Below are 70,953 nucleotides of genomic sequence, written 5' to 3' on the forward strand. Positions count from 1 at the left end.
TCCTATAGCCCTCGTAGTAATCATTTTTAAAGTAATAATACTATACTATATATAATAGATAACGGTAACAAAACAATCAGCACTAATAAAATTATTTAAGATTTTTTTCATGCCCACTAATACTAATAAATCATTAACTTACTTGACTGTCACGAAAAAATGGGAAAATGATTTGTTTTTTTGGTGGTGGTGGTGTGAAGGTTCGATGAACCGAGGAGGCTAAAGGACGAGGAATGAGAGCGACCAAATAGCATTAACATTTTTCTCACGCCAACGTGGAAAAGCTTGTTACACCCATCTGCTTAATTTCTGAGGCCGTCGGATTCACGTATAAAAGTTCGGATAATGTCCTTAATTTGTGGACACATAAGACCATAGACTTTACATATGTAGTTAGGCTTTTGCATGTGTCATGTGTGTGTAGTATTGTGCACACTGCACATTGCACATGCTTATATATTGTTTGATGGTATGTAGGTGGTTATGTTTTGTTAGACTAACTAGTATATAAACAATTGTCGAATTTAAAACATGAAAATAATATTTCCCGCGATATTTCTAATTTATACTAATTAACTCATATAAACATGGTGAACATTTTTATATAAAATTACTATAAATTGGAAATAAAATAGTAGGACAGAAAAAAACACCTATCAGAATCAATAAAAACATGCCATTAGAATTTATTAATTCTTGGTGTCTTTCAGCACATAATTCTTGGTGTCTTTCAGCACATGCTTCTTGTTGTTTCACCGTAGAAACATGTGATATTTTTTTCGAGGTATTAATTAGACATCAATACCACCCCTGTCGACACATATTATATACTCCGTACATAAGTGGACAACAATTCTCAGAGCTCAAAACCATAAATCGTGTGCTAACGTGCGGCTTGTTTTGTGAAGTGTTGAAAAGAAACCAAATGTAAGATTTTATTTGATGATAAATGCATGAGAGTGATCAACCAACATAGTTGTTGTCTGGTATATAATTGAGAATCTTCAAAATTCTGAAGAGTAAAAACTCTAACAAATTCTGCTGCCATTATCCGTGTTCGATTCCACAATATATATAACAAATACAATTAAAATTCAACTTTGATCAAAGTTGTGACTTGTGAGCCGAAGACAACTAAACTTCGATTTGAAGTTCGTTTGTATCAAAGTTTTTTTTTTTGTAACACATTTGTATCAAAGTTTATAACTAATATTACACATAAATAAAGGAAACTGATTACCTTATTTGTTTTGAAAGATAAAATGCATTTTTTACCAAACCTGAGTCATATAAAATAGATTTTACTTTAGACAATTTTTTTTCAACATGTATACAAGTTTTTTTAAAAATATATTTTTTAACAAAGATAAAAGAATTATTAATAATTTAACTGAACATATTTCAGCCTATAGTAAATTAATTTATAACCTGTAATACTTTATACCATAACACTTATAATTTTACATTAATTTTGAAAATAACATTTGTATAAAACAAAAGATAAAATATTAAAAATGGAAAGAATATTTAATTTCAACTTACTTAAATGGCAGTCTCTTCTTATTTTCTCATTAAAAATGCAACTTGTTTGAGTGTTTGATTACGCACGTGCTTAAATGCATCAGACTGTAATTTGTCCAAACTATATATCATGGAAAATGACTAATCCTATAGCCCTCGTAGTAGATAACGGTAACAAAACAAATAGCACTAATAAAATGATTTAAGATTTTTTTTACCATACCCACTGATACTAATAAATCATTAATTTACTTGACTGTCACGAAAAATGGGAAAATGATTTATTTTTGGGGGCGATGGAATGAAGGTTCGATGAACCGAGGAGGCTAAAGGACGAGGAATGAGGTATGAGGTATGAGAGCGACCAAAGCGCATTAAAATTTGTCTCACGCCAATGTGGAAAGGCTTGTAACACCATCTGTTTAATTTCTTAAGCGGTCGCATCACATATAAAATTTTGGATAATGTCCTTAATTTGTGGACAGATAAGACCATAGGCTTTATTTATGTAGTTAGGCTTTTGCATTTCTCATGTGTGTGTAATTTTGCACCACCGCATTTGATCCTATATATTGTTTGATGGTATGTAGGTGGATTATGTTTATAAACAATTGAAAAAATTCTTTTAAACAATCGTCCAAAGGATCCTAATTACAAACATGAAAATAATATTTCCCACCGGAGATTTATAATTTATACTAATTCACTCATATAAACATGTTTAACATTTTCTATAAATTTGTGAGAAATTAGAAATAAAATAGTAGGACAGAAAATAATTCACCGACCAGAATCAACAAAAATATGCCATTAGAATTTAGAAAGAATTGACTTGTGCTGAAATTTCAAAAATAAGTCAAAATAATTTTGAACTCTAAAACAGACAATTTAAAACATGAAATCTTAGTCAAACACGAATGAATCATGAACTTTCATTGACCAAGCATTTTTAACTTTGTAATTAATCATCAGTTAATTAAAAGTTAACAGACTTTAAATGTTAAAACGTCGCCGTTTTGACAACACGAGAAAACTCTAATCTAAACCTAAAAATTCTCAATTCATCTCTTTTAAATCTCTAACTTCTCATTTCATCTATTTCTCTAGTTCATCTCCTTCGTCATCATCTTCATGATAATCTCCCCAAGCCATAAACTTTTTGCAATATTTAGATTTTCTTTAGTAGTTTCTATTTTATTATGTGCTCTCTTAGTGAATCTTGCTTTCAGCCGTGAAGTTACAATAGCTCTTTTGGCATTACGAACCATGCACTGTCTATTTAAATTTTCTAACAACTCAAGCTTGCTAGAGAGAGATGATGAAAGAGTTTGAGTTAGAAAAAAATATGAGATAAGAAATTAAGGTTTTGGGGGAGATCAATTGAGGATTTTCGGGTTTATATTAGAGTTTTCTCATGACACTAAACGTCTATTAGCTTTTAATTAACATATGATTAATTACGAAGTTAAAAAGAATTGGTCAATGCAAATTCACGATTTATTCGTGTTTGACTAAGAGTTCATATTTTAAATGACATGTTTTAGAGTTCAAGATTATTTTGGCATATTTTTTAAAGTTCAGGTCAAAAATAAATTTTCCTTTAGAATATTAATTCTTGGTGTCTTTCAGCATGTGTCATGTGTGTATTTATTATACACATGCTTGTTGTTGTTTAACCATAGAAACATGTGATACATATATTTTCTTCTAGGTATTAATTAGACATCAATACAGCGCATGTCAACACATATTATATTATGCGTACCCTTCTGAGTGGACAACAATACTCAGAACTCAAAACCATAAATCGTGTGCTAACGTGCGGCTTGTTTTGTGAAGTATTGAGAAGAAACCAAATGTTAGATTTCATTTGATGATACATGCATGAGGGTGATCAACCAGCATAAAGTTGTCTAATCTATAATTAAGAATCTTCAAAATCCTGAAAACTAAAAACTCTAAAACACTGCCTTCTGATGTCAATATCAGTGTTCGGTTCCACAATATATATGTAACAAATACACTAAAAATTCAACAAATGCATATAGTTACAAAAACAAATTTCTACAAATGTGTTTATTGTTTAAAAGTGATCAAAGTTGTGAGCCTAGGAGTGAAGACAACTAAACCTATTAGACTAGTAACCATTGCAGACAGTCTTACACCTAAATAAAGGAAACTGATTACATTTGTTTTGAAAGATAAATATGCTTTTTTTTTCCAGACTCGAGTTTACTTTAGACTGTCTCCCTCAGTGAAATCTTGGTAGGAGTTAACCAATGAGTACATTGTATGACCTCAAAAGTGAAAAGAAGATTGAAAATTACACAGAATCATAGTATGGAGACAGTATCAAAGTAGCTACCAGGTGCGAAAAGTACGAGGTTTAGTCTGAGCTCTGTTGAAATCTGATCGTTTAGCTCTTTGAATATCTGACATTGGTTTAGCTTCCTCCACGAATATAACCCTTCCATCCAAAAACTGTACACAAACCAAATCAATAGTTAATACAAGTTGGCAAACTTTTTATTTGAAACGAACCCTTTCTTGGTCTCAACCGACAAGCGTGAGAGTAATGTGTTACCTTTCCGTGCATCCCTTCAATAGCTTTCATTGACTCCTCCTCTGTTTCATCCCGCAGGAAAGCAAACCCTCTTGGTCTGTTTGCTACTTTATCCATCACCAAGTTAACTAAACGGAGACAATCAAGAAAATGAATTACATTTTGAGTTTTCTTACCTGATCATCGTACATGGTAACTAAACAGACACCTAATAAAAAAGATCTGACGAAGAAGTTAAACAAGGGAGGGGGTTATGGGTTACCAAGTGTGAGCTTGCCAAACTGTTCAAATTTAAAGCTTTTCTTAAGTTATCTTCAGTTGTGCGGAAAGAAAGCCCTGTGCATAATAAAACCATCAAACCCCTTGTTATATGAAGTTCAAGTCTTATATGGTAAAGGTAGAGAGACAAACTAGGCATCAAAAGGTGGTAGAAAGCAAGCAAGTAACAAGAAAAAAACAGAAGAGAGCATTAAGACTCTTTTGGCCATTTCTGAACACCACTAATTAACTTGCAACAATCCCCTTAACATAAAGCTTAACAGCAGCAGAAAGATATATCTATCTCCCCAGTTCATCAGAACATATACCAATTAAAAAAAAAACATTCTTCTTAATTTTTAAACTAAGGATGTCTAGGCCAAAGGCCAACTAATCTTATAGGAGACCGGTACCCGGCACCAAGTTTACTAAATGAAACCTAAGACATGGTCTCATGCTCGTTTTGTCAAATAATAACAACTTAGCCCCAAGTTTGTTAGTCTTGTCAAACAATAGCAACTTAATTCCTAGCCGGAATCAAACCCATGAGAGATATTTACTCAATACCCCCAAATTCTCCACTTATCACCAACCAGGCTGCCACCTGCATGGTTAAAAACAATAATTTGATTTGGGTGCTACTCGGGCTTGTAATTGGATCCCTATTCATGTTTTCAGGTTGATTTATATATTTGATTTAAGAAAAAAAACAGATAAATTCCACACCGAGAGAATCAGGCCTTGTGGTCGATTTATTCAGGATCAAGAAGATTGCTGAATCATTTTATATACACAAACTACAGATTAGTTACATGAAAGCCAAAGATTTCAAACAATTAGTGGATTTCAAATGAGTCTATCTAAACTAAATACCCTGCCTACCTAACAAATGAATAAATCAAATCACAAGACTTTAACTTTGACCTGCTCTTCTTCACCCACTCCTATTAAATCTTTAATAACAATCAAAAGTTGCCATCATCCTTGGCATTTCCGGTTAATGAACACTTCCAAAGCTTCTCTCATCCACCCATTCCGACACAACTCAATCGCTTCAGACAAACAAACCCACTTCCGTTGTCTGAACCCCGATTCAGGCCAAATCTCAAACTGCTCGCTAACGAGCATAGGAAACATGTACCCGTCGTGAACCATCATGTTGTCTCTTTTGCTTTTGTACTGCCACATCCCAAGTGATTCCTCGAGCTATCCCGTAACACCAGCTTCCTCTATCGTCTCTCTCAAAGCAGCTTCTTCAATTGATTCGTCAATCTCCCAACCTCCTTTAGGTAATAACATCCCTTTCCCTTTCTTCTGTGCGCTTATCAAAAGAACTTCAATCTCTCTACCACCACCGTGTTTCTTGTATCTGTACGGTATACATCTGCAAGAAACAAAGAATCAGATTCCATTTTGAAAGAAGAAATCAATTTTTTTTTCTTAAATTTTCAATTGGACGTAACGTACCCGACGACTTGACGATACCCTGTGGTGTTGTAGCGTTGCAGATCTCTTCCGGTTCGAGAGACCAAAGAGATTACTTTCTTCGACGGGATGTTGTTGTTGTATGTCGGAGGAAAGTGTGATCCGATGTTTGAGATGCATAGAGAAACATATAACTCTGTCATTGTTTTTGTTTGTCTTCTTCCTTTTCTGCCGAAATTGATTTTGATCAAGTCTGAGTTGAGATTGTGAAGATGATTGGGTTTGGGGAAGTGTATTTATAAGGAAAATATCCCACGCGCTTTGAAGTAATTTAAAGTTAGATTATACACTTTTTTGGTCAACTTACTTCGTCCTGTATTTTAAATTAGTTCGGTTAAGGAACGGAGATTCCGGTTTTGTTTTCGGTTATTGAATTGACTTTATCGGTTAATCAAGCTTCTGTCTTCTGTTATGATCCGTCTTTTATTATTATTTTGAGATTAGTTCACGTGACAACTGTTCCCACATTGTAAACAAATACAGATTAGAACGAGGTTCATAACAAATTCACTTATCAATACTTCATCATCTTCTAAAATCTAGATCATTTTCTACAAATTGAAAATCAAACTCTCTTGTCAACAGACACATCATACATTACCCCCACCAACGCTGAAAAGAAAAAAAGAGTGTTGTGGAGAGGGGGACGCGCTTATGCGCGTGGAGAATCCAAGCAAGTGGTGAAGGTCACACATTATGAACACGCATGTAATTCGGACACGGTAATACAGAGTATTTAGCTGTGTTTAGCATTGGCTTTTTTTTCTTTTTTTTTTTGTTCAAAAAAAAAAAGCATTGGCTTTTTTAATTTTATTTTAAGATTATGAAAAAAAGAATTATCGTAGCACGCACATTTCTAATCATAAATCTGGCTTATGAGACAACAATGACATTAATACAAAACACAATACTACGGAGGACATACTATGTGTTTCAGCCACAAACGTGATTGTAATTTGAAATTGAGACGTATACAAATCTGAAAACATAAACTTCATTTCTGGTTTTAAGAAGAATCAAAATCATCTCAAAGCCAAAGGAAGCTAAATCCCAAGAAACTGATAGCTAGGGCTGCATTTTTCGTCGTGCTGCCAGAAGAGCTCTCTGTTTCATTTAGAATATCACATCAGTTACATAGATAATTATAAGATTGTAAATTCAATATAGCAAATCTAAAATCTAAGCTTGATATCAGAGAAAGTAATTAAGTGCATACCGGTGGTCGTAGCTCCCGGCGACGTATCAGGCGAAGAAACTTCAGTGGGAAAATAAACATATTAATTAGCATGGTGTCGTTTACATAACACATCGCGATTATATCAATGAGACGCGTATTTAATCTAAGCGATACAATAGTCACACTTAATATAACTAGAGCTGGACGAAGAGAACTCACCAGTGCTATTGCTACAAAGTGATTCATCATAACTAGCTCCACATGAACTAATGAGATTTAGAGCGTCATCTTGAGTGATATTAATGAGTGCGAGCATGTCCGGATGGTTGAGGAATCCGCATAGACATGTCACGTCTTTCTCGACGATCTCTTTCACCGGATTGCAACACCATGGCGGCGGAGGAGAGTCCGTGTTAATGTACGGATGACACGGTATTAGTTTTTCTACACATCGCATTGCTTCCTCAGTTTGTTCCATTTGTGCTGTGATTTGAATGGAGTAGATAATTACGAGGACGGTGGCTACGCCGAGTGATCTTGTAATATCCATTTTTTTATATTTGTTATCCAACTTACTTATTTTTCTTATATGATTTTGTATAACGACTATATATTTTTGTTTTATATAGAACGGATACGTGGGAATTAACTTTTTGTTGATTTCTTGGGTGGGTCAACTATATATTTTGTTTCTGAATTTAGGAGAATAATTACCTGATTAATTCTAATAATATTGAATGCGTACAGAGAATTAATTCCTTCAAACTATTAATTAACGTTTTAATCCAGATTCTTGCAATTTGACTGAATATATTAATTACCCGGCCTAATGCATGTAATAATGATATATTTTCCTTATAAATCCATTGAATGAGAATAACAAATATGTAAAGTAATTTATATTGTTGACCAATAAATTGTATATTGTGTTACTAGTCTCACATCTATGATCTCTAGAATATATAAACTTTAAAAGTTAAGGATCGATAAAATAAATCAATAGATTTTTCTTGTTTGGAATTAATTTTTCTAAACCAATTAATACTTTTTTGTAAATTAATAAAATAGTATAGAAGTTTTATGGCTTATGTCAACACTAATTAACTTTGGCTACAAAACCCGGTCAAAGGCTGAATATCTTGATTTAGTTATTCGGTAATAATATGAAAGTCCAACGAACTTTATGGAGTTAATCACCCCTGCTTCCTCTCCATCGTTTTGACTTCTTGAGTTCTCTCTCCTTGTTCTTCCCAACTCAATCGAATCACGGACAAGAAGTGTGTTGAGATAAGGATTAGAGGTTATAGATAAGTCTCCTATTATGTTGGAGATAATGATGTATAGAGTCGAGTATATCTCGAGTCAATGTAATGTGTATATAAGGAGGTCTTCTCCAATGAGAATAACAACATATAGTTTTCCCAAATATCTCTGTACTTTACATGGTATCAGAGCCTACCCTAAATTTCTAAAAAAAAAAAAATTATTTCGTAGCCGTCAAGTAATCGATGGCAACAGGAACCGTGTTGGTTACCAAGTCACGCTCTCCGTATGAGCTATCATCGTCTGATAATCCTGGTGTAGCGATATCTTCTGTTCAACTTACTGGTGAGAATTACGCTGAGTGGGCCTCCGAGTTGGAGAATGCCTTACGCGCAAAGAGAAAGTTCGGTTTCATAGATGGTACTCTACCGAAACTGACGGATGATTCGGGAGATTTGGATGTGTGGAACACAGTCAACTCCATGATTGTGGGGTGGATCAGGACTTCAATCTCACCTAAGGTCCGTTCTACCGTCACGTTTACGTCTGATGCTCAGAAGTTATGGGCAGATATTGCTCAACGTTTCTCAATTGGTAACGCCGTACGTGCTCACCAGTTGAGAGCTGAATTGGCGGCTTGTCGTCAAGATGGAATGAGTGTGATAGATTACTTTGGTAAGCTCTCCATTCGGTGGGAAGAATTGATTATGTACAAGCCTCTTCCTAAATGTTCATGCTCCGCGATGTCAAGCATAACAAAGGATCATGAAGAGGAACATGTTCATCAGTTTCTAATGGGACTCGACGCGGCTCGTTTCGGGAATGTGGTAACAAACATCATCTCGATGGAACCACTTCCTGATCTGAACAGTGTGTACCAGAGAGTAGCTCGAGAAGAAAGAAGACTGTCAGCCTCCAAGTTGGACGCAAAACCAGAAGCTGTCGGTTTCAGCACCAAAACAGAGCAAGACTCAACGGCTGTTTTCAATGCAGCTGCTGTTATTGCGTCTCGTCCTGTGGTTGTCTGCTCTCACTGTGGCCGTACTGGTCATGAAAAGAGAGACTGCTGGCAGATAATTGGATTTCCAGAGTGGTGGCTTGAGAAGAATCAAAATCAAACTGATCGTGGAGGCAGAGGCTCGAGTAGAGGGAGAGGTTCTTCTTCGCGAGGACGAGGTCGAGGAAATTTTCCTCAGCAGCAACAACAACAATATCGTTCGAATGCTGCTCAAGCTCCTTCACCTGGCGTGATTCCGTCTTTCACACCAGAACAATGGGCGTCTCTTACACAGATGTTGGAGCAACAGAAACCGACACCAGTTCCAGATCGTTTGAATGGTAATGTTCCGACAGGAGAGGTTATACTCGATTCAGGAGCATCACATCACATGACAGGAGATGTGTATGTTCTTGAATCAGTAAAATCTATTCCTCCCTGTCCAGTTTCGTTTGCGGATGGGAGTATTGTTTACGCTCTGAAGAGTGGTTCTCTTCGATTGTCAAAAGTCTTGGTTCTTGACAATGTTCTATTTGTACCAAACTTGAATTGCACGCTACTGTCTGTAGCAAAGTTGTTAAAGCAGACTGGTTGTTTTGCTGTTTTTTCTGACACATTGTGCATATTGCAGGACCGTTTTACGAGGACCCTGATTGGAGCCGGTGAAGAACGGAATGGTGTTTATGTTTATCGGGATGTAACTATTGCTAAAAGTCACAGAGTTCGAGCTGCTGAGGATCAGGCATTGTGGCACAGGCGATTGGGACATCCTTCTTTTGCTGTTTTGGATTTTTTACCTTTCATTACTGGTGTTAAGAACATTCATGACAAGTTTGGTGGATGTGAAATTTGTTTTAAGTCAAAACAGACTCGTGAGGTCTTCTATGACAGTTATAATAAAGCTTCTGAAATATTCGGTTTAGTTCATGTTGATCTCTGGGGTCCTTACCGTATACAATCCTCGTGTGGTGCCTCTTATTTTCTCACTATAGTTGACGATTTCTCGCGTGCCGTTTGGATCTATCTTTTGCTTGAAAAGAGAGAGGTCCGCACGATTCTACCTGGATTTTGTGCTATGGCTCATCGCCAGTTTGGCAAGCAAGTCAAGATTGTTAGATCAGACAATGGAACCGAATTTATGTGTTTAACCAAGTACTTCACCGACCATGGCATATTACATCAGACTTCTTGCGTTGCTACTCCTCAGCAGAATGGACGGGTCGAGAGAAAGCACAGACACATTCTAAATGTGGCGCGATCTCTTCTCTTTCAGGCTAATTTACCAACTCAGTTTTGGGGAGAAAGCATTTTGGCTGCTGCACATGTCATCAACCGCACACCATCTAGTGTCTTAAAAGGTATCAGTCCGTATGAATGTCTTTATGGATCGTCACCGTCGTATGCAACCATCAAGACATTTGGTTGCTTGTCTTATGCTCATCGCTACACACGAGACAAAGACAAATTCGGAGAGCGCAGCAGAAAGTGTATTTTTGTGGGATATCCTTATGGAAAAAAGGGTTGGCGCCTCTATGATCTCGAGAAAGAAGAGTTTTTCATCTCTCGAGATGTTGTGTTTGATGAATCATGTTTCCCTTATCAAGCTGCGAAAGTAACACCTCCGGTCGCTTCCCTTCCTCCTCAAGTTACTGACCCAGACGAAGACAGTGTCATTGACAAGGGGAGTACTAATACTGTTATTGGTGATAATGAACCTGCAACACAACGAGGAGCTACGGAACCCACAGTGTGTGAACCGACGGCGACTGCTGCAGAGCAAGCTCCGGAAGTGCTGAATCCTCCTACTGAGATGGGGAGAGGTCATCGTCAGAAAATTTCCTCTGTAAAGCTTCGTGATTTTGTCACATATAACGCAAGTGCGTTAGTCACTCCTGCTGCGACTGATAAACATACACCTTCCGATCTCACTGGCACACCAATCCAATCATCGTCCTCTCCAACGGTTCCAGGTACGCAACTCTACCCCATTGAACATTATGTCTCAGACGAGCTCTTTTCTGCGTATCACCGTGTTTTCCTAGCTGCAGTTACAGCAGGACAGGAGCCTAAGAGTTTCAGAGAGGCCATGGAAGACGAGCGCTGGCGTAACTCTATGGGCCTCGAAGTCACGGCTCTTGAGGACTCAGGCACGTGGGATCTTACTCACCTTCCACCAGGGAAAAGAGCACTAGCCTGCAAGTGGATTTATAAGTACAAATACAATCCAGATGGCACCATTGAGCGACCTAAATCACGTCTGGTTGTATGTGGAAACAGACAGGTTGAAGGGGAGGACTATGACGAAACTTTTGCACCTGTAGCCAACTTACCACAGTTCGTATGTTATTTAAAATTGCAGCTGTTAAAGGCTGGGAGGTGCATCAAATGGACGTATACAACGCCTTCCTCCACGGAGACTTGGAGGAAGAGGTGTATATGAAACTCCCGCCGGGATATAAAACGGATGATCCCAAGCTTGTTTGCAAATTACGAAAATCGCTATATGGTTTAAAGCAAGCTCCGCGGTGTTGGTTTGCAAAGCTCAGTCAGGCTCTGTTGCAATTCGGTTTCGTACAGTCCTACGAAGACTACTCGCTTTTCACGTTCATCAAAGGAGATGATAGTCTTCGAGTCCTCATATATGTTGATGACTTAATCATATGCTGCAGTAAGTTGGAGATGTTGGTAAAGTTCAAAGCTTACTTAAGCAAGTGCTTTCATATGAAAGATTTGGGTAGAGCAAAATACTTTCTTGGTATTGAAGTATCAAGAGGAGAGTCTGGTTTCTTCCTCTCGCAAAGAAAATACGTCTTGGACATCATTGCAGACGCTGGCTTACTCGGTTGTCAGCCACTTTCTATACCAGTAGAGCAGAATCATACGTTACTGTCACATTCTCCTCTGGAACTTTTATACGATGACCCGGTTCGCTTTCGGCGATTAGTTGGTCGCTTGGTCTATTTGACCATCACTCGGCCTGAACTTTGTTACGCGGTCCATGTTTTATCTCAGGTAATGCATCAACCTCAGAAACGTCATTGGGATGCAGCTGTTCGAGTTGTTCGTTACATCAAAGGGACACCAGGACAAGGTATTCTCCTCACAGCAAACAGCTATCTCCGCACACAAATCTACTGTGATTCTGACTGGCAAGGCTGTCCGAAAACAAGACGATCACTATCAGCATACGTAGTACATTTGGGAGGATCACCAATTGCTTGGAAAACAAAGAAACAAGACACTGTGTCTCATTCGTCAGCCAAAGCAGAGTATAGATCCATGTCGGATGCTCTCAAAGAGTTGAAGTGGCTGAAGCGCTTGTTAGCTGATTTTGGAGTCTACGAGAATGGTCCAATGGACATGTTCTGTGATAATAAGGCTGCAATGCATATAGCTGTGAATCCGGTCTTCCACGAACGTACTAAACACATTGAGGCAGACTGTCATAGCGTCAGAGATGCAGTAAAAGGAAAGCTGATTGCAACAAAGTATGTTCACACAACTGACCAGTTGGCGGATGTGTTAACCAAGGGGCTTGGTCGGTATGCTTTTGATTACTTGTTGTCCAAGTTGGGAGTGTGTGATTTGCACTCACCAACTTGAAGGGAGTGTTGAGATAAGGACTAGAGGTTATAGATAAGTCTCCTATTATGTTGGAGATAATGATGTATAGAGTCGAGTATATCTCGAGTCAATGTAATGTGTATATAAGGAGGTCTTCTCCAATGAGAATAACAACATATAGTTTTCCACAATGGCTTCGACAATAACAGCACAAAAGAATACTCTGACTACGAGAACTTCAGACAAAAGGAACCTAAACCCGACCAGGAGCTTGATCCTGGTTCTTGGCGACCAGTCTTGGAGCTGAACGACTCAGTCGTCGACCCTGCGTTGACTCTGTACTACTCTGCTCTCAAGAAGATGGTCTCGGCAGCGAGCAAAGGAAACGTTAGTTTGATGGAGGAAGCTGTTACCGAGGTGAACGCTTCTGCATCGGCAGGAGACCCCCCAGGACAGTCGGTGATGGGGTTCGTGTATGGGATGGGGATGACACGGGAGGCTAATGGAACAAAGTCGTTTCAGCAACATCAGTTAGCAGCTGAGGGAGGGAATATGCAGTCCAAGATGGCCCTTGCATTCAGATATATACAACTAGATGTAAACAACGTGAAACAAGTGTAACATTCTTGTTATAAATGTTCTTTCTGGCTGAGTTTGTGATTTGATCCTTTTGACAGATGCATGATAAAGCTGCCCAGTTATATGCTGAAGTAGCGGAGGCAGCACTCAGTAACTTCCTGATCTCTAAGGATTTCTCCACGGTTGCACCACTTAGAATTCATAGAGGAGCAGTGGAAGACGAATATGTGCCAAGGAGATTCTGTGGTGAAGACGCACAAATTGGGATGCCTTCAGCAATGTACAAAGTTGGATTGTTTTATTACTTTTCTCTGAGAGGATTAAGACATGATCACGCCAAGGCAGTGTACTGGTTTTCAAAGGCCGCAGAGAAAGGAGAGCTGAGGTCAATGAAGATTCTTGGTGAGATATATGCCCAAGGAACTGGTGTTGAGAGAAACTATACCAAGGCGTTTGAATGTCTCACACTTGCTGCAGAAGGAGGTCTGGATTCAGCATTTACTGGCCTAGGGTACTTGTATCTCAAAGGCTATGGGGTAGATAAGAACTACACTAAGGTCAGTTTGTTCCTTGTTGCTTCATACTCCCCTGCTTACTCTGTCTCTTAATAGAAGTTTAGTTTCTATCATGGCCGAACTTGTACCCAAAAAAAAAAGAGTTGGGATTCTTGACTGTGTGAACAAATAGTCTTGATTAGTTTTAAAGATACCATAGTTTGATGTCAGTAATATTTAAGCAAACATTGAACAAAGGAAGTTGATGTTTCTTTAATTTTACTCCTTAGGACATCTTTACATAAGTTAATTATATATCAGTGCCCCCAAACAGATTACATAGATATATGTATATCTTACATTGCAGGCGAGAGAATGTTTTGAGAAGGTTTCTGATAGTGAAGACCCAAGCGGAATGTACTACCTCGGAATGTTGTATCTTAAAGGCATTGGAGTCAAAAGAGATGTGAAGAAGGCAACCAAATACTTCCTTGTCGCTTCAAATGCTGGCCTACCAAAGGCTATGTATCAAATCGCCAAGATGTTACATGCTGGCGCCGAGCTCAGGAAGAATCGCAACATGCTGAAACTGGTAACTAATTTTCTTACCATGAATGCCAAGTGCAATGAACTTCATTTCCGTAGGGTTCAAGTGAAAAGTCAAAATCATCAAACAATTTATGATAGTCTAATATATAAGGGATGTCTTTTTTAAACGCGTAGAAGTGGAGCGTTCGAACATAGTATCATTAAAATAAATGTATAAATTAAAGACTAAAACATTAAATTATATTTCTCAATTAGGCATAATTTTTTTTAATATAGCTTTAATATTTTTTGGAATAGACCCTAAAATTAATGTGAGACGGCAATATGTCAGTAATCTATACTATACTAAAAGGGGGATATCCTCCCCTCTAAACCTATCCACGTCAGTTAATATATTCAGCCAATCAGAGAGTATTATTATGCTACGTCATACGAAGTTTTAAGTCAACTAATATAAAATCGGGCCAGGCGTTTGGGCCATTAATAATATCCAGTGCCAATATGAAGCCCACCTCAGCAATACCAAATCTCCAATGAAAGTTATTAATTTATTATCGTGGCTGACTCTTCTTCTTCTTAGCTGTGTGAACGCTCACGGTCTAACTCCTCCTCTCAATTGATGATTTTGAGAAACGTCTGCAATTATGACATTCAAGGAGAGGGATCGCCGTTGATAGTATCAACGGTGGAGAGAACGAAGACGAACCGGAGAAGAAAAGTGAAGAAGAGCAGAGATTAAAACATCATCTGATACGAGAATCTTCTAGAACCCTACCTTCTTTTTTATGAACTCTCTCAATCCTTTCCCCGTGACTACCGTCACATGTCTTAAGCTCGGAGATATATGCAGCTGCATCTCTCTGTTTATGTCTTTGTTTTCCTCTTTCTTCTCTTATCTGAATGTGGGTTTCTTTGAAAGGAGATGGATGTCCGAAGAGGAAATATTGATCTTACGTTGTTATGTATTGTTTGATTATTCAAAAGGGTCTATGTCATTCACCTAACCTTGCTTTGTGTTTAGGTTACTAATGGCAGATCGTATCTGATTTCCCGTTGTTCATTTTGTCTCAGGTGATTTGGCAAGGAAGAGCCCAAGATTCACGGTTAACAGATGAGAGCTAAGAAACAGAGGATGTCGACCATTGACACCAGAAGAGATTGATTCATTCCTTTTACCTCCAGGTTTCTCCTAGATGTCACATTATACTTTACCGGATCTTTTGCTCTCGATGCAGCAATAGTAGTTGGTGGCCTTCCCAGGGTAGACATCTCTTAGTTATACTACTTCAAAAAAAAAAAAATGTGTCCTTTGTTAATGTAGAGATATTACTGGTCTCAGATTTGGGTGTTGTAGGGTCTTGAAGAAAACAACACGGGCTGAAGCATTAAGCATAGAAACAAGGGGTTATTGTTTATTTCTTCAACTCTATGACTATGTTCTTTACTGAACGATATTGGATTCAAAAGGTCTGACTTTTCTTAAAAAATGTATCTTCGCGTACAGGGACCTGTGTGTTTGTACATGCTGAGCATTCTATTGACTCGCCACTTGCTAGGGTAATCTGTATAAACACAGAAAATATACTTCTATCACAGCCTAATTGGCGCGAACAAGCCCTTAGTCGTGCGGATACTTCAATCCGAAGTGGTTCGGTTGATGTTATTGTTGCTGACACTGTAATTTAGGTGATTCAAATGTGATTAATAATGGATCGATGAGTTTGGTCGGAGCTATTTCTCTCCTCACGTTTTTATGTTATTTTTTTTTTTTAAACAGGAGCACTTGAGTATAAGATGGGTGATGCTCATATGATTATCCAAGCCGGTAAGTTTCATTGACACCCTAAATATTCGATCCCTTTTTTTTCCAAATGCTTAGAGTGTTTTGACTTCCTGTATCAAAAGACCCATCCATGACTGATCATTAGTTAAAATGTATTTGTTTCTTTGACATAAAGGTACGTGTCTTGAACTTCAAAGCATGGTAGTATTGAAAAGAAAAGGCTCGCCAAGGTAATAAAGAAAACAGTAAAAACTCGAGGAAGAGACGTCACTAACCAATCTCAGAGTCAGTATGTTAGAGGTAATAATGCTATAAGTTCATGTCATTTTCGTTGATGTTTTGGGTAGTTAGGTTCATGAAATAACAATACACTTTTCTATACAGCAGATACCAGATTATGAAAGAGTGTTTTGTGGAGAAGATAGCTGGAGTCATTGTAGAATTTGTAATCAGCGGATGATAACACATCGTGATCTGGTTTAAAAGAAGCTAAATGAGAAACTATCTGTACCAAAGGTAAACATCTAGAGTAGTTTCACTTGCAATCATTGTTTCGTCTGTCTTTTAGTTGGATGAATGCACCAATCTGACCAACTTTGATTCTCCATCTTACTATCTCTCGATCTTTAACTTTTATTTTAACATAAAACCTCTCCTTCCACACTAATGCAGCTAAAAGCAAGTATGGATCTCTATTTACATTAGTTGAAGTTGTTGGGTAGTTTAGAAAGCTTAGTATAGATAAATAAATAAACATGTAACGTTGAGGAAATTATATTATTTTCTTGGAAGAGATTATTGTCAAATTATATGATAATTTAAAAAGATTACGTCTGCAGTTATATTATTTTCTTGGAAATGAAGTGTGTGAACCTTCGAACAGGCGTGGAGATTCTGCAGATGAGGAGAGTAAGAGGAACTCTGCAAGTGATGGGCCAGCGAAAGCTAAGCGCCCAAGATGTGAGAAGTAGAGCTCCCATTCATCTTCTCACTTATTGCATGCTTCAATGATGTTTAAGTCTTTTTTTCAGTTTAAGTATTGACTTATGATTTCCTTTCAGTTTTTTGCTTTTCAGTGTTTTTTTTCCTTGAAACATTTTATCTACTTTGCATGATTAGCAGCTAAAAATCATGTTTACTGTTTTATCACTCTGCTTCATCAGAATTACATTGCTCAGTTTATTATTTATGTCTTCAGAAACAGATTCTATTGTATATTTGATATCTATGACATGAAACGTAAATAGTTCAGAGTTTAGGAGAGGAAAGACATTAATATATGATTTTGTGATTACCATTGACCAAATAATATAAGCTACTTACAACCAAGCCGCAGACTTTAGATCCTTACAAGCCAAGAGAGATAGAAGATTTCATGTTCTTATCGTCACAAGCATCATCCCAACAATATATAAAGGCACTGATCCTTATTTAATTTATTATTAATACAACTACTAAACTGCAAGGACCTAAAATCTGTGGCAATTTTACTATTATTTTATTTATTAAATTGAATTTTGATTTATTACTAGGTGTTTTCCTGCACCATGTGCGATAAAGAATTTTTTTACGATTAGATATTTAAATTTTTAAAATATTGTAGAAATTTTTGAAAGCTTTAGTAATACAAATTGTATAATTGTACAAAAATAATAATATTTCGAAATTTGAAATGTTATATATGAATACATTAATTTTATAGGAGATGTATGAGCTATTACCATATTAAAAAAAATTACCAAAAAGAAATATCAATATTAAATGTAATATATGAATTATTACCATATTCTAATAAGTTTTCCAAAATATAAATCAACATTAATGAAATTATCCATGTCATATTTTGCCGCAAGCCATGTCATCAATTTTAGTAGGCATGTCATATTTGTTTTGTGAAATTGATTGTAAAATGACATGTGGCAATCAATTTGTATAAAACTAATAAAAATGTTATAACATTGCATGATTGTAGGTATATAAAAAACTAATGATCTTACGATTAGATATTATTTAATTTTTAAAAAATTGTAGAAATTTTGAAAGCTTTAGTATTACAAAAATAATAATATTTTGAAATTTAAAATGTTTTATATGAATATATTTATTTTATAGATGATGTATGAGCTATTACCATATTTTAAAAAAGTTTGCCAAAAAGAAATATCAATATTAAATATAATATATGAATTATTACCATATTCTAATAAGTTTGCCAAAAATATAAATCAACATTAAATGAAATTATATATGTCATATTTTCTTGGAAGCCATGTCATCAATTTCATTAGTCATGTCATATTTGTTTTGTGAAATTGATTGTAGAGAAAACATGTGGCAAAATCACTTCGCAAATATAGTTTAGAGAATTAATTTCAAGTTTACTACTGCAGGAAAATTACAATTCTCTTCATCACTAGCTACGAGTACCTATATATGTTATCGGAGCTACAATTTAATGTTTCTTATATCATACCATATATAAGATCAAAATAGACATGAAAAAAATATTCAAACAAATTATTAAAACTCAGTTATAGCCATATTGCTTTTACATAGTATACTGATCACTTTTTCTTTTATGTTTCTTTTTTTTGTTACGATCATTAAGTTGTTCTGGAGACCATCGCTCAAGCTAATGTTCTTTGTTAGTTATCAAACTCATTTTTTATTTCATAAGTTGTAAACATATTTTATAATATCGAAGGATATTTGGTATTACATAAAAACTTCTTAATATACAAAAAAATATATGCAAATTAATACAAGTTCAACAGAATAATTTATATAGTAATAAGATAAAAACTAATAATTCAGATATACAAGCCTCATAGCACCACTTACCAAAATTATATAATAACAGTTGAATCAATAACTTCAGCCATAACCATCCTTTTAAAAGAGATGCATTACTATGTATATATAAAAAGAATTACAATACAATCTCACCAGAAAAAACCCTACTCAATACTAAAAACGCAAGTTTAATTCAATTTAATAATATTATAGGGAAAAATCCGGGCGTAGCCCGGAAAAACCCTCTAGTTATTTTAAGAGGAACTATTTTGATCGCTTATTCACTTCACTATCATTTTTTCGGTAAAACACTTCATTATAATTTTATATCCAGGCTGCGGCTTTTTACAAGTCAGTAGCAGAAAGAGGGCCATGGAATTCTCTCTCTAGATGGGCTCTTGAAGCTTACATGAAGGGTGATGTAGGAAAGGCTTTTATATTGTACTCAAGAATGTCAGAGCTTGGTTACGAAGTTGCACAAAGTAATGCTGCCTGGATCCTGGATAAGTACGGTGAAAGGAGCATGTGCATGGGAGTTTCTGAATTTTGCACGGTTAAAGAGAGGAAGGAGCGTGCTCATGCCTTGTGGTGGCGAGCCTCTAAACAAGGAAACGACTATGCTGCTTTGCTTGTGGGAGATGCATATTACTATGGCCGGGTAAGTATTGGACTAGTTCACAAACTTTCAATGTCCTGAGCGTTCTCGGCATAGCAAAATGAAATATCGTCTTGGGTCTTCAAATTTTAAAAAATTAATATATATAGACATAGGTTCCTAAATTGTAAATAAAACTTGTAAAGTTTTTAATAGATTATCTTTGCCCCCCCCCCCCCCCCCCCCCCCCAAAAAAAAATAATATATATCTTTGGCCCTCAAAATCTTAAGGCTGACTCGGTGACTTGTATTGGGCTTGTATTTGTATGTTTCTCAGGGTAAGGAGAGGGATTTTGTGCGTGCAGCAGAGGCATACATGCAAAATCTCAACTAAATGCACAAGCCATGTTCAACCTCGGTTACATGCATGAGTATGGTCAAGGGCTTTCTTTCGATCTCAATCTTGCTAAAAGTTACTACAACCAAGCTCTCGAGAACGAGCCAGTATCCAGATTGCCAATCATGCTTGCTCTTGCGAGGTTGTGGGTTCGCAGAAACTATGCTGATATTTCCATCATGTTGACTCTTCTTCTAGCCTCTCTCGTAACTGTTCGACATCTCCGGACGAAGAGACCACAACGCAGAGAGGTGACCGTGGATTCCATTGGTGCTGACGCTACACAGCCTCTCGTTGAGTATGCTGATTTCCCCAACTGATCCGGATATGTTAACATGTAAGCTACGTAGTTTTTTTACCAAAAAAAAAAAAAAAAAAAAAATGTAAGCTACGTAGTTGTGAGTTGTGACACTGTACAGATTGATTCCTACGTATTTTATGTACATTATGGTTTGTCATTTCTCTGTAACTCAATTTGATTCTTATATATTATGTTACCGAATGAAATTTGATCCTGATATATATATATATATATATATATATATATATATATTATGTTGCATGTTAATGTTAAGATAAATGAGTATCCAACCTAAAATCAAGTGCTGATAAATGGATTAACTCATCTATCTTCTATATTATTTAGATATTTTTCAATGATCCATATGTGAGACCTAGTTTCTAATCTGCTCTTTTAGGATTCTTTCCAATGATCGATGTGTGAGACCTAGTCTATAATATGCCCCTTCGAGATGATGGCGTCAATTTTGGATGGGAAAAGGTAACAAAGTCATCAGTGCCACAGCTTGGGGACTTGCAAACAAGCTGATTCTACTCGTAGATTTGAAGTCAATATAGCGAATCCACAACTGCAGCAGAAAGAACTAGAGCTGGTACCGAAAGACTAGCAGGAATGTGATATATATTTTCAACAACAATCTGGACAAGGATCAATGGACCAACTTTGAGCTAGATCGATGTGGATTGGGTTGAATTGTTTGGATCGGGCTTCCAACCTAAAACCAATTGGTGATAATTGGATTAACCCATCTATTTTATATATTACTTAGAATCCTTTCCAACTACTACCAATGTGTGAGACTAGTCTCTAGTATTAACAATGGTTAAAACCTTCGTTATGAACTTTTGATGTCAAGAACGTGGTGTACAGAAAATGGTAGGGTATTGTTTATGACTTGCATGTCGATTTTTATTTAATTAAATAGAATCCACGAAGATGAACAACCGTTGAATATATACAATTTAGAATCCCACGAACTTGCGCTTGAGTGGTCCTCACGTTAAGCCAAAAACAAATAATGTCATGACTCTCATGATAACAAAGAAAATGAATATATAATATTTCGCGTCATTCCAAGTCGTAGCCAAACATTGCAGTTTCGTTGTCTCTTGTCGGAGAAGAATGTCGCTGATGGATAATCTGTTAGGTATCCTCCGCGTTCGCGTCAAACGCGGCGTCAACCTCGCCGTCCGTGACGTTTCCAGCAGCGATCCTTACGTCGTCCTCAAGCTTGGCCGTCAGGTTCTTTCAAGATTTCCACAAACCTCACCAACGATTGTTTCAAGTTTTAACCAGTATTTTAAAAATCAGTTTAAGCAGCAAATCGATCATTAGCGAAAAGATTTTTTTAAAACATTTTTTTAAAAGAAATCAATACAGGCGTTAGAAATTTCTATAAAATGCCTAAGTAGCTCTTCGACATTGGTTTCATCTGCTTACAGTGTAAAATCTTGTAGAAACTCAAAACCAAAGTGGTGAAGAAAAACATAAACCCACAATGGGAAGAAGACTTGACCTTCACGGTTACCGACCCGAATCTCCCGCTCAATCTGGTAACTTTAACTATAACATCATCTAAACCGAGCCGGTTGACAATCTTTTTTATAAATCATCTTGGTTTAAACCTGAACAGGTTGTATACGACCATGACTTCTTTAGCAAGGATGATAAAATGGGAGATGCCGAGATAGATTTGAAACCCTACATTGAAGCTCTACGTATGGAGCTATCTGGCTTACCAGACGGAACCATAATATCGACGATCCATCCGAACCGCAGCAACTGTTTAGCCGAGGAAAGCTACATACGGTGGAGCAATGATCGAATCGTTCAGAGCTTTTGTCTCCGTCTCCGTAACGTTGAGCGTGGTGAAGTGGAACTCGAGCTTCAGTGGATTGATCTCCCTGGTTCTAAAGGCTTGTAAAACAAAACTTGTAACACTACCTTATTGGGCTTTGCCCATTATATCACCACAATACGAGGCCTTCGAAGATGACGGTTCGGTTTGGTGATATATTCTTACAATAAACATTTTTAAATAATAATTAATATTTTAATTATGTGTGTGTGTGTGTGAATGTGAACCATTTTGGTTTGGCGTCTCTGCCAAAGACTGCACGAATTTTAGTGATTGGTGTTTAGTTTAAAGGAATCGTCACGTTGTCGCAAGGAGGACAAAGATATTTTTCTACTTCGTGAAGTTAAAAAAGGAATATATGAAATGTTTTTAATTATTAGTATCTATATATATAAAAAATTGTTGGTCTCACTCCTGCTTTGCCACGTGGAAAGTCGATGTTTGATAGGCCGACACGTGTCCCTCTCTTCGGGATACTCTGCGTTTCATTAAGTAACCAGCGACATTTATTGGGCTTAGTTGAGTTTGGTCTTTACGCTTTACTCAAGTGACCGAGCCCAATATTGAGTAACCTTTATCTCCTCTACCGTGTCTGATCGAAATTTAGGGTTCTTCTATTGGTGGATTCGATTACGCCGGTCGAGATTCTTCTTCATTAGTCGAAAAAATGCTTCTGTTTCATCCCATTTAACCTCTTCTTAACTCGAACAACCACTATATAGCCATCAATGTGAAGTTCTGTCTTGCGAGTCTGGTTTTCCTCCTCTGAAAACCATCACCTCAATCCCTCAAAACCAACCATTAAATTTATTTTCTGAGAACTGGCTAGCGCATCAATTTTCCTTTCTGATTTGAAGACCGGACGATGCTCCTCCACCGTTGAATTGCGGTTGATCCGTTTCTGGGAGGCCAGGAACGTCTTGAGGCGGTGGCGAACTCAGGGGAGTGGATAAGCTCATACTGGATTCACAGGTTGTTATGTATCATAGCTTGCGTTCATAATTTTAATTTTTTTTTCCGGCGTGTTAAATCCGCCTTATCAAGTTTTTCTATTTAGATATTTGTTTGACGTTTTATAAATGAGGAATATTTAGTCCGTGCGTTGATTGTTCTGTCATATTTTTTTTAATGTTTCTGTCATGTTGAATCCTTATTACCAAGTTTACTGTTTAGATTTTTGTTTGACATATTTTGAATAAGGCAATTTAAAACCGTTTGTTGATTGTTCTGTATATTCATGTGGGTTTGAGGCAACCATTGCTGCGACTTGCTTGCTTGGAAAGCCTGCAATGATAATCATGACATACCAGAAGATGTAGATATACCATTGTATATCGAACCTTCAACTTGATCACTTTTTGACGGTTGTAACAACTATAAACGCAAGACGGGTCAAAGCAGAGATTATATGCACACTCATCATGAAGTACGCAGAGAATTGGTTGCCACTAATCGAAGATGATTTGGAAATAATACGAGGTTACAGGTCAGGAAACATTGAGTTGCAGCTCAGTGTTGAACGAGAGAGAACGGAGGAAGGAAGTTTAGGATGTTAAGAACAAAAGTGAATCATAGAAAGCTTAGTAAGTGTGCTTCATACACAACCTGGAACAGTACCATGCCAGTTTCTGTTGAGGTTACTGAATCAACTTTATAAATGTAGAAATGATCATTTTTTAATGCAAACGATGAATGTAAAGCTATGGTTACTGCAGCTATGCTCGCATATTTCGATGGTGACTAACGGCGAAGCGCAGCAGAGGATCTTATATACCAAATAAGTCAATAAGAAGATGGCACAAAGAGAAAAAAGAAAGTAATGATCAAGAAAACAATTACCAAAAAGTCTCTAAAAGCTTCTGGACATCTGATTTATCTGGGAATGCTTCTAAGGATCTGCTGCTAATGCATAAAGTAATTTTTACTTTCTATAAAATAATTTACAATCTTTTATGTTCGTTTGTTTTCCTTTTGCGACAACTGAGGACTTTTTTGCTGTCCACTTGCAAACTTCTTGCACATATTGTTGTACGGTGATGGTATCTTGAATTGTTGTATGCAGTCGGTGCAAATACTGTCAGATTTGTGATAAGTGAGAGCTCCTCCTTTCTCTTTTGCTCTTTGATTTTTATAATATTTTTTGTTGTTGTTGTATCGTACATGAGAATATTACTGATTAAAAAAATGTTATCCTCCCTTTCAGGTCTTATGAAGCTAAACAGAGGCGTGAAGACATGAAGACATCCTGTTAATTTCAATGATACACGTACATTATAAACCGATGTCGAAATATATTGAAATTTTTTGTAATGCTCAGGTTTAATTATTAAAATATGATATTTTTACTAATTAGAGTTACATTTCTCAAATATATTGTTTTAAATATAAACAAAAGTAGGTTAAATTTATATTTTCACATACACAACAATTCTGAAAACTCATTAAAATTTGCTAAAAATAAACGTAGTTATTATTATAAATTAGAGTTATAAACCCGCGCTCAGTATATATATATTTTTAAATATAATCCATTAGAGATTCAAAGTAATCTTTTGCTTTATGATCCATTAAATATAATCCTTAGGTTTATGATTCATTAGAGATTCAAAGTAACAAAATAAATTCGCTTTTCAGTTTTGAAAAGATAATTATGAGTTAAAAATGAGATATTACTATCCAATATTCATATATGTATCTCTTTCCTCAATGTAAAACATAATATCTAACTATTACAAAACATTTATATATAAAAAGATTAATATTTTTTTTTTGTCAAAAGGTTAATATATTTTTATGAGATTATTAAAATATCATCATATATATAGATGTTTTTTTAATGCCACTGTAAAAAACGTATTTTATTTATTTATTCCATAAAAAATATTAACAGTTAGCCATTAAACTAAATTATTTTAACAAAACAATTAAACAACCACAAAATGAAGCTCACGGAGTTGTTATAATGGAGTTGTGATAATCAGTGGCAGATCTAGAATATTTTTATAGTGGGGACATATATTATTTAAATATAAAATAAAAATACTTATTACAATTATTTGTTCATATAAAACATATTCTGTTCAAATTTTGTTAAATAAGAACTATTATTGCATAAACAAAATTTTGAGAATATATATATATTAGTTTAAAATTTATTTTCTATTATAATATATTTTTTTAATTTTTAATATCATTAAAGTAAATATACATTCTGAGAAATATTTACATAATAGATAATTAAATTAAATGATTAAAATAAAACTTGGTAAAAAGAATATGCGAGAAAAAAATGGAAGAGTATGCGAGCAATATATCATAGGACATACCGACATAGATTCAAAAATATGTGGAAATCATTAAAATAATGACATTTATGGGAGAGGTAAATTAGGAAATAGTTTTATGATTTATGTTGGAAAGAAAAAAAGTTTAAAACAAAACAAGATCGAATTAAAAACGTGACTAAACCATAAATGAACGGGGCAAAGACTTTTAGTTAGTGGGGGCAGTAGCCAATAACGTCAGCTTTAAAATTTTTATTCTGGTAACATATTCAATATTTTTAAAATTTCACTGTGGGCAGCTGCCCCCTCCCTGCTTCATGTAGATCCGCCCATGGTTATAATATATATTAGCCGACCATTTTTTCATTGAAACTGTACTCACACAAAAAAATTACACCAGTATTATATAATATTAAACCTTTTCAGATTAGATGTCGTTCTAATTTTTTCACATTAATTAAGGAAAATGTTAAATGTTCCGTTTAGTCGTTTACCCCTATTTAGTTATTTAAAATTTATTAATTCTTTTCTACTATTATGTAAGGATTAAACAAAATTAACACATATTAATTTGAAAGCATACAACCTCACTCACACCACATCTAATTTTTCATGCGGTTGACCTCTGGTAATCATTTCCTCGCACACATCATTTAGTAAAGCAAACAACACTTACACATATGAGTTCCAAAGCAAATCTAACACACTACCAATAAGAGCTAAATCATATTTTCCCCAAACATCTTAACAACCATAAACATTATTATACATTTTTTTTTCATATCCTAACATAAAACACATGCAAAGAAAACATACAATAATATAGACATATACATCATATGTAAATCATATCCCGCCCGTAGGGCGGGCCGATCCTAGTTTTACTTAAAAGCACGTATATTTATAAAGTTATTATTTAAAAAAATATATTATTTAATTAATTAATTCAACCAATTATAAAAAATTTAATATTATTTTATTAATCACACAATATCTAATAAATGAAAAAAGTACGTGAAATAATTTTTTTTTGCTAAAACTACTTATATTTAAAAACAAATGGAGTATTTTTTTGTCAACACTTTTATCACTGAAGCCCAAAGGCTTTGAATCTTGAATGAAAAAGATACTTTAAATGCAGCAATAGCAGCTTTTGAAGAACACAATATTTTATACAAACGACGTAGAAAAAGTTGGTAATTTTAAAAAATATTCTCTGTTCTATTGCTATATACTCTTTTTAAGATCAGCCTTTTAAAGAATCTAAAACCGTGCAACGAAATTTATATTGTTTAATTTTAATCTCTTATAAGAAAATGTTGACAGCATCTTATCTCTACATATGCTTTTCCCACTGATTCGTGTATTTGGTCTGATGTTTTTCTTTTGGTCGGGAGAACTTTCGAAATTGTAAAACAGACCCCGTATTCTTACTTCATACCTTAAAACAGACCCCTACTTTTAAGATATGTTTTAAGGAACAAAAAAACATTGACTATAGACTTTGGGAGCTTAATGAAGGTGACAAGTGCCACGCCTCTAACTTTTAGTTTTCAGTATTCCCCTACCCCATCATTAACGTGTACGCATGCCCTCTTGATTCACTTCTCTACATCTTTCTCATGCGGTAAAAGAGTAGAAGATGCTATTTTCTTTTTACCATTTCATTAAAGCTGCACCCGTATTTCTCACTTGTCACGAGTCTCATTGGTCAACTGTTATACAAATGTTTTAAAATACTATATGGTTTGAGTGAAAACTTTGAATTGTAAATATGAATCACAAAAGAAACATTCATGATTTGGTTATATAACTCTTTATATATTTATGTTTAAAAATCCCCATGAACTGTTAATTATGCAAGTATTATAGGTCTATTAGATAATAGAATATAACATGTTTTCCATATTTATCTTCCTGTTGAGACACAAAGACTCCTCCGAAAAAAAATTGAGCTTTTATTTCTGAATATTTTATTAGAGCAGCTACGATCAATATTACAATAACTAGAGGTTTTACCGCGCTACGCGCGGTTTATTTGTCTATAATATTTTATATATTTTGTATGTTAAATGTTACGTAAAAATTAATTTTTATAATTAATTAATTTTATTTTTGTGTTATATTATATTATTGAATTGTTTCGATGTAATATTGGACAAATTAAAATAAAATATGATAATTACTTATGAACAATTAATTAACGTTTATATGTTTAAATCATCTTAACTTGAGCATTTTTTTTTCAAAAAAATACATTATTCAGACAAAATGCTAGAATTCTCTTATATAAATCTTAAATAATGTAGCATCCAAAAACAATTACACAAAATCAACTTTGATATCCTATTAGTCTTTTGTTGTCATATTATCATAAAATTTTCATCTTTTTCTATTTAAGTAGAACTTTTTATTATGTTGACATGTAGAGTTTTTAATAAAAAAACATTTATGTATAGATGAGCAGCTCACAAAAAAAATAAAAAAAAATAAGTGTATTTATTTTTTTAAATGTATTATTAGAAAATATTAAATATTTTAGTATGTGAAAATAACTTAGTATATGAGTGTATATGTCATCTTATGTTTTATTATTTTGGAATTTAATTTTGAAGTGCACTTCAATGTTATATTGGATAATTTTATGTTCGGACGCAAATGATAGAATACAATTAGTTTAAATATTAAAATAATTTGACTGAAAAAAGTTCAAATGTCAAAATTACTACAAATATACAAAATTAAAAAATGAACTAATTGAATTTTAAAATCATTTACTTAAATATTTTTCATATCGAACACTCATATATATAAATTAATTATCTAGAAATAAATTTTAATATAATACTTTTTTACTATCATTGTTATAACACACATAAAATAAAATAATTTTCAATGAGGTTCTTTGAATGGAAAATATATATTGGACTCCTCTGTCTTAATTTCTTCAATGTCTGGTTTATTTTATCCGGTAAACATAGAAAGTACAATGTTTTTACTATGTATATATGGTAATAAACAATTAAAATTGTGCTATATACATAACACAATCCAATATACATAGTGAAGCTACTTATATTACATTGTTGCCTTATCTTTATACTGATATTAATGACCTATATTTTTACATTAAACTTATCAACAAAATAATCATAATGTGTTTCATACTTTTTTACCCTTCATCATAGTGTAGAACTTGAAGTCCTTCTCCATGATCTACGCATTTCAGAATCATCTTAACCACAATACTAAATGATTATAACGTAGAAGTGTCATAATTCATCATGAAAGAAGGTTAACATTCTCATTTTAGTACTACTTAGGTTTATCACTTATGAGTCTATCAACAATCTGAGAGAAGACGAAAGTCTAAACTGCTAGTGACAATTGAAAATATCCCAAAAATTATAAAATATCGTACATGGTAGTTTCATTATGTTTTTTTTACCTTTAGTTATTTCCTGTTAATGTTTGTTATCGAGGAATTGGTTTTTCCGATCATTCATACTTTATGATTATCTAAAAATTTGCATGTATTTTGTCATTTATAAATACCATAAAATGAAATTTCATCAATTTCCTCCAAAATTTCCTTGTGTTGGTCATTATGAAATTACATAACTTGCCTTTAATCATTTATCTCTGATTTTTAAATAATATGATCGAAAATAGTCAGTTGCAAAAATATTAAATAAAATTATTAATATTATAAAATTTTTTGACTAATATTAGAATGTCTTTTTAGTAGCTTTTGTCCCTTTAATTATATATACTTAAAATCATTAGAGATCTATGAAGGAAAATACTACTCTTTTGTATTTTTTAAAATGATGATGCATATTTCTTTATATTGATTTTTATTAATGCGTTTTATTTTTTATTTTTAAATAAATAGTAAAACAAAACCCAAAACAATTAAAATTATTTATTATATGTGAAAAACTTGTAACATCAATTTAAATACAAAAAGATAAAGTATATATTTCAACAAAACATGATACTGCCGGGCAGAAAAACATAAAAAAATCATGCAGCTTATTTACTTATCTACTAAATTAAAGAGTTAAAGTTATTTTGTTAGATTATTTGACATCTTCTATAGGTTCATATAACTGTTGAGAAAGACAAAACCTATCATAAAAAGGTCAGTCACGAACTTGTGTCTGTAACATGTATACATTGCGATATTTTTGTCACATTGAACAATCACAAAACTCAATGTGAAGATGTGGACTATTGCCATCTACCCCGACCCATCTTGTTGCCAGTAAACTTCAACCATTACTCCAATTGAATTTTCTGCGTTTGGTGTCAAGGATCCCACCAAATCTGGCTCCCACTGGTATCCATATCTATATCTACAATGATCATATAATTTAGTGGAATTCTTCATCTGCGTTGCATTTTATATTTATATTTGCTATTGGAATTCCCTTTAAGTGAGATGCCAGATTCTAAATCGAGGGTGACCATGGTTCTTGCAGCGGTTGCACTTTCTTGTTCAGCCCGTCTAGCAATGTTCAGAGACACTTTTTCAAGAGATGCAAGCCCGAGCTGTAAGTCCGAGTTTCTAAACTCAGGTTCCCCATTTCCTACCTCCTCAAAAAATATTGCAGAAATGTCTAGAGATAATACATAGTACATTTCTTACGTAAGAAATGTCTCTTTGTCGTCGGGGATAACAAAAATCAAGAAAGCCTTGTTTTGGATCTGTAGGCTCAACTTTCAAGTGCTTCAAATAGTATATTAGTAATTAAGGTAAGCTGGCCGATAAAAACGTATTTGGGTCCGTTAAAAAAATCACTTCAGTGGCTCGTGCGAAGCTCCAACACCGATGCTATTGTTCTTTTTTCTTTCAATGAAGCTAATGGTAGCAAAAAAAAAAACAGTGCCGTAGTGAGAGTGTAAGATTACTAAGACATAGGTTATGACTCAAGATAAGGAAGCAATTAAGATTACTAAGACATAGGTTATGGCTCAAGATAAAGAAGCAATTAAGATTAGTAAGACTTAGGTTATGACCTAAGATAAGGAAGGTGGTGAATCTGGTGGTCGAAGTTTTGTGTACTTACATCGTAAAATACAACGCTGCCATTACTGTATCTGTCGTGTCTACCGATCCCATCGAATCTTTGAGGGTAGTGATCATAACAAATCTTCTTTCCCAACTTAGAAGCCACCACGAAACACATTGCTTCTCTTAGATTTTTGCTATTGTAGATGTAGTGATCACAGTCGACATTAAAAAGAATAAGGCACAATTGATAGAAACCCCGAGACTCCTATCTTCAATTGAATATATAGAACATGAAAAGACGAAAGAATCAATAAGTTTGCGAGAGACCATTATATATCAGTTTAAAATATACAATCAAGGATTAAGCATAATTATTTACCAACGAATTCATGGCGCCAGCCTTCTTATGATAGTCAAATCCAGGTCTCACAAGAAGATAAACCAGCCTTCGTCAGCTCATGGTTTTCTACATCGCAAACACTGTTGTTTCCAAGGAATACCTTTTGGAATGAGCAAACATGAAAAATAATCAGATACGTTTGGGAGTAGTGTATATACACCACACTTATAACAAAATGAAACAGTTGACACCTCTGAGCATCTCACCTTGATCATTGCAGGATGATTGGGCCAAGAAGTCATGCATAGTCCAGTCTTCTTCAGTCACTGTCTGTCAAGTTGCAACTATAAATCGTTGATGTTAACCTTGAATTCTTAATCTCTTTGTGTCAAGGAAAAGAAAATATAAATTTTGTAATATAAAGTCAGAAACTAATATTAACAAACCTTCGTGGTTCCGCATACACTAACCCAACATCCCAGCTGATGACTGCAATAAAAGAATAAAAAAAAGTGAAACCACCAAAATCAGATTTCGTGGTTTTAGTTTTATAATATAAACAGAGAGCAGTCGTTTAACCACATATACCGTTTTTATTTGCTCTATTTCGGTGATCTACTTCTTGGTCATCTTCCTCATTATCATCCTCGTCCTCATCCATCTGAAGGCCGTTTGTGACAACAACTTCATCCCAATGGTTGATCTGCATAAGAAAGAGTATATGGGTTCAAATCGTGGAACTTAATTATGAAGCAATCAGAACTGAAGATGAAATGAAAAGATGCACATCCCACCTGACCTGATATCATGGTCGTGCTTTACCCTTGGAGTTCAATCACGCTGGTGCTTTCGGGGATAAGGATGTGAGGAACTTTGGTCTTGAATCTCACTGTATATATAGCTAGGTTGGGGAAAGGGAAGAAGTTGAAGAGGGTATTGTTTTGAATGATACAGTTATTGATCTTGATAGTGGGGAGGTCGATCGGCGAAGACTTCGACGCCGTAGAGTGCAAAGGAAAAGTCACCGACAAATATTTGAGGAAGAGACGATAAGATTGTGTTAAGAAAATGAATGAGCTGACGTGGTAAGTTAAAAGCATATGATTAGCTGTTTTTTTGATCTGACGTGGACATCCTCTCTGATCAATATATCCTCCTTTTAGTATAGGTTAGATTGGTTACAACTTAAAGGTTACTTTTTGTTACCAAAATAAAACTTAAGGTTACGTTTTGAAAATTAACTAAATTTTTTTTATTAATTGCTTGACATTTTCACATTCAAATCATAGTTTATTCTATGCAAAAAAAAATTAGAATCAATCGATAAATCATAATTGCCTATATAAATATATTATAGTGTGATGCAAAATACGTATCACGGCACATATCATTCCCATTGATTAACATACTTAACTACATACTAGATCTCGATCCGCACAACCGTAACCGTGCGGGTTTTATTTTATATACTAAATCATTTTAGTTTATAAAACAAAATTTATCAATAAATTAATATAGTTTAGTATTATGTATTATCTAACTCTATTACACCTATGTTTATGTGATTTATGATATTATTATTATAAAAATTCAAATTTTGTATTCTTGTAACATATTTTGTTTTGAAAACATAATTGTAACAGTATTATTTTACATATTTTTTTTTATTTCTAAATTTGAAATATATATAAAATTTAAATCAAATTGGACCTACTGTTAAAAACTAAATCAAATTGGTAATAGATAAAAAAAATGGGATACTGTTAAAAACATCAAATTTTTAACACTATAATATATTGTGCCTGTAAAATATTACGGTAATTAGTTAGTTTGTAATTTAGATTTGGTGTATAAAATTTGTTTTATAAATGCAATATACATATGGTGATTAATTAAATCCATTTGGTATAGTGTTCGTCGTTAGTCTAAGGGGTTAGTCAAAATTTGATTAATATTGCATGTTCAGAATAATAACAATAGGATAATGTATTGGTCCACGGACTGGTTTGATAATGGTTAACATCTTCACTATCTATAAATTGATTTTATATTTAATAAGGATTAAAAATTGGTCATGTTTCCATTCCGGTTTTGTAAGGGTTATAGTTATATTAGTTGTGTTATATTATTACGTCATGTTATTAGTTATAAATGAATGATGACTGATTTCTAATGATGGTCTATTTTTAAAAAAAATCACACATAAATCAAAATTGTGATTTCTATTTTAATATATAAGATTGAGATTAGTTTTTTTGGTTTTTAGTATCAGCCGACCAGGCCCACTTCATCTATATATGCAAGTCAAAAATAAGCTTTAATTAAAGTGACTAATTAGTCAAAATTTGCTTTATGAAACCTAATTATCTCTACCAGCTGCGACTTTCTTTTCCATTTTTCACGTTCCAAGTGTTTGCTTAAAAGGTCAATTATAATGTGCTCGTCTCAAGTGTTTGCAAATGGTTAAGTAGAAGCGGTGCAAATATAACAATCGGAAACCATCAAAACTGAGTTCAGCAGTACATGGAGTCGTAACTGACATGAGGAGGATTCAGTTAAAAAAAAAAAAACTGACATGAGGATCAATGCAAATATTGAAAAGGATGCAGAATAAAAACGATTGTGTAGATTTGAAACTTGTAAACACATATTTTATTTTTAAAAAAATATGATATAATTTTTAAAATTAAAAGATAAATTGTATAAAATAAAAAAGTGATGATGTTAAAACATACTCTATTTCTTATATTCAGATTGCATAAACCTAATTTGTATGTTTTAATTGATCCGCTGTGTATTGGCACACCATAGAATATTTTACGTAAAATAGAAGTTGATAAAACCAGTTGGAAAAATAAAAAGCTGGAAAAAAGAAGAGTTGTGTTTGTATGGAATGATGGGAAAATTTGAAGAGCAGACTGTTGATGGAATATTGTGTTTCCTCAAATATCAGCACTCCTCATGATATCGACCGATTGCTTTTGTACGGATTTTAATATGTATATATATATGTATATTATATAAAACGTGTAAAATAAAATATTAAAATATAAACCTTTCAAAAAATTTTGATGTTTCGAGATGTTTTGATATTTTTAAAATAATTTAACTTTATTAAAAATTAGTTAACTAATAATATTTTGCTGTATTATTTATGATTATATAATATATTTTCAATTTATATTATTAGTAATATTATTTATTAAAATGTAAAATTTTATATTTTTGTGCATTCAAACAAAATATCTGACATTTTCGTTTGATAATAATGAGTATATAACATAGCAAAAAAGCATAGAAGAACCCTTCAGCTTATATATATATATACTATACTCAATTAACTCAACTGAACTGACCTATTCAGAATTTTATTTGCATGTTTAGCTCTTAAATAAAGCTTGTTTATAGATAGAAATAAGTTCCAAAGTAATAAATTCAGGAAGGAAGACACAAAAAAAAACACTATCGAGTGACGACAAAAACCAACGAATAATATATCAAGATTTAAAAAAGCATATTAAATATTAGTGTTTCCTCAACGAAAAAATCAAAAAAGTAATATAAAAACGTGTTCTCTTCTTCACACTCACTTTACTCCCTCTTCCCCTCTCCACCGCTTCTCTCAACACCGAAGACACTTCTTCCTCTCTCTCTCTAAGATAACACGATGATAACGGCGACGGACTTCTACCACGTCATGACGGCGATGGTTCCGTTATACGTAGCCATGATCCTCGCTTACGGCTCCGTCAAATGGTGGAAGATCTTCACACCGACCCAATGCTCCGGCATCAACCGTTTCGTGGCTCTCTTCGCCGTCCCTCTCCTCTCTTTCCACTTCATCGCCGCCAACAACCCTTACGCCATGAACCTCCGTTTCCTCGCCGCCGACTCTCTCCAGAAAGTCATCGTCCTCTCTATCCTCTTCCTCTGGTGCAAACTCAGCCCCAACGGCTCCTTGGACTGGACCATCACCCTCTTCTCCCTCACCACTCTCCCCAACACCCTCGTCATGGGCATACCTCTCCTCAAAGGCATGTACGGCGACTTCTCCGGCGACCTCATGGTGCAGATCGTGGTTCTCCAGTGTATCATATGGTACACGCTCATGCTCTTTCTCTTCGAGTACCGCGGCGCGAAGCTTCTGATCTCCGAGCAGTTTCCCGACACTGCTGGCTCTATTGTCTCGATCCATGTTGATTCCGACATTATGTCGTTGGACGGTCGGCAGCCGCTTGAGACAGAAGCTGAGATTAAAGAAGATGGGAAGCTTCACGTCACTGTCCGTCGTTCTAACGCCTCGAGGTCTGATATTTACTCGAGAAGGTCTCAGGGCTTGTCGGCGACTCCTCGGCCTTCGAATCTCACCAACGCGGAGATTTATTCGCTTCAGAGTTCGAGAAACCCAACGCCACGTGGCTCGAGTTTTAACCATACTGATTTTTACTCGATGATGGCTGCTGGTGGTGGCCGGAACTCGAACTTCGGTCCCGGAGAAGCTGTTTTTGGTTCCAAAGGACCTACGCCGCGGCCGTCTAACTACGAGGAAGACGGCGGAGCTAAACCGGCGGCGGGAGCTGGGAGGTTTCCTTACCAGTCGGGAGGAAGCGGTGGTGGTGGAGCGCATTATCCGGCGCCGAATCCAGGGATGTTCTCGCCGCAGAGCGGCGGCGGAGGTGCGGCGGCGAAGGGAAACGGTGCGGTGGTTGGTGGGAAGAGAGGGAATGGGCAAGATGGGAATGGAAGAGACCTTCATATGTTTGTGTGGAGCTCAAGCGCTTCGCCGGTCTCAGATGTGTTCGGCGGAGGAGGAAACCACCACTCCGATTACGCCGCCGCTACGAATGAGCAACACAAGGACGTTAAGATCTCTGTACCCCAGGGGAATAGTAACGGTATGGTCCCCCAACAATATTACTGTTTCGCTTTAGTAGCTCCAAATTATTTCTTTTGCAAAAACAACCCCACACTATCTGTCTTGTTAGATTATGTTCATGTATACATGTTTTGCAATTTTGCATCTTCAAATCAAGATTAAGGCTTTGATTGATGTTGTCTTTAGATTAGTTGCTGAAGTGTTTAATCTTATTTCAGATAGCCAATATGTAGAGAGGGAAGAGTTCAGTTTTGGTAATAAAGATGATGATAGCAAAGTCTTGGCCACAGACAACAACATAAGCAACAAGGCGCAGCAGCAGCAGCCAAAGGTTATGCCACCAACAAGTGTGATGACAAGACTCATACTCATTATGGTCTGGAGAAAACTCATCCGTAATCCAAACTCTTACTCCAGTTTATTCGGCATCACTTGGTCCCTCATCTCTTTCAAGTACTGTTTTCTAACAACTCTTAACGTTAATATTTTGACATTTTTAATAAAGTTCCTTGATAAAAATGTAAAGGGCAAAAGTAGTCTTAAATGCGTCTATGTTTGCAGTAAAAAGATTTGAGAGAGATCTTGGAATTAAATTTGATTTGGTATGTGCAGGTGGAACATTGAAATGCCAGCTATTATAGCAAAGTCTATCTCCATACTCTCAGATGCAGGTCTAGGCATGGCTATGTTCAGTCTTGGTCAGTTCCTACTATTTTTACTTCTTTACATTTACTATTACATAATAAATACCATAAACAGTCAATTTGTTCTCTTTATTCCTGACCTTCATTCTTTAAAAGATAACTTAAAAAACTTAATCATGTGATTGCATGATTCTCCCTCCTTTTAAAAAAGGTTTTTTTTTATAAAAGAAAGAAATGTTTGAATGAAAAGAGCAAACAAAACTGGCTTTCACAGAAGAATGCATGCTCCACAGTTCCCTGCTTATTTATCATAATAACATGTCTCTTTTGGAATATATTGGTGGTGGAATAATGGATGTAATGATCATTGTATATCACTCTTTTGAAGTTAATCTGGTAAAAGATTAATTAACCAAATACAAAAGGTAAAACAATAGTATTAAATTATAAGTTTTAATGTGTTTAAGGGTTGTTCATGGCGTTGAACCCAAGAATAATAGCGTGTGGAAACAGAAGAGCTGCTTTTGCGGCGGGTATGAGATTTCTCGCCGGACCTGCCGTCATGACTGTCGCTTCCTACGCCGTTGGCCTCCGAGGCGTTCTCCTCCGCGTTGCCATCATTCAGGTATTTTTGTTTATATGCATGATTAAATAAATGCTTTTTATATTTTTTGTTACCATCACTTTTGTAGTCTTGTTCTATATTTAAACTTTTTTTTAAATTATTCTATTGATTTGCTCACAAAAAAATATTCTATTGATAAAATCAGGCAGCTTTGCCTCAAGGAATTGTACCCTTTGTGTTCGCGAAGGAGTATAATGTGCATCCTGACATTCTTAGCACTGCGTAAGTTTATTCCCTTGTTCATATATGAAATCTGTGAAACTAAGGATACTTTGATTAGGGTCTTTTGTTAACGAGTCTTGTATATTTTTTGGTTGTAGTGTGATATTCGGAATGCTGATTGCATTGCCCATAACCCTTCTCTACTACATTCTCTTGGGGCTATGATGAGATACTACCAAGTATGAAAAGAAAAAAAAGACAAGGACCCTCTTTAAATCTTTTGGGAGATTATGGAATTAGAGAAGAGTAATGCCCATTTTGTTGAATACCCACAAAATTACATCAATAGCACCTTTAGATAAGCTTCTAAATGAATTTGGAGAAAGAAGCTCTTGAAGGAAGGAAGAAGATGTAGCTTTGGAAAAGTTTCTGTTTTCTTAATTTTAATGAGCATTCTTGTTTTTTCTTTCGGTAGTTGTTAGGAATTTATAAAAGCGTTGCTACTTTTCTGAATATGATTAACAGTATACTGGAAACTATATGCATACTTTTTAGTTGAGATGGCGTGACACATATAAGCATGTGGTTCTAATAAATAACAGAGGAGTTTGCATTCAACATAACACTCGATTAAACGTAGAAAGATCAAAAGATCAATGGAGCCCGTAAAGATATTTGGCGTTCATCCTGGTCAAGATTCCTCTTCACTGCGTTTGTGGAACCGTAAAATATTCGTTTTAGTATTGAGTATTCCTTTTCTGATTCTTCTCAGAATCATTATGTACCACTTAAGTGGTGATGCTTTGCAGGGTTATTAACCTTTTCTATGATCATTGAAGACTGTTTAGTCTGCAAATTTCTACGAAGGTTGTACACAAAGATAAGTTTTGATGTTGGTTTATCAAAAATCCTACTTTTAAGTTTAATGAGACATAAAATGCATACATATTAGCTAACTTAGTTTTGTCGTTACCTAAGTTTAAATGGTAAAGAAATAAGAATCAATTTGATATGCTTTCGAGCTGGATTGATTCTTTCTTAAACAAGTGGTACATCTTCTTGTAGTGCTATATTTTAAGAAAGAGTGTTTATGTATTTATTAGTAGAATATTTAAGATATTGGCTCAATTAAAGAAAAAGTGGTTGCGTTTTCTATTTATTTACATACCTAACTAGGGCTGTTCAATATGGTAAAACCAAACCGTACCGAACCGAACCGAACCGAAATAGACAATATGGTTTAGTTTTGGTATATACCATATAAACCGAATGGATATAATTTTATAAAAACCGTAGGATTTGGATATGGTTTGGTATATAACCGATTAAACCGAATAAACCGAACAAAACCGATTAAAAGTAGAAACATGTAAATATGTATCTATTTTATAACAATACATGAAAATCTATTTGTTACATAAGTTAAATTTGTGTTAATAACTATTACCATAATTTTATAGTAATAAAAAACTTTAATTTGTAAAACACTTGAACTATAACTAAATAACAATACATCGCAATTCAGACATCTTATTTTCTAAGTCTTTTTTGATCTTTTTGCTTTATTTTAGTCTTCACTAGATTAATATGAAGATTATAAATTTGATGGACAATAATTAATGGAAAATTTTCAATTGAAAAATCATGACTTTAATGAATACTAAATATGGAAGAGTGGAAAAACTTTTCTTTTATGTTTATGTTTTGTTTCATATCTAATCTATTAAAACAGAGTCCTAATTTTTATCTACTTAAAAATATTGTCATTAATTTTTGGACCTATTCCTATCTCATTAGAGATAAATGATCTCTTAACTTTTGGACCTATTTTTATTTCCAATATTTTTGTTAGTAACTACCCTATATTTACTGAAGTTTATTAGTATATTAACTAAATATAGTAACTATAATTGATATATGTATAAAAGATATTTATATTCACGAAACTGTAGTGGTGTATCTAGGAATATGCAAGATCCAGAGCTATTTTGGATTTTTTTTTTTGGTTTTTTCAGGTTGTCTGTTCGGGTTCGGCTAATAACACTCGGGTTCGGATATATGACGTACTACCTTACAAGACCTATTCTGGGATTTTTTATATTTCGTATTGGATATAGATCGGGTTCTTTGGTTTAAGTTCGGTACAAACTTTGGTTTACGGATTTTATGCTCAGACCTACTTTGAATAAAGAGAAAATGCAATTATATAAAGTTTTTATCAAAAAATTATTCCGCGCTTTAGCGCGGGTCAAAATCTAGTTTTTATTTTAAAATTTCAAGCTTTGATTTTAGTCATAGATTTGATTATTTTATTTGATGGTAGAAGCATTTTTACTTTTTTGTTCATTTATTTGAACATGTAATATATTTTTAATAAATGACGGTGTTGACAATATGACTCTAAAATTCATATAATATAATCTCAAACAAAATAATTATGTTTTTTGGTATAAAACCGAATAAACCGAAAACGACGGTATATAAACCGAACCGAACCGAAGTAAATATGGATTTAGAATGGTAGTTATATTTTACTAACCGAAATACCAAAAACAAAAAAAAAACGAACCGAAACCGAACCGATATCCGGATTGAACACCCCTATACCTAACTAATCTCGTTAAAGCAAATATTGAAAGGAGTAATAATTAGAAGAGAAGAAATAGTTGAAGAAAGCATCCCTCAATTCATGGCACGCATCACATAAAAATCTATTATAAATATTTCTGCATGAGACGGCTATAGCCGCCGTTGTAACTCATTCTTCAAAATGTTCAACGTCTCCCATAATATACCTACTATGATAATACTCTCCCCAGTTCTTGTATAAAGGTCGGACTGTTTCAAACGCATCGATTACGATTGCAGTAACGATTTTTAGCGATTTTAAAATATTTGTACGACTAGTTCTGTGATTAAAAATTAGTGCGTTTACAAAATACTTATGACTGGTTAACTATCAAATACAACATCAGTAATATAATAAATTAACAATATTTACATTTTATATAATTATAAAAATATCAAAAATCTAAAAATTATATTTAGTAATTTATAGTTTTAAAATTTTTAAAATTATAGAAAATATTTTTATTTTTAAAATTTATAATATTAATTAAAATATAATAGATATACTTTAGTATTTTTATAATTCTAATTTAAAAATTTTATTGAATATTTTTATTTTTATATTTATATTGTTTAAAAAAAATTATCCTCCCGCAACCACAAACGCTAACTAGAACAAACTTTTGAATTTATGAGGTTTAGAACGGTTTGAGTGATTGTTGCAAAACGCCAACAAGTGCTACAAACCGCAAAAACTGAGTTTGCGGGTGGTAGCGAAGAAACCACCCATACCCTAATTTCTTCTAAATTTATTAAACCTTTGTTCCACAAAAATATAGTACTACTATTTTTTATTTTTTATTTCCTAACACATATTTAAAATATTAAATTTATATTATAAATACATCTTCTATATATTATCTATTTTCAATAAAGTTAAATTAAGAGAAAATGACTGGAATAGCACTAAAATTTTTTTTGTCACAAATATAACCTCTAAGAATAAAAATGATCAAAATAACACTTAATATTTTATCAAAAGAGATAAATATACACTTATACCCCAATGGTAAATTAATTTAGACATTAGAGTTTAAAGTTAAGGGGTGGAGTTTAAGGTTTAGGGTTTAGAGTTTAGAATTTAGGTTTTAGGGTTTAGGTTTTAGGGTTTAGAGTTGGGGAGTGGGGTTCTGGGGATAAGATTTCAAATTTTGAAAAATAAAAAAATTTAAATTTTTCAAAAGATAAAATGCTATTTTGATCATTTTAGTTTTTGAGGCTATTTTTATGACATAAACTTAGAAATGTGCTATTTTAAAGATTTACCCTTAAATTAATAGTAATTCGTTAAGTTTACTTAGTTTTGTGGAAGTTAGTCTACAGTTATTAAAAATAAAAATTTATCAAACATAAAAATCTATTTTTGTGCAACATCTTTTTTCTAACATTTTTATAAACTTTACGAGATCCTAGAACCCTAATTTACCATTGCTCATATACATTTAAAAATAAAAACAAAAACAAGTAAATAAAAGAAGACTGAGACAAGAGAGAAGAAGAAAGACGATGTGCAACTTCCCTTTCTAATGCCACTGAACGCATAAACATTTTTCAGAAGCTTCCATTTCGGGGTTCATTCTCTGCTCTTCTTCACAGTGTATCTGGTACCATTTATCGAAACAGCTATTACCTATAGCCTATTTTTTTTTTTAACACACCTATAGCCTAATTAGATTTTTTTTTCATCAGCTGAGATTGTGATATTACATGAGAGATTGAAACTTGAAAGGACCGAGAATATCATAAATAAGTTAATCTCGTCACGGAATAGAAATCTTTAATTTATTTTGAGATTTTAAAGTAATCTGATTTTAAAAAGAAGCAAGAGAATGACATGGAACAGCAAAATGGTATAAACGTCTTTAAAGGTTCATAGTTGCAGATGTTAGTGTCTGCCTGCCACTAAGCGATGTTGGGTCGGCCGTCGTCCAGACAGAGCTTTGAGAGCTTTCGTTATTTGTCTTTATCTCTATTCTTTTCTTGGCTTTTAATTAATTTTACTACTGTACTCTCTTTTTTTAACACATGTACTTCTTTTTATAAAATAGTATTGGTAGTTTATTTTGAGATTATATTTGAAAAAGGGTAGAAGTAGAAAATAAATGAGTGACGAAAAGAAGATTTATTTTTCTATCCCTACGTGAAGATTAGATATGTTACATATATGATATGAAGATCTAGACCTGAGCATATTATCCAAAACCAAATCCGAATCCAACCGAATCCATCAAAATAACCGATTGGTTTTGAATATGCTGATACTTTGGTTATCAGGTATGGTTTGGTTTAACCCAAAATCCAAATTAGAATTCAAAATAACCAAAACACATATATATATATATATATGAAGATGTATTTGCAGAGGGAGATTGCTATAAAGAAGTGATTTAAAGCAAATAATATTTATCACTACTGATATTTGGGTGGCTCATGTAATCCGTAAGTTCTTCAATCTTCAATGAGTATGTATTGATATTATAATAAAATTTTGAATTGATCTTAATGTGTTTGTTATTGTTCACGGAGGCAACTTACATGATGGTGATTGCATATTACATTGATGCTTCTTGGCGACTAAAAAAGCTTATCATCGGGTTCAAACATGTCATCGATATCACAAAGGTTATACAATCTCTAGAGTTCTTTTAGAAGTCTTAGCTGACTGGAGAATCAGTAAATTGTTTTGTGAAACTGTCGACAATGCTACTGCGAATTCATCCGTAATGAGAAGGTTTCAGAGTGAATTCTCTTCACAGTCTCAAGATGCTTTAGTTTTAGATGGAGAATCCATGCATTTGAAATGTAATACACACATCATTAACTTGATTGTGAAGGATGGGATGGCTGATGCAAATAAAATGTGAATGCAGTTCGTAATGCGATAGTCTATGTTAGAGTTTCAGGGAATAGTTTAACATCATTTAAGCAGAAAGTTGATCCAGGTAGACTGACTATGGGAAGCTTGCCCTTAGATGCTAATACTAGGTGAAACTCCACTTATCTGATGTTGAATACAACACTGAAGTTCAAAGTTGCGTTTGATAAAATGGAGGCAGAAGATAAACACTATAACGATCATTTTTTGAAGGTGGAGAAAGGAAAAAGAGGGAAGGACTTCCTCAGTATAGTGACTGGAAATCAATAGAAATATTATGCAGGTTTCTAGTGATCTTCTACAACTCCACTCTAGTTGTGGTTGCGTCTACATCTCTCAACGCTTACTAGTGTTACAAATAGATTGTGATCATAGCCACTAACCTGATCGGGTTGAGCCAAAGCACATATCAAGAACTGAAGGAAAAGGCAGTAGAGATGTTCAGGAAGTTTGACAAGTATTGGGATGGACTGAAGAACATCAACAAAATGTTAATTGAAGATGGTGCTTGCAAGAATGTGTTTTGAAGAGCTTTATGGGGAGGACAATTTGAAAGGGAAAGAAATGTATGAGTCTGTGATGAGTGTGTTGCTTAGTTTGGTTAAAGAGTACAGTGAAAGACATGAGAGAACATCAAGTGGGCAAAGCGATCAAGTTAAATCCAGTAACACTCAATCATCTGAGTGTTCTCGAGAACTGTCCATGATAACGCCGAATTTAGTTGATGATGGTATATGATATAAGAGGATTGATCGAAGGTACAAGTCGATGCTAAAAGAGATTGGACTGGAAGAGAAGCGGGAGAAACTGGATATATACTTAAAAGAAAGAGTTGAGAATCCAGACTTGATGGCTGGTGTAGAGTATGATGTCCTTTCATTCTGAAAAAGAAACTGTACCAAGTTCCCAATACTGTCACAGATTACAAAGGATGTCCTTGCAATGCATGTATCTTCTGTTGCATCCAAGAGTGTTTTCAGTACATGTGGAAGGATCATAGACCGATTTAGGAGTTGCCTTACTCATTTCATGGTTAAGGTACTGATGTGTACTGAGCAATGGTTGAAGCAAGACATTCATTGTGAGTCAATGGTGCTTACAAATGAACAAATCCTTAAGCAAATTGAAGAGAAATAAAAAATAGAAAGAGGTATGTCATCTTACTTGTAACATATTTGCTTAAAATTTGGTTTGATTATTGATCTACCTCTCTTTGTCTTTGCTTCTAAGTTCCATCACCACAAGCTGGTTCCAGTTTAAGTCTTTCAGTTTCTATGTTGTTATTTTCTGCTTTGTTCTATTTCTTTTTTGGTTTCACAGTAAAACTTTCACTTATCCTCAGTTTGTCTTTCATTTAAAAACTTTATGTTTCTATTATCGTTATTGGTGTGTTGTTGCAAACATTTCTACTAAGTTTAAGTGACATGTTTCTTATGTTTACCTTGTGTAGCTATTATCTGTTGCAATCGAATGAGTGTGTGAGAGAACTTAGACATACAAGTAGATACGTTCATGATAAAGAAATTGGAAGTATGAATGTACTGATTGAACCTGCTTGAAATATTTTGTTTAACTTACATGTGTCTTATGTTTCTATTCTTTTTTGTATTTTACTTCAGTAAAATCCAAACCGACACAGAAAAAACCGAACCCAAACGATATACATTTGTTTCAGTATAACTCAACTCAAACCGAAATTACGTGTTATATCTGATTCCGATCTGTATTAAAGAATTTATTAAAATGAGAGTTAGGGAGTGTTACAAAATAGAACCGATATCCGAAAAATTCCATCGAAACCCGAACGCTTAGGCCTAATCAATATTACTATTAGCTTTTTCAAAAAGAAACATGTCAACCCATGATAATACCATTATATGATGGATACTAAAATATACCATTACAATATCCCCACCCAATCGAATTTTACCAAAAGGTGTAAGGGTACGACCTGAAATTTTCCTCCATTCTAACCCTACATGTAAAAGAAAATTAACGCTAAGCGCAATTGATAGATAACCAAAAAAAGGATAACCAAAAATATGTTGCTGGGAAAAAGAGGGTTGAGTTTGAACCTCGAGCACTATTAAATATTTATAGGGTTTTTAATAAGAACATAACGATTTATGAAGTTGAAAAGACAAATGATTCAAACTTTATGTTGTGCCACATGCTCACACGTATAGTTATATACTGCATTTATATTATGAGTTACCACGATATTTTGAATTATATAGTGTTTTGATATGTTTTGATATGACTATCATTGGTAATTATTGGTTATCTCTCCTCTTCCGAGAGAGAGAATTATCTCTATTCTCTCCCCTTCTTCACAATACAAAATCTTTCAGAAGGATAGATAAATCATTTTGTTCTTTTGTTGCAATATAGATTCGATCTTAGGATCAATGTTTTCTTCCGATTAGCGGATTTTAAATTTAGCGTAGGCAATTTTGTTGTAGTTTTCAAACCAACCTTGGATCTGTTCTTCATGTTCATCAATCTTATTTTCCAGTTTTGGTTTGAAATTTAATAAATTCGGATCATGTTTTCGGCTTGTCCGATAGTATATATTCGTTTGGCGACTTTTGTTTTGCTCTAAATAAACTACTCTGATCTTTGTGATTAGAGTTTTCTTAGTTATAATGATCATCATGTTCTGCAAATCCTCTGAATCCTGTTTTGCTTGGATCAAGACTTCTTCTTCAAAGGCTATGCACGAATTCCTTCTAGACAAGAGTCAATCTTTACTCATCCATAAATATGGATTCGATAGCACCAAAGAGTAAAGTATCTTCAATGGAAGAAAGATGCGTTGTGAAATATTTCAGCTGATTTAAAGGAGATCGGTAGAGTTAGCATCCCTTGAGCAAGGATGGTCTAACGAAGATTCTACTCTTCAACCAGTTGGGTTTTTCTTGCTTTATAACCGGAGCGGATATAAGCTTTAATATAAAGTAGCAGCTACGGTGGAAGATCGGAGATGGAGTACAAGGACAGAGGGTTGCAGCTGAGTGGTGAAGCACATGTTGGAAGACACAGTGGTTTGAAGATGAAAACTACCGGCAGCGATTCTATTGTGAATCTCGATTTGCTTGTATTACTTTTGCCACCTAGCTTAATATTCTTTATTCTGCTTACACACGTGTATCTGTGTTTGCACGCATGATGGACAAAATGTTGTACTCCTTGTAATCAAATCAAAGATGTTAACAAAAACAAGATATGACTATCATTCTTTTTGTCGCGTTTAAAATTATAGTGTTTGTTGCACATGAAAATGACTTGGGGTTACTAAAATCCCTAAGAATATTATTAATATAGAGCTATTTTGTTTTGTCTCGATCTATAATAATATTTTAATATAAAAGTTATTTTATTTTAATTTGATTTCAACACTACGTCTCTTCCACCATTCACAATGGAAGTGTTGAAACTCTTGCAATGAGAGTGCTGATAAATTGAATTAATCTACATGGCTCCAACATCCGTTACAAAGTTTCAACAGTTGAAAAAAAATTGTGGACCGCTGCTGTTACATATCGCGTTGTGAGCGGATTTATTGACTGTACAAATTGTTTTTGATTTTTATCCTCACCCAATAATTTAAATGTATTTTTTATATAATAAAACCTTTTTAAAATAATAAAATTATATCAAAATTTAAGATTTTTTCTAATCTATAAACAGAAACTACTCTTTTTTTATTTGGATACAAAAAAATATCATTTTTTTTATAATCAACTATTTTAGTTTTTGAAACCTTTTTTTGTTAAGAAAACTTTTATTAATATTGATTTTGGTATTATTTATTGTACATGGTCTTAGCGAGCAGAGGTTTCGTAAACCATCGTGCCACTTTATTATAGCCGTTGATTTTTCTAACGGAACTGACTTGATCATTTCTCTAATATAAAATTAATTAAAACAAAGATTTCCGATGAGATAATTAAATCGCCGATTCAGTACTCTTTCAAGTAACCTAGTGAATCTTTGCATGTGTGAGTCTGTGTGTATAATATACTAATATAACTTGACGTATATTGTTGATGATAAGTATATTTTGGGAAAATATCCCAACATTCATAATCAGTTACAAAAAGTACAAAATTGAAAAAAGGTACAAAAATCTATACGAGTCCAAAAGACACGATGAGTGAGCTTTAAATAGCTTTTGGAAAATATCCCAACACTTAATCGCAAAAAGACCAAATACAGACAGACTCATGTCTTGCCTATGGATCTTTCTCGTTTTTTGACATATGTTAAATCAGTATTTTACGTATACTATATATACTTTATATATATATATATATATATATATATATATATATATATATATATATATGCTTAATGCTATATTCTATGCAGAATTCGTTGAATTTCAGTTTTTTTTTCACTTATGTATGAATGTCACGATACCATTTTTTTTTGTCATCTGTAATTTTCATTCAAAGACCATAACAAGTCATAAGGTAACAAAACAGTGAGGAACCTACAATTAGATCCAACAACAACCAAGTCTACAAGGATTATGCTCCTTCCCCAAAAATATGATCTATCAAGAGGATCAACATAAGGCCAACCAATGAACTTCACACAAAAAAACAACAAACATTTTCAGCCATCAGCTTAAGGAACCAACTACACATAGGGAATGGCTTCCTCACCTTCAAAAAGATAACGCAACCAAAGCGGGGCGCCCTTTGCAACATATGATTGATAATAACCCCTTTTGATGACGCTTTAGCTATGAGGAAAGCCCATGTATTAGTTGATTTATCTTCCTTCATCACTCTCCACCGCTCCAATTTCTTTAATCTAGTCATGATCTCTGCATACTGACATCTGAAGTTCGGCCATGCTTTTGGTATGAGGATCACATTAGGTAGTGTTGCATCATCTATCGCCAAGATCACTCTGTTTAGATGATGTGCATGGCAACTGTCCAAATCCCAAAGGAGACCATTGTACTTTGCGTCCTGAAGAGAGTTTGTGTCCGAGAAGGCCCTCCGACTGTGCATTTGGACCTTTCCACGATCATCCCTTACCACCCATGAAACTCCAAGTTTGATTCTTGTTCCAAGCTATTCCAACATTGCATTTTAGCCAACCACGCGGAGGAACGGACCAAGATTTCATAACTTCCATCTCTGCCTCCTGTTCTTCCTTCTTTTTCCTTGACTCATTTTGTTGAGCCAAAAACGAAAAGTCTGCCTCTTCCCTTATTTTCAAAACCAGTTCCATCGGAGAGTACTTTTTTTCCTTCAAAAATCACCCTGTTTCTATATTTCCATAAATACCACACTATCCAGGGAATGGTATTTCTCACTCTCTCCTCGATTGCTCTATTATTCATCATCAAGAACAGACAGTGAAAATTAGAGTAATGCGAGATACTGTCGAAACCAATTGAGGGAGAGGGACATTGGCTAAGGCCCACACTAGTCTTGCTATAGAACATCCAAAGATGATGTGATTGATAGATTCACCCTGAAACCCACAAGCTTGGCACACTGGATCCAAATTAATTCTTCTTTTGACCAGCAGTTCACCAACAGAGATTGCATTACTGATTGCTCTCCATATAAAAGTCTTGATCTTAGGGGCAGTGGCCATTTTCCAAACTTCAGCTTTCAATTCATTCAACGAGGGCCTCGCTTCTGCTACTCTGATCTCCTCTGGTCTGTTCAGTTTGTTGATGAACCAATACCCAGACTTGACTGAATAGCTACCATTTTTATTATGTAACCAGACCCAGTAGTCTTGTTGATCAAACGCAGTTTTCATCGCCAGAATTCTGTTGATATCTTCCTCATAAAACAGCTCTTCCAGTTTTTCGGAGTTCCAACATTTATTTTGAGTATCAACTAGTTGATCAACCGTAAGCAGCAAGTCAACGAAGATATTTTTCATCAACAATACCATTTATAAAAAAACAACTTTTATAACACAACAAAATAATATAATGTCTAACCATAAATTATATATTTCCTGCATAACTCCCAAAAAATATAACACAATCTTAAAAACTAAATTTCAAATGCAAAAATGTGAACTATATAACCAAAACTATGTTATACATCCCAAAACAATACATTTTATTCTATGTAGAGCATATATAATAGAATGTTACATTTTCTTTTTGTTAATCTATATTTTCTAACTCAACAAAACAACGTAAAAGCTTCCAAAAAAGAAAAACAACGTAAACCTAAATAATAGATTTAGAAATTTAATTCATCCCCAAAAACTAAGACTAATATAACAAAACTATTACAAGGCCAACAGAAAATGAGAATAATCACGCCTTGTAAAATCCATGATCGATTATTAAATATAATTGAATTACAACCATGCATGCATGTTTGATCTAACTATACCACGTTAAGCAAACAATAAATTCTCAAAGTAATTGAACATTTACACCGCTTATATTAATTAAGGCCCTATTAGTTACGAGCAAAACCCTTTTCTACCAGCAAGACCAAAAGTACTTAAAAGGAAAATTAAATACAATAAACAGTACAAAAGAAAGATCAAGAAGATGAGTTCGAGTTTTTGGGGAGATGTATTAAAGTTTGTCATACCGGCTGGGATTGTGATTATTGGATTAACATGTCTGTCGTTAATCGCAGTTGGTACTTACGGGAACGTGCGATTAGTACAATCTGCTAGCACAAAAGATACAAAATTCAATTTCATGGGTGATATTGTTAATGTCTTGTTTTGTGCATGTGGCTCCGTTTTCTTCCTCATTGTCGCTTTCATCTGCTTCAAACGAGCCGTTCTTCGTATCAAACATTCGATGCAATCACAGAATGAAATAACCCCCGCATAGTTTTCTCTTACTATTTCTAGCTAGTAGCGCACATGTACATATAACATATACTAACTAATATGGGCTTATACAGATTTTCCGTTCAATGATTAATTTTTATAAAAACATGCTGCATAGCCTATAAATCATATAATTGGTAACATCTAGTACACTTGATTTAAGTTGAGTTAAGCATATAAATCAAAAATGTTACCAATCATGAATTAGTTTTAAGATTTTGAAGTTGTGTTTGAGTTATAATTGATTATTATTGAGTTACAATTTTGAGTTATAACCTTTGTAAAAATGATAACTAAAATCTTAAATCTACATCAACCAAAATCTCATGTATTAAGATTTGAGTTAAGGAAAATTTTGGGTTTGTCAATTAACTACCCACTACCTTTTGAATATTAACAATTTACAATACATAATCACTTAGCCTGTACGTTTAGTTTATATTATTTAATACAATATATTTAACAATTTAATATGGTTATATGCTTGTTAGCCAAAGTTTTTCTCTAAATTATACCAAAAATGCTTTTCTAAAATCATATTTTCATTTTAATTAGTTAAAAAAATCTATAATTTTTAATTTTATTTTATGATTAAAAAGTTATGTAAAGTAAAATATTTGTATAGTTTCCACTTAAATAGTCAATTAAAATTTTCAATTAGTTTTAAAGCAAACCGACAGCTGTACAATATATATGAAGTATGACATAGTAACATTATCTTATTTGTGTGATGTATGACGGGCAATTTGTGTGTGTATGAATGGCACTTCAAAAAGTCAGAGTTCTCTCATTTTCAATGATTAATTATAAGAATTTCAAAATTCATTTTATAATATCATGCATTTATCTTGGCTTACAAAATTATTATGTTAGAATTTATAATATATTTATAATAGCCTATATATCATGTATAAAAATATTTATAAGTGTTTAAAAAACATTACAAATGCTTATAAATATATTTATAATTTATTTGCTTAAATCTTGTATAAACATATAATTGTATAGGTATTAAATCACTCAAATATATAACTGGATAAGTATACATAAATTTTCTTAAAGATATTTATATTAATAATAAAAGTATCAGTTGGCAAAAAATATAATTGATATTACAAATTATTATTTATTGCAAAAAAATCCTACTATGTATTAAAAGAGAAGTTACTTAATGATTTTTTTCTTAGATGTCTTTTGTATGTAAAATCTAAAAAAATGATTATTTGATGATTTTTTAATTTTATTTAGTTTCGTTAAGAATTAAGAAAAATAATTATAAAACCAATTAATATTAGTAGAAAATAATAAATAATATTACATATAATGGAGTACTAAAAAGTCACCAAATCATGGTTCATTGGACTAAATTTGTGCAGTTGGATCACCAAATCATGACATTAAAGCCTGTTTTGAGAGTCCAAAGAATTAGAATCTCATTCAAGATTTTCGCCAACCAGGAGAATAAGAAATATGTAATATGTGGTAGCAATGATGAAAACCAAAATAATAGTAATTTCTACTTTATACCTTTTAAGAATTTGCTAGTCAAACTAAAAGTGTTTTGAGATTCAATTTGGATATGTGTGGATAATAAGGTTATGACTTAAATGTCTCGAGAACACTGTAAAATCACCTCAAAAGATAGTTAAAAGCTATCTCTCATGATTACTTTCCTGCTGATTGTGGTTAATTTGTCTACCATATTCATGTTTAATAAAAAATACAATTTAAACTAGATCAGAAGTGTTTAAATTTTGGTAACTTGTTGTTAATTCACAAACTTCCATGATGATATGATAGAGCTGTCTGATTTGTGTTTCCAATAAATTAGACACAATTGAAATAACCATTTTAAAATAGTACACCCCAGTTAGAGACTTTTTTTTTTATCAACACCCCACTTAGAGACTATTTACTAAGACTCTCTCACCTAAATTTTCTGAAGAATTTTGTATTTTGACCAAGAGAGTTGAACTCAATGAAATTCACTATTTTTAACCCGATGTCAAGACAAATTACATTTACAGAGATGTGTTAAAGATGGCAGAGGCTTATTGGTACTTTAGACTCTTGGATTCTAGCACACCATAGAGGAATATGTTGCATTAACATCTTACACGTTTTGAGTGGAATGAGAGTTGTGTTGCCGAACATCCCAAATGGACAAAGGCCAACTGTTTTTTCAATGGACAAGAGCCCAATGGAAGCTGACGTCACAACTTAATATATAGTAAAGAGACTCAAGTTTATCTTTTCAAGCTTCAAAAAGATGACGATCATTAGACAATCACCAATTTTTACTTGGATTTTAATCCAAGTTTCATAAACAAACTATTTCTCAGTCATTAAAGTTACGGTATGGTTTTCCCTTCAGTAAAGTGATTGTGAACATCGACCAAGTCACTGCAACTTAACCGGTAGGCTCTTCTAACAATTGTTGTTTCCAGTAAATAATTAATGTTTTTTTATTATTGGTTTGGAATACTTTAATGATGTTATTATTTTCATGTACAACGTTAGCTTGTGTTCCTGAAGTTTTCCGACTTCGTTGCATAATTCGACTTTGTTATCGTATTTATATACATATAGTCAATCATCTAACTTAAACACATGATCCAATATATAAATAAATCTAACAAATCACAAACTGAGATACGGTTCAATATGTAAACCAAATTCAATATCTTACCAGCAATCTTTTACTTAACATCAGGGAGTCTTGTAGGAATAGAAACTCAGACTGAGTTCACAAATCAGTAATCTTTCAGTTGATACTTTCTCTTTGCCGTTCTTGGAGTCTCCTCTAACTTTCTTGCACGCAAAGATACACCAAAGAGAAAGCCAAACTTATCAGACACTATAACAAGACAAAACAAAGATGAAGCTGAAATTTGAATAGAGATACTTACGAAACAGCAGCTTCTTCAGGGAGATTTCTGCTGTAAAATGGAAGCTCTAAGAGAAAAACTGCCTTGCACCATCCTGGTAAGTTCCCATACACTCCTCTCGGTAACGGAATCAGAGGACTATGGGTCGAAAACGCAAACAAATTAGGTAATACTTCTTCAAGGCTTTTTTTTTTTTAAACGGTATCAATAGCAAGGTTCATATCGTTAAACCTTGTTGTTTTCTTATAGAATCGGTAAGCTCCCGAATTGCCATGCTTCTTGTCAGACGATGCCTGTTTATATTGAAATTAGCCATGTGAAATTCAGAAAATGGTCTTAAGTAGAGAAAGAGAGTGACAGAACCTCGAGTAATGGTATGCCGCTGACGAATATAAGTAGCAACGTGAGAAAGAGTGGTCCAAATATGACAAGATACTCAGCACCTTCAAGAACTGGTGATGCAGCCACAAATATTCCCCACCAAAGTAATATCTGATAACATATCCCATTTATGCATTACAGTTACCAATTTATACAAAAATTCAACATTTGTTATTATATGTGGAAATACTAACCTCACCAAAGTAGTTTGGATGCCTTGAATACTTCCACACGCCAACATCACACCATTTTCCTCTGTTCTCTGGAGAGTTTTTAAAAGAGAGTTTCTGTTGATCAGCTGCAGCTTCAATCAAGAAACCGAAAACCCACATCGTCCAACCGATTATATCTGCGGGTTTAAGAGATCCTCCACCATCACTTGCAGCGTTAACAACAGTTAGAGGTAAGCTCACTGTCCAAACCCACACGGCCTGCAATGTTAGAAAACAAGAAGTTAAGTAGTTTGACAACACAAGCATCAATGCCAAAAGCAATAGTGTACCTGGAGAGTCCAGAAAACTATTAGTTTCACCAAATTTCCACGCATTTCATCAAAGCGTCGATCTTCACCCCATTGCAAGATCCTAAAACAACAGATAAGGCCATGTTAGTATGATTTTTTTGTCCTAAAAAGGTGGTTTCACCTCTTTGTCAGGAATCCAAACATTGTAAATAGTTTCTCCCAGCGTGAATTGAACCCAAGTGGCAGTAGTTACAGCCGCAACGCCTTTACCACTTGGCCAACTTGACGTTGATGCCGTGCCATGTTAGTATGATCATAGAGGTAATGAAATATTTTGTCTTGGTAGAGACCTCATTAGAAGAAAAATCCCCAAGCGAAGTCCCCATACCACAACAAGCAAAGTCAAGACAATCTGTGAGGAGAAAAGAGTTTCAAGAAAACAAAACATATAAGAAAAAAACACAGAGAGGAAAATAAGACAAGAAGAGATGAGACTTACCTGGCGAAAATGCCAAGTGGACTTGAGAATAAGAGTCAAGAGAGCAAGTATAACAAAGTTTGTGCTTCCTGAACATACAGAGTTAAGATGAAAACTAAATCTTGACTCCTACGTAACAAATACTCAAAGGACAAGAAACCTCTCTTATATTCAGAAATAAAGGTTTTTTACCTGCAAAATCAGTGACTTGATCGATTTTGAAAAGAGCGGTGATTACGAAGAATATAAACTGATAAACCACCTGCAAAACCATGACAAACAGAATTCAGACAAGAACGCATCAGTAAAACACCAGATCAGATATTAATAAAGACAACCAAACACGTAATTTTCCTGAGAAAAAAGAGAGACCAAGATTCAACATGACAGAGAACTTACAGTAACAATGGCAGTGAGAGCCAGAAAGTGCGAATCGAGAACCGTTCCCATTCTACCCAACGAGAAAAGAACAAAAAAAAAATAGAGTATTTTCCCCCAAAATAATTCCCTTTTAATGCTTGGTGCAACAAAATAAAAATGGATCGAAGAGAGACGAGATGCGTGATCTTTTCTTATTTGTTTCCGACTGTTAGAAAATCAATAAAAAAAAGATTAAGCAGACTTGAGAAAAGTCGCCATTTTTACCGTTCTTGTATGGCTGAGACTGAGAGATTCAGATAAACTTATGTGGATGCAAACCAAACACCGCGCCGTTTTCCTTGGTACACCCAAAAAGACATTAAAATGTTGACTAATACATGATTATACGATACTTGGCTTGTACTCCTTACTTTCAGTATTAGCCTTGAAAAATCAAATATTTGGCAATGTTAAATTGGGTTACAAATTGACAAATCTTCTTTTTCAAAAAAAAAAAAATCAAATATTTGGTATTGTCAAATTGTACAATTTTATTACTTCCAAATACAAGTTAAATATCAAATAACTTTATATACTTTAATAGTTGTCATGTTACTTTGACTTGTTATCTATTATTTGTTATTCGTTTTAGAAAATATGTGCTACTTGTTAAAGTATTTTCTTTTATTGACATTACAAAATAAATCAGAAAAAAATATATTAGATTTTATATAAAAATAGATAACGAATATACTTATTTTGTATGTGATCGTATGTCATTTTAATTATTTCCAAAATAATAAATATTTAGAGGTAAATATTTGATTTTAGCAAATGACAAATCGGATCAAGTAATTTAGCGGGTATGATTTATCTGAGTATTTGATATAGCTATTACTTGTTTACATTTTTATCTCCAGACCCTACGGACGATGGGATGATATTGACCTTTGAACATACTCTATCCCTTGTCATAGTCCCTTGCTATATGGTCTTTAGTCCATTACCATTGCAAGTGACTTCCTGCTTCCAAATGTATCGAGAAACACTTGTTCTGTTCCATGTACTAGTCCCTTCATATCAAGCACTACCAAGTATCCTGAGCTTGGAGTATCTCTGCTTCCTACTTGTAAATCATAATAACACCTGCCACGGTTCAAATTCCATAGACAAAAGAGCTTGCTTGGTAAGACGATCTTCTTGTCGCTTTATAATAAGTATATCTTAATAAAATGGCATAGTAACCTTATCTTATATTTAAGTGGTGCATGAATCTGGTTCTCATTCTCTACATAATACTTGGGCATCTCTTTCCGTTACAAAAGTTGTACAAGCAAACTTTGGTTCTCATTCTCACTCAGGGTACGGGTTTGCTTGTTTTAGCATGAAAACATTATTTATAAAACTTAGTTATCTGAAAAACCAAACTGTACCCAGAAACATATATATACCAAGGACCTAACTACGTGACGCATACAGTTGTGCCACGTGACATCTGACCACTTAAGGCGCGGATCGGAGGTACAATGGAAGCCAATTGGTTGGGTCAGGATCCGAGCTCCAGACCGAGAAAGCGCTGGTACATCGCATCCACTGGTTGGTTAAGTTCGGGAAGTGTCGGTCTATTACATCCTTCAGTGTCTCTGTTGTATTAACCCACTCTAATCCTTCTTTAGTATACGTTCTATCGTTGAAATTCGTCGTGAAAAACCTATCTGCTTCTAACCTCCTAATTAAAATTCAAGATTAGTAAGTTTTATTCCTTGTAACGCAAGTAAAGCCTTTGTTTTAATAAATGTAGTAACCTGGAAGCAACAAGGAGGAAGATGAAGAAAGCAGTTTCGCTGATGGCGAATCCTTTGATCTTTTTCTCCGCGTGCAATCCCACGTTTACATCAACCTTGTCTATATCGTCTTCGTACACTTCCTTTAAAGCATGGATAGCTTCTTCATCATCTGTCAAATCTTCCCATTTTTTGATAGGACTCATCAGCAGATTCTTTCTGAATTCGTTGTATCTAGGAACTCCTCTCTCACGATCTCTATAAACTGAGGAAAAATTAAGCAAATTGTCAGAAAATTGGTGATATAGAAGAAGAAGCATGGGTTTGACTTACTCTCCAAGGCAGCCATATCTATAAGGTTAGGTCTATCTTCTCCATAGATATCTTGAGCCACAAGGTTCCTCATCCAATTAGGGTAATTCCACAATGTCAAGGCACCACAAGATTGGTGTCCCATTGAAACTAGTAACTGCTCAAACCCGATCCTTGAGTCCGTTTTTCCTCCTTCCTTCCCAATTAGTTTTGTCATCGGTACCCTGTTAAAAACATCTTTCTAGGTTAACAAAAACCACACTCGGATCCGCCAATGAACCAAACATTGTATGTGTCTTACTCTCGTTCTATTGCAGGGTTTTCTTTGTCTACATTCTCAGGTCTCATGTCTCGGAGGATGAGTGTGTCTGGAAGTAGACAATGCATTCTGTAGACACTAACGAACTCTTCGGTCAACGAATAAGGAACTCCATGATCTCTCGGTTTCTTCAGACCAACTAATCCGCTAAGTATTGGTCCAAATCTTGCCCCAATCTTGTCCTTCACTTTCTTCCCTAAAAATCCATACCAGTTGATCCTCATTCCTGCAGTAAGTGTGTCTGTCTTCAAGAGTTCTAATGTCCAATCAATTGTGTGAATCTTAGCGATAACAGCTGCAGTTACCAATCTCGAAGTCCTGTAGAGTTTCTCATCATCAAAATCTGGATACCGTTCCTGAAAAAGGAGTCAAAACTTAAGTGTGATTCTCCATAAATATACGTTGCTTGCATCACAAGAAAGATACTAAACCTAAGTTTAATCACTTACTTTTAGCATTTCACATACGGAGTTGTGTTCTTTGACAAAGAGGGCTTGCAACAGAGAGAAGCCTGACCAGCTGTTTCTTATATCACCGGAGATGGGAACACCTCTTTCGTCTCGCTCCAACAAACCATCCCCGGAGATTCTTAGCTTCCCGTCCTTGAAAACCCTAACTCTTTTCATTCCAGCCTCGTCATTTCCATATATTACACTCCCGTCCCTGTTTCCAATTTTTCATAACAGTAAATAACAATTAAGCAGTGATTAGTTAAGCACATATTAATACGTACCACCATGGGGTTCTAGTGTTGACAGCACCAGATTTGTGGTGATCACCGGATAGTACTTTCTTCGTTCTGAAGAACTTAAATGACTTCAATGGACATCCACTTGCTACTTCTTCTGGAGCTTCAAGCTCAATCTTGTTGAGGTTTTAAATTGGAAATAATATAAGTTAAAATAAAGTAAAGTTCAGGGAAAGAAACTTAAAATGCTGAATGATTAAGGGGGATTCAAACTAACAACCTGGTTGGTATCTTCTAAATGATCAACCCAATCATGGATCATGAATTGAATCCAAGAACAAGCTATCACGTTAAATTGGTCTCCATTGTCTATGAATCTTTTTCTCGCTAACAACTTTGTAGCCACCACACTTGGATGTGGATCCAAAATCTGTAATAGTTAACCTTCATAAGTTATAGTATTATAAGACAAATTGATGATTATTCAAGAAAAGATCAGCCGTTTTGCATTTAGACAGAAGAATGAAATGCTTAACAGGATTTTTAATAAGGAAAAAATATAATATAATTTCGTATATTATCTACTAACCATGCAAAAAAAAAGCACATTCATATAAACAAAAAACTTTATAACATGTAAAAGAGCTACATAAAGTTAAAGCTAAAGAAGATCATACATCATGATTTCAACCACTAGTGAGTATAGAGGTAAGAAAAGGAAGTGTATCACAAAAGTTGGTTCTATCGTTTCATCATGCCACTATCAATTCGGTATTATATAATAGATCATGTACAATCTTGATCAATACTTTACTACACACAATTAATCTTAAACTAAGTAATGTGCATGGTATGTAAATGTAATTGTATAAATAAATTAATTAAAAAACGTACGCCGTACTGAGAAGTACATGGAGGCATATTCCGGCCAATAAATGTGCCTTGGCTACCGATAGAGTCATCGGAGGGGTGGTTGCACTTGCCATCAGCCGTGCGATAAGAAAACTCATCGGTGTCGTAACCCTGACCGTTTATTCCACCGACATGTATCAGATTGTAACGTTGATGTAGATGTCTTCGTATCCCCAAGTAAGCTACTCCCAATAGCACTGGAAATCTATGCCATAATCCTAGCTTGTCCACTAAGTGCACAATCTATATGTTAATAAAAAGAACAAAATTTAATTAATCATAATAAATAGTAATCGTCAAACAATTATGATTATTGATTTGATAATTGTCGTAGAAGATAATTAATTATTGTAGTTTATATAAAAAGACAGAGATGTATACTTACATAGAACAGAAAGGAATCAAAGAAAGACATCTTGGAAACAACATGATGAAGCTCAGGGTGAAGAAACCAGGAAGAAGATAGAGAGAAGGCCATTTTTTGGCCTCTCAATTTTTTTTAATGGGTTTGGATTATGTGTGTTTGCTTTGTGCTTTAAATGATAGTCACACAATTGTAATGGGTGAATTCACACGATCACTCGCAATGTATTTATATAGACCCACACGCATACTCGTTTGCATATTTGTATGTATGTAGAATGACTTGATTATTGTTTTTTTTTTGTTGAATAATTATATTAAATAAGTCAACGAGTCTTATAACTAGAGATATCTAATTAAACATTTTTCTATACTAAATCTGACAATACTGGAATAATATACACAAAGAGAATATACTATCGTACAAATATATGGTTTAAACATTATAAATCTTGGACGTCAAATTATTGATATTCGTTCCTTATTTGATCAACCTTTCTTATATTGCATTATTATTAGAATAACTTCTACGTATAAAAAAGAGAGAATTTTACTTCCTATCAAATTGGTCATATTGTTATATATTGATATAATAGTGAGTGTGGCCATGAATTCATGAATTATTGTTTTAATTACACACACACACTCAAAGGCATGCAATTTTTATTTTATTCCTTATTCGGTCAATCTTTCTATATTGCATTGTTATAATTGTTATTTGATCAGTAAAATATTCACATTGATGATAATAGTGATGTATCGTAGATTCATAGTCAATTCATGCATTAGAGCATATGTGCAGCCATTATTCTATAAAAAAAGATTGCAGTACTGATTTTCTATACTATTTAAACCTTTGTAGATAACTATCTAAAGTATTAAAGTGTTATACAAAGATGTCTTCTTATTCTTTTTTTGCTTCATCTTGTTTCAAAACTCTATGGTTATTAGATACGTAACCATTTTATAATTAGAATCAGTACTGTATCTATGATAGCGATACGAAATAAAAGCGACATAACATACTACAATGATAAAAAAAACATACTACAATGCTACAAGTACAACTACTTATTACCACGTGGCGGTTGTTCTTTTTTTTTTCTTTTTTTTTGTCAAACCGTGGCAGTTGTTCTTGCTATGGGTAAAACACCGTCCAATCTCTAATAATAGCTTCTTGAGCATATAGCCATCACTCAAGTTCTGGAAACGAATACAAGGAATAAAAATCAAAATAAATTTTTTTTGAAATGTTGTTGAACCTTCGAAAACAATTTTTTATCTAAAGGTACGTTGTGTTTTCTTATCTAAACCAGTCTTCGAGCTTTTATTTATACTATTAGGTTATATAGTCGGTGATTAACCAAATGATTTTCACGAAAAAAAAGATATTGAACACTATAGCTATAAACTGGTAATGTATTGGTTACTGTCGTTTTTTTTTCGTTAGACGAAGTCATGGTAGATGAAGTAGACCATAGTTTTAATTTGTCTCGGTAAGATATATAGATAATTACAGCACACTATAGTACTATATTTAACCGGCATGTTTATAGATTCCTTTTGAGAATTTGGACTTTGATCTCAAAACCAAGACACGACAAGTGTACGGATGTGTGATAGTGTGTGTCGTAAGGGTTGACTTAGATGAAATGAATGAGTGAGAGCGAAGGATTTGTGACCTAATAAATGCGTAGATAAGCTCTTAAATATGACCTTTATCTGTTTTTCGCTAGAATCTCGGTTTTTATATTAAAGTAGTAAGCATATTTAATATATGCCACTCTATATTATCAGAATATTTGGCTGGTTTCGATTTAAAATATATTTTTTAAATCTGAATACTGAATATATTTCCTATTTATAGGAGTTTGTCTGTTTAGTAACGCAATCAGATTTTTTAGATGGTCGTGACAGGACACCACCAATATTGATACCAATATTTTCTTAACTTGCTCTAAACATTTCCGATTTTCATTAAATTGAATGTAAACTTTACTTGCACATGGTCTTGATTTCCTTTTAAAGTAAATTAGCCCAGCTACCAATTTACCATGCACGGCGTATTTTAGGAAATAGTTCATTTTATATCGTCGTCTCTTCTCTTGTGTGGTGGCCAATCTATATCGCCAAAAGTTCTGCTTACAGTTCACTGTTAAAAATTTAGAAGAGTCTAAAGAGTGGTCTACCAGAAAAGAGTCTTCATTGGTGAAAGACTTGTACTATGCGACTAGAGATACATATGAGTGGAGTAATACTATATGATTTAACACAGCAAGATCGTGATGTATCTCGGAGACTTCAAAATAATGTCAGCGTGACTCGGTAGAAACCTCATTCAAATTGGACGAAATAAACCTAAGATGAAATTTCTTTTGTCCGAAAGGCATAACTAAAAAGACCAGTTGAGTTGTCTAATTGTCTTGGTGAGTTTCCATGGGAATTCTTGTCATTGGTGAGTCTATTTGTGGCGGGAAGCTGAGACGATGATGACAGTGTTATCGATCAGTGTTGCGATGTCTGTGATCATGTCAGTGTGAGCAAGCATCGTGCCCTGCAGCCTTGCTCAACGGTTCCTGAGATGCCAAGTAGGTAATGGGACATATGGCTAGCTTCTGGTATGATTACTGGACGCCAATGGGACCTCTCATTAAGTTCCTAGGTTTCAGAGGCCCTCTTGACTTGGGGATCCCTATCCACTCATCGGTTGCAGAGGCTTGTACTCCAAACGGTTGGAAATTCCGCCATGCTCGATCTCCTGCGGCAGAGCTCCAGATTCATCTATGTATGGTACCCCTTCCCTCTACGGTTATTAACTCCGATGCCTATGTGTGGGAAGTAGATGGTGAACCTCTGGATGATTACTCGGCCAAGTCAACTTGGGAATCTATTCGCAATCGTAGAGATCCTCAATCCTGGACAGAAAATGTTTGGTTTAAAGGAGCAATCCCAAGCCATGCTTTTATGATGTGGATGACCCATTTAGATCGCCTTCCTACAAGATCTCGTATTGCAATTTGGGCTGTAAACATAGTGGACTCCTGCTGTGTTTGCAATGTTTACATGGAATCAAGAGATCACCTATTCTTGCGTTGTGCCTTCAGTGAAAGCATTTGGCTGCTGGTCCTAAAACGATTAGGGTACAGACCTGTCAGGTTTCATACTTGGACTGCTCTTATGGATTGGATGGGTTTAAAGGACACTACATGAGTCAGTGGTTGAAATATGAGTAATCGTTTTCAGATATTTAACTCTAGTAGCTCTTTGTAGTCATTCTCTGTTTTTCTTTTTTCTGGCAGAGGAGGGCTAGCCTGCTTAACCTTTGTAAACACAAACTCTCTCATTTTGTAATGAAATTCAAATACTTAGCAAAAAAAAAAAAGCATCGTGCCCTTCCATACCAGACATTCCGCCATTGTCGATGCTTAGATTAGTTTCTTGAAACTTAAAGGCTTCCCCTCTTTTTCCAGGACAATGGGGTTTCCAACGAAAGGAAAATGTTGAAAATATTTATATGGTAAGATAGTCTGAGTGTCTAAGGAAAACGAGTAGAGATTACACCAATGGCCTTTGGTTGGGTTTAAGTTTTAAACTTAAGTTAAATAATTATTTCGGTAGACAAAATTAAATTTAAAACAAGTAATTACTATGATATTTTACTTTTTCACTTAGCCGATCTGTATTTCGGTTCGGTTTTGGTTTTTTTTTTTGGTTTTATAACAAAAACTAATTATATTTATATTTTATAACAAATTTTAGTTTTTATGACTAGAAATTAAATTTATTAAAACATAATATTAATTTCTTACTCTAAGTTTTAAATATAATATTCAATTTTTTGGTATTAAAATAAAAATAAGAAAATATTAATATTATAATATTATTAAATAATTATATTTAAACACAACTATTTACCAATAAAAATAAAAATAATGTTTTATTTAATTTGATGAAAATAAGAAAATAAAATAACATTTTAACTTGAAAAAGTAAAATATTTATTGAAATCAATTTTTTTAGTTATGAATATCATATTAATAAACTAACTTATGTATTATAAATTTTATTAGAAATTTATATATAAGTATATTGATACTGTATATTTTAAATATTTGGTTTATTGGATTTATTTGGTTGGATCGGTTTATATACCAAACTATATTCACATATTGCAAATTTTAAAATATTAAATTCATCCGGTTTATTATGTATTAACAAATCCAAACCACTTTTTATATTTATTTTATTTGGTTTTGTTTTACCGATTGAATTAAACATCCCTACTTCCCTTGATAATAGAAGAAATAATATTTTACAAACTAAAAAGGTACAAATTCGACCAGGGCTCTACTCGACGTGTTTGAATCACAAAAAATGTATATATAATTATTTTTTTTGCGTTTGGTACTTACTTTTAAGTATTTCCTCTGTTCTACAACTTTTATATATTTTCATAAGTTTATACATATTTAAAAACACATTAAATATATATAATAAATGCATCATTTTATTATAAATTTTCAATAAATTTGAATCAATAAATTTAATTAACATTTTGAAATTTACAATTCACTATTTTTAAATAGTAGAAAATTTATAAAAAAACAAAATTTTATCTTTATGAAACTTTTATTCAAAATATTTTATCATGGAAGAATGGAGAGAGTATGAATTAATGTATGATAAAACTGACAAAGTCGATTTTCAATAATCTCTCATTTTGGTATCATTGACCAACTAGTAACAAATGTATTTTTTTTTGTTTTTGATTGGTATTCTAAGTATCCTTTAAATTTTCTGTGTTAAGACATTTTATGTTTGATATATAAACACTAAGTAATTCTGATTTTTGGCATTAGGTGTTATCTGCATTACACAAAAGATACGGTGTGTTTTATACTGCTTCACGTTGCCTAGTGGGACGGAAATGACTTGAGTGTCAGTCTGATTTTGGGTATAGCCAAGCTAATAATGATAAATTGTGCCATTGCAGCTTGCATTGTATATTTAAAAGTTAATTAACACGTCGACCTTATCATGTATTAAATCATTTGTTTTAGTGAGGCTAACTGTTATTACTGAACGAATGAGAAATAAGCAAACAGAAAGTTACAGTTTAGTCATTACCCTTTTGAGCAATAATAGAAAAACTGCTATATATTCTCTCTGAAACAAGTGATCATACATATATGCACTGTACTATAAATTTTTAAACGTATGTCATTTAGTATAATATTCTACTCTAGACTATTGTAGCCTTCGAACCTTGATAAGTTATCAATTTAGATTTCGCATAAAGAGCCACTATTCAGTGAACTCTTATTCTTCAAGTTACAATTGTTCAAATTAATTAAATTATTTATCCTTCAATGCTTTTACTTTTCTTAATTAATTATCATAATACAAATGGATTATCTAAAATCTTATCAGATCAATTTATTTTTGATTGATATGGGAAGAGTTTATGCAGATCGCAATAGTTCGAACTTTGAACACTGAGATTAACCAGGAAAGATATAATCATAAAAAAGAAAGAAAGCATTGCTTTTGATAATAAAGAACCAAAACATTTAGAAAGTTACAAATAAATATGAATCGTCGCATATACTGAAGCATTTCATTTACCCTAATTACTTACACATCGCTCAAGTATCAAAACAATCACCATAAAAGAACAGCATCTGCAAAATTAACTAGCACCGTCTGCAAAATTAACTAGCACCGTCCTTCGGAGGGATGCTTGTCAATACAGAAAAATCAAAATCAACACTAAATTCATTCATTACTGTAGAGAAATAAATCTAGATAAATTGAAAGATGTAGAGCTCCCTTCAATCCAAAGAAGAGTAAAAGCCATTAAAGGGCAAGTTAAAGCTCCTGAGATATGCAAGCCATACAGCCAAATCCTTTTTCTATTTTAAGGTTAGGGCTTATGGGATCCATAGCTTAGCAGCTTTTCTTTACCCTGCTAAACTCTCGTTTGAACTTTAAGGAGCTCTACTTCTGTATTTTTGTTGTTCTCATGAAAATCATATTGGAAGGCCAAAATCTGACAGAACACAAAGATGCTTGTCAAATCAAGATCCATTTATGATATGCATCAGATCTGAGAAACTATGTAAGCTCAAGATATCTGAACTCATATGATATGTATCAGATCTAAAAAACTATGTAGGCTCAAGAATCAAGATATCTTAACTCATATGATCTAAGCTAAGGAAAACTTCTGTCAGAGATAAACATAATCCTATAAGTTTAAGCCACAAAATAAAGTGGAAGAGAGTAGAAAACTAAAGATTACCCTCATAAAACTATTTAGCTCTTTAAAAAAGAGATATGTGTATATATATAGTGATTTTAGCAAAAAAGAAAACGATATGTTTAAACAATAGAACCAAGCAAAAAAAAAACTTAGATTAAAGAACTTTGAAGAGGCTATAGGAAGAAAGAGATGAAGAACCCTAATTAACTCGAAGCAGATTTAAAGAGAAGGAGAGAGAAGACACGTCAAGTTTTCGGGAGGAGTATAGAGGTTACTTATTAGGAGTATTATACTACTCCAGTAGTTTAGATTATTCGTTATGGAAGAAAAATAGGAAAATAATAAAATGAAAATAGGAAAAATAAACAGGTGGGTGCATATGAAAAGAAATGGGCAGTGTCTGACATTGTTTAGATTCCCTACGCGTCACATGCGTCCTTGTTAGACTCCGAATGGTGAATGCGGATTGAGCGGTGAAGAACAAACGGTTTAATTACGGTACGTTTTAATAATTGTAAAAGTTTATAAATATAAAATATATATAAAGATTTTTGTTACTATTAACTGCCGGGCGGGGCGAAAAACCGGTTACCATTCAAAGCTGGGCGAAAAGCCGGTTACCATTCAAAGCTTTAGCTTTTGTGTGTTTGTTTTCTGCAAAGACTTATTACTACTATTTATAATAATAATTCTACCAACCACTAGTCCATTACATTATTAAGGTGGTCTAACTTTAAAATTAGAGTTGGCCTACCAAATTATTCTATAACGAACAATGTGTTTTTGGATTGTGTAAGACAGACAGTAAGAGTAATCGAAGGTATATTAACCAACTCTAATGCTCCCAAATTAAAAAAAAAACACTAGATATTGAAGTAGTTGGATGTTTTAGCAAAAAAAAAAAAAAAAAAGAAGTGGTTGGATGTGCGGTCACGATTAAGTCAGATGGTGTGTGCACAAAAGCAGGGAATTATTATGAGACCCTGAGAATCTATGGCTAGATTTCATGCAGATGTTCCCTCTGAAGCTTGCGCCATTATATAAGAAAATAATGCTTGGACCGTATAGTTTTCTAATAGATTAATAGTAATGGACCATTAAGTTAACTTTTTCCTAGTCCCCTGACTTGTCAAATATCAAACCGAGTCAATGTTGAGTAAACTGGACGGGGGTGATTGGTTAGATTGTAGAAACTGGTTTTACCTTTAATTTTCATCTACAACCTTAAATACTATCAATTATACTTTATCTTAATTTTTAAAGGTACAACCAAAAAACTAAAACTACAGCAAAAACATACAAAAAACGGTTGTAAAAATCTTATTTTCTAAAACCCCATTTTTTTAGCTGTAGAAAATTTTAAAGTTATATCCCTTAAAGCTATATTAAAAAATTCTACAGACTAAATTTTAATATAAATTTTTTACAGTTACAGTCTAACCAATCACCCCCTAATCAAACATTTTGGTTTTAGTTATGAACATGAAACGACTTCGCTTCTACGAACGGATTTGAAGATTTCTTCGGTGTGAAGAAACTTACTTCGTTTGTTATTCCAATGGTTAGTGAAGATACTCTAGATTTGCTGTCAAAGATGTTCACCGATAACCTCAATTCTATATCTATTAAGCAGACTATTTAGTATAGAGAATACAATAAAACCAAAGAGGTCATTTAGTTTTGTTCTCTTTTTTTTTTTTTTTTTTTTTTGAAAACACATTTAGTTTTGTTCTCAAACCTTTGCTTTTTAAAAAGGTACTTTACATCTCACATTTGCACCAGAGTGTGGATGTCACGAGAAAATCTAGCCATGATGTACAAGCACTAATGTCTTTAGATTAATAGATTTCACCATCCTAACCGAGCGGCCACCATACTCGCCAATCATCATCACCAGGTACAAAACAATTGGTTCAGTCCGTTTTGAGTAAGTTCTTGTTCAGCCTTAATGAAGAGAGCTTAATCGTGATTTTGGTTTTGTAGGACAAATAGATCTAATCTCAAGACGAAACTAGATTTTAGTCCTTGTAGGATATAACGTAACAAGCTTCTTCTTCTTGTCGTTCTCAAGTGTCCATTGTTCTTGCTAGCTAGTTCCCTTCACCATTTCCTGAAATTTTATTAGTTTACCATAAACACAAAGCATATATATATCTTAATTGACAGATGATGATTAACTAATCATCATTTACACCCATCTTTTATAGATATATGTTTATTCATCAACATAAATATGCTTAACAGTATGACATATTTCTTGTCTTGGAAGAAATTGAAAAATAAACAAAAGACATGTCTATTTGACAAAGATTTTTAATATAATTTTGTTATCCAAACTTTTAGAATACATAGTGTTGTGCTTTTCGTCTGACTACATATTTGACTATATGGGTTAGTTTTTGACAAAAATATTGAACTGCATCGAAATAAAGAATTTAACATTTTGTTAACTTTTGACCGTGTGGTTGAGAAGCAGTTACAAGTCACTAATTAATGTAAAACATTCTTGTAAAGGGGACAGAATAATCATATACATCTTAACCTTTCTTATCTACAAATAATGCTTTTGAAACCAAATTAATGGATTGAACAACAATACCAACACTTCCATGGAGAAGGCTTTGTGCTGAATATTTGGATAGTAAGTGATAAACATATGAGATTCCAAAAAGATCCAGATAACTGGAAGAAGATGCTCCATAAGCTTCTCACATTCATAATCAACAAGCCGCCGAGTTGCTCAAGTCAACCACGAGCCTTACCGTTTCCAAGTGTAAGCTCCAAAGAGTCTGTATCCAATTTAGTTGAATAAATAGAGGCATTCATCATTCTATATATAGTAATAGTACTACCCAGAAACAAAGTCGTAAGCATAGCCTATAACAATTACACATGTATATCAATAATATCTTGCAATCTATGTTATCTTTGAAGCTAAAACACTTTGACAAAAGGGACGAGCACAAGAGATATATGTATCTTGGTTCTGACTCAAATTGCAAATTAAATAAAAATTAAAAATGCAGACAAAGATGCTTAAAACAACTTAAGATATCAATAGATATTAGTTTTGAACCAAGGAGGTGAGAACATCGTCATCAGGCAAAGACACTAGCAGCAAACAAGACCTTAACTCTATTTGATTCTGAGAGAGGGTAGTCGAGTTTGTAGACAGAACCGGACCACTCGATCTTCCCCCGAATCTCTAGTCCCTGGCTTGTCTCGATTTGCGTTAGGGAAATCTCCGCAGACCAAAGCTCCAAACTCTCAGTAGCACCACCTTGAGGAGGCTGGGCGTTCCAGAAGATGACAATGTTGGACGCATAGTTTGTGGAGAGTTTGGTGATACCGTATTCAACCAACTGTTGTTGTTGCAGCTCTTCCAAACCCTTGACTTCCTTCCAATCGAACTCTTCTGGCAAACACCAAAGTATCGTCCCGCGGGCACCACGGGAAAATAAGAATCCTCCGATCAAACACCAGTCGTCTCTGTCTCCTGGTTTAGAATCTGTTTTTCTGCACGACACAAACATAGGAGGAAGTTTGCTTGGGGAGAAGGAGAAGATTTGACGATCCTCATCCACCACGTAAACCTTCTTCTTGCCTATCACCACGCTTTGTTTTATATTCTTTGGCCGAGTCGTAGTAGGCACACACAAAAAATTCCAAGTATAGGTGCGGGGATTGTAGACCTCTGCCCAGTTTGAGGAATCAACGTCATCCCCGCACCCTCCAAACACGTATAGCTTGCCGTCGATAACGCTTGCTGAGGCGAAAGCACGAGCCATCTTCATGGGCGGGATTTTGTACCACGCATGCTCGAAACAATCGAACATGGTGACATTCGATGTGGGTTTGCCGTTTACGAGTCCACCGATGATAAATATACCCCAATCCACCACCATAAAAGAGGAACCTGATTCTGTACACCAAAGCGGGAGGAGCGGTTTCAGCTGACGTTTCACCGGGTGGAGGATGAACCACCGTGGGACGGGGTCTGGAAATATGTGCAAGCACACGTAGTAAGATGGCTCGATGCGCTTCATCCGCCATCTCAAGTCCCATAGGGAAGGGGAGGTTGCGAGAGACCGGTGTGCCTTGGAGGTCATAGCTAAGGCCGCCAGGTCGAATCTCGATACATGAACCAGACAGTTCGTAACCACATCAACTGGCAACGACGTTAACCCACACACCTCTTCCTTTCCTTCCTCGATCTTCCTTTCCTTCCTCGATCTTCCTTTCATTGATTTTTTTCTTTCTTTGGTGACAAGTGAGACAAAGAAGCCAGAAACTGTCTTATATAAATTACCGTGAAAAAAAGGAAAAAGGAAAAAGGAAAAAGGAAAAAAGGAAATTAAGAATTATAAACAATCTCTTTGCTTTTATCAAATTTATCCAAAAATAACAAACAAAACTGGAAAGTTCGACCATTTTTGTAATAGAATCGTAAATTGTTACAAAAGTAAAGGTAAATATATCATGAGATAGGTATTTTATGTCTATGAAAATATAATTTTAATCTTTTTTGAACTGTCGCAGTTTTTATCAATTTAATCTAAGAGCATGTCCAACAACCTCATTGTAAATATCACAGCCACAATTTATTATTATTTTAATATAATTTTGAAGATTTTTCTTTTAATTTAAAAATAAAAGTAAGTGAATGGGAATCAGACATCTAATCTATTAATTTAAAATCCTATTTTTATCTATTGTACAAGAGTCTATGTTGAACCAATTGTAGATTATTAATGTTTTATTTGATATTTGTCTTAACTCATTAAAAATCTAATCAATTAAACAACACATATTATTTGTAATTTTGTTATGGAGAACCTGAAAATTAGGTCAATGGAGAAGAAAAGTTTTGCGACTTAGTTTAGTTTACGTTAAAAGTTTCTACAACATTTTTGTTTAATAATGAAAATTAATTCGTGTTGGTCTTAAGAGAGGCCACTTATGTTATGTGTACTAAACTTTGCCATTTGGGGTTGCTAATAAATAGAGTTTGTTGACAATTTTTAACTATTATATAGGTGAAACATATATGCATTTACTATTTACCTATAAAATGATAATTCTCTCTTCTTTTTAATTGGTAGCAATGTGACATTTGCTCCTCTTTTTACACAAAGAAGAAAAACTAATTAAAAATGTTACGAACTAAGGAAAAATTAAATTAACTCTTTGTTAGTGCAAATAATATTCAGGTTTGTTAATGTTAGTACTTAGTAATTTACTAACACCATATTCATTTTCTGCTTTTACTAGCACACTACGGTTTGAGTTTTATTTCTGATATATATTCTCCCAAATCTACTTTTTGAAATTTAAAATTGTCAACAAATAAATAAAATATTATTATTCTAGTTATTAAACCCTATTGTTTACATTTTATTTTCCTATAGATATTCAAAAGCGTTTTGGATTAATGAAAAATAGTTAAAATATGCTGGTTTATTCTGCATAACAAATTGTTTAATGATCATCACGTGTATGATAGTAAAAACAAAGTGTTTTATTAAACTCAAATTACTAATATAATGGATATCTGTCAAAAATTAATGTTGAACCTAAATCCACATTATCAACATGAAATCCTAAATAGCGTATAACCTATTTTGTTAACATTTGCAATATTTTTTTGTCGATGAGCTTTATGCCTTGGGGATGGGATGACCAACCGATTCAAGAAATCCAGGATATTGGCAAACAACATATTCTCAGATCATTACCACAGTAAGCTCTATCTACTGTTTTCTATTTTGGGGGTTATGGAACTTTTAGTTCTTAAGACACAGAGTCCAGTAGATGTTAGAAAATCCTACTAAGGCCAAACAATAAAACAAAACAAAAACTCTTAGTCACTGATGAAGCCACGAGAAACATAAGTATCTCTTAACCACTAGTGAAGTTCATTCCCACAAAACACAGTTCTCATGATCAGTAACCCTTAAATCCACTGCACAGAAACTCAAGAGGTTTTTGGTTGTTTCTTATGGTCTCCTCAATTATGGGATAACATTTTTAGGATTGAGCATGGTTACTCAGGAAGAAAGCACAAGCTGAAGAGTTTACTCTAGTTGTTGACTTGTTTCGGAAAGAGTGTGCATCCCAATTTGGTTGAATAAATAGAGGCATTCATCATTCTATAATTAATACCACCAAGAAACAAAGTTGTAACTTGTAAGCATAGACTATAACAATTACGCATGTGTATCAATAGTATCTTGCAATCTATGTTATCTTTGAATCTAAAACACTTTGACAAAAGG

General features: G+C 33.8%; 7 protein-coding genes, 3 long non-coding RNA genes and 1 pseudogene across 14 annotated transcripts in view; 6 read left to right on the forward strand and 5 right to left on the reverse strand.

Annotated features, from left to right (window-relative positions):
- Positions 1-5,093: 5,093 nt before the first annotated feature.
- On the reverse strand, positions 5,094-6,044 carry LOC106381350 (annotated as a pseudogene).
- Positions 6,045-6,680: 636 nt separating this feature from the next.
- On the reverse strand, positions 6,681-7,710 carry LOC106380330 (non-specific lipid transfer protein GPI-anchored 8-like). The gene is made up of 3 exons (XM_013820098.3): positions 7,224-7,710; positions 7,044-7,082; positions 6,681-6,931 (listed from the first exon to the last, which is right to left on the reverse strand). The coding sequence occupies exons 1-3, from the start codon at positions 7,552-7,554 to the stop codon at positions 6,855-6,857; spliced, it is 447 nt and encodes a 148-aa protein (XP_013675552.3). The 5' UTR covers positions 7,555-7,710; the 3' UTR covers positions 6,681-6,854.
- A 7,026-nt stretch (positions 7,711-14,736) lies between these two features.
- On the forward strand, positions 14,737-16,338 carry LOC125575260. Of its 2 annotated transcripts, none has more exons than XR_007323641.1 (4): positions 14,737-15,711; positions 15,790-15,917; positions 16,007-16,136; positions 16,228-16,281. It is a non-coding gene; the product is annotated as an uncharacterized LOC125575260 (long non-coding RNA). The 2 variants fall into 2 exon arrangements; XR_007323640.1 differs by having other exon boundaries at positions 14,769-15,711; positions 15,790-15,854; positions 15,955-16,136; positions 16,228-16,338.
- Positions 16,339-16,416: 78 nt separating this feature from the next.
- LOC125587288 lies at positions 16,417-17,418 on the forward strand. Its single transcript, XR_007323642.1, has 2 exons — positions 16,417-16,749; positions 17,117-17,418. It is a non-coding gene; the product is annotated as an uncharacterized LOC125587288 (long non-coding RNA).
- Positions 17,419-21,397: 3,979 nt separating this feature from the next.
- LOC106379570 (protein C2-DOMAIN ABA-RELATED 3) lies at positions 21,398-22,379 on the forward strand. Its single transcript, XM_013819498.3, has 3 exons — positions 21,398-21,561; positions 21,777-21,872; positions 21,953-22,379. Exons 1-3 carry the CDS (start codon positions 21,442-21,444, stop codon positions 22,241-22,243), a joined length of 507 nt encoding a protein of 168 aa, XP_013674952.2. The 5' UTR covers positions 21,398-21,441; the 3' UTR covers positions 22,244-22,379.
- Positions 22,380-22,657: 278 nt separating this feature from the next.
- Positions 22,658-24,543, forward strand: LOC106446322. Its single transcript, XR_007323643.1, has 3 exons — positions 22,658-24,091; positions 24,240-24,269; positions 24,381-24,543. It is a non-coding gene; the product is annotated as an uncharacterized LOC106446322 (long non-coding RNA).
- A 9,846-nt stretch (positions 24,544-34,389) lies between these two features.
- LOC106381354 (auxin efflux carrier component 1-like) lies at positions 34,390-37,592 on the forward strand. Its single transcript, XM_013821253.3, has 6 exons — positions 34,390-35,713; positions 35,913-36,147; positions 36,307-36,392; positions 36,806-36,963; positions 37,109-37,185; positions 37,284-37,592. The coding sequence occupies exons 1-6, from the start codon at positions 34,486-34,488 to the stop codon at positions 37,348-37,350; spliced, it is 1,851 nt and encodes a 616-aa protein (XP_013676707.2). The 5' UTR covers positions 34,390-34,485; the 3' UTR covers positions 37,351-37,592.
- A 14,397-nt stretch (positions 37,593-51,989) lies between these two features.
- Positions 51,990-54,384, reverse strand: LOC106381355. Of its 3 annotated transcripts, none has more exons than XM_013821254.3 (10): positions 54,078-54,384; positions 53,871-53,940; positions 53,700-53,767; positions 53,551-53,612; positions 53,240-53,321; positions 52,932-53,168; positions 52,720-52,848; positions 52,588-52,649; positions 52,378-52,494; positions 51,990-52,279 (listed from the first exon to the last, which is right to left on the reverse strand). In XM_013821254.3, the coding sequence occupies exons 1-10, from the start codon at positions 54,126-54,128 to the stop codon at positions 52,222-52,224; spliced, it is 936 nt and encodes a 311-aa protein (XP_013676708.1). In that variant the 5' UTR covers positions 54,129-54,384; the 3' UTR covers positions 51,990-52,221. The 3 variants fall into 3 exon arrangements, with proteins under 3 accessions (XP_013676708.1, XP_013676709.1, XP_013676710.1); XM_013821255.3 differs by having other exon boundaries at positions 51,990-52,275; positions 54,078-54,381; XM_013821256.3 differs by lacking the exons at positions 53,871-53,940; positions 54,078-54,384 and having other exon boundaries at positions 53,403-53,612; positions 53,700-53,773.
- Positions 54,385-55,262: 878 nt separating this feature from the next.
- LOC106381357 (alpha-dioxygenase 2) lies at positions 55,263-58,644 on the reverse strand. The gene is made up of 9 exons (XM_013821259.2): positions 58,439-58,644; positions 58,036-58,296; positions 57,422-57,571; positions 57,187-57,317; positions 56,903-57,116; positions 56,436-56,809; positions 56,156-56,358; positions 55,844-56,087; positions 55,263-55,767 (listed from the first exon to the last, which is right to left on the reverse strand). Exons 1-9 carry the CDS (start codon positions 58,529-58,531, stop codon positions 55,542-55,544), a joined length of 1,896 nt encoding a protein of 631 aa, XP_013676713.1. The 5' UTR covers positions 58,532-58,644; the 3' UTR covers positions 55,263-55,541.
- A 2,367-nt stretch (positions 58,645-61,011) lies between these two features.
- LOC106378137 lies at positions 61,012-61,626 on the forward strand. The gene has a single exon (XM_013818318.1). The coding sequence runs from the start codon at positions 61,012-61,014 to the stop codon at positions 61,624-61,626; it is 615 nt and encodes a 204-aa protein (XP_013673772.1).
- Positions 61,627-67,534: 5,908 nt separating this feature from the next.
- LOC106381358 (F-box/kelch-repeat protein At5g49000-like) overlaps positions 67,535-70,953 on the reverse strand; it is a 4,653-nt gene continuing 1,234 nt past the window's right edge. Inside the window, exon 2 of one of the 2 annotated variants that reach the window (XM_048757546.1) lies at positions 67,535-68,871. In XM_048757546.1, the coding sequence (XP_048613503.1) occupies positions 67,777-68,787 (1,011 nt within the window). In that variant the 5' untranslated portion in view covers positions 68,788-68,871 and the 3' untranslated portion in view covers positions 67,535-67,776. Of the gene's footprint in view, positions 68,923-70,953 lie in introns of those variants that run through there. The other variant, XM_013821261.3, reaches the window with a different exon arrangement.

The sequence above is a fragment of the Brassica napus genome, chromosome A2 (genome assembly GCF_020379485.1).
Source record: "Brassica napus cultivar Da-Ae chromosome A2, Da-Ae, whole genome shotgun sequence".
Taxonomy (NCBI): domain Eukaryota; kingdom Viridiplantae; phylum Streptophyta; class Magnoliopsida; order Brassicales; family Brassicaceae; genus Brassica; species Brassica napus.

Excerpts from the sequence above, each read along its gene's own strand:
- LOC106380330 (XM_013820098.3), bottom strand. The coding sequence starts at position 7,554 with ATGGATATTACAAGATCACTCGGCGTAGCCACCGTCCTCGTAATTATC. Across the intron at positions 7,083-7,223 it reads ACTTTGTAGCAATAGCACTG|TTTCTTCGCCTGATACGTCG; the intron begins GTGAGTTCTCTT and ends TTCCCACTGAAG. Across the intron at positions 6,932-7,043 it reads GCCGGGAGCTACGACCACCG|AGAGCTCTTCTGGCAGCACG; the intron begins GTATGCACTTAA and ends TAAATGAAACAG.
- LOC106379570 (XM_013819498.3), top strand. The coding sequence starts at position 21,442 with ATGTCGCTGATGGATAATCTGTTAGGTATCCTCCGCGTTCGCGTCAAA. Across the intron at positions 21,562-21,776 it reads TCCTCAAGCTTGGCCGTCAG|AAACTCAAAACCAAAGTGGT; the intron begins GTTCTTTCAAGA and ends AAAATCTTGTAG. Across the intron at positions 21,873-21,952 it reads CGAATCTCCCGCTCAATCTG|GTTGTATACGACCATGACTT; the intron begins GTAACTTTAACT and ends AAACCTGAACAG.
- LOC106381354 (XM_013821253.3), top strand. The coding sequence starts at position 34,486 with ATGATAACGGCGACGGACTTCTACCACGTCATGACGGCGATGGTTCCG. Across the intron at positions 35,714-35,912 it reads ACCCCAGGGGAATAGTAACG|ATAGCCAATATGTAGAGAGG; the intron begins GTATGGTCCCCC and ends ATCTTATTTCAG. Across the intron at positions 36,148-36,306 it reads TGGTCCCTCATCTCTTTCAA|GTGGAACATTGAAATGCCAG; the intron begins GTACTGTTTTCT and ends TGGTATGTGCAG.
- LOC106381355 (XM_013821254.3), bottom strand. The coding sequence starts at position 54,128 with ATGGGAACGGTTCTCGATTCGCACTTTCTGGCTCTCACTGCCATTGTT. Across the intron at positions 53,768-53,870 it reads TCAAGTCACTGATTTTGCAG|GAAGCACAAACTTTGTTATA; the intron begins GTAAAAAACCTT and ends CTGTATGTTCAG. Across the intron at positions 53,169-53,239 it reads TAGTTTTCTGGACTCTCCAG|GCCGTGTGGGTTTGGACAGT; the intron begins GTACACTATTGC and ends CTAACATTGCAG.
- LOC106381357 (XM_013821259.2), bottom strand. The coding sequence starts at position 58,531 with ATGGCCTTCTCTCTATCTTCTTCCTGGTTTCTTCACCCTGAGCTTCAT. Across the intron at positions 57,572-58,035 it reads CATGTACTTCTCAGTACGGC|ATTTTGGATCCACATCCAAG; the intron begins GTACGTTTTTTA and ends TAACTATTACAG. Across the intron at positions 56,810-56,902 it reads CCGTATGTGAAATGCTAAAA|GAACGGTATCCAGATTTTGA; the intron begins GTAAGTGATTAA and ends CTCCTTTTTCAG.
- LOC106378137 (XM_013818318.1), top strand. The coding sequence starts at position 61,012 with ATGGGACATATGGCTAGCTTCTGGTATGATTACTGGACGCCAATGGGA.